This window comes from Dendrobium catenatum, unplaced genomic scaffold (assembly GCF_001605985.2).
Source record: "Dendrobium catenatum unplaced genomic scaffold, ASM160598v2 fragScaff_scaffold_223, whole genome shotgun sequence".
Lineage (NCBI taxonomy): Eukaryota > Viridiplantae > Streptophyta > Magnoliopsida > Asparagales > Orchidaceae > Dendrobium > Dendrobium catenatum.
This window is the reverse complement of record NW_021318685.1, coordinates 14,937-87,025: the sequence shown is the minus strand read 5'-3', so window position 1 is coordinate 87,025 and position 72,089 is coordinate 14,937. Positions and strand designations below refer to the sequence as shown.

The following is a 72,089-nucleotide window of genomic DNA, read 5'->3' as shown; positions in this document are numbered from 1 at the left end:
CTTGAAGCATGACACCGTATCACTTTGATCGAATTTGTATATAATAACTTCTAGTTAAGAATATATATGGCCATTTATGAAGCTTTATATGGTTAAAAATGCAGAACCCCTTTATCATGGACAAAGGTGTGTGAGAGGAATTTGATAGGATCAAAAAAAAAAAAAAAGGAATTTGATAGGGCCATCTTTGGTTGACGATACTACTGAAAAGATTCATTTTATTAGGGATTGACTAAAAATTGTATAAGATAGACAAAAAACAATATTATAATGTCAAGCACTGGGCAGTAGAGTTTCAAGTGATAGACTTTGTATACATGAAAATTAGGCTGATGAAAGTACTCAGTAGGTTTGGGAAAGAAGAAAACCTAAGTCAAAGGTATGTTTGGCCATTTGAAGTAATAGAAATAATTGAAAAATATGACTACAGATTGCAGTTGCGAGAACATTTATCTGTCATTCACAATATACTCTACATATTGCTTATGAGGAAATAAATACTCAATTCTAAAAATTGAATATACGTAAAAGAAGTTGAGGTATGTCTAAATCTGAGCTATAGGGAAGAACCAAAAAGAATTCTAGTACATGATGTTAGGAAGTTGAGGAATAAGTATATTCCAATAGTCAATATGCAATGTAAGCACAAGTATGAAAAAGAAGCCATTTGAGAAAAGGAATATGAGATGAGGCGGTTGTATTCTGATTTGTTTCATTGATCTGAATTGTAAAATGCCAAATATGGTATTTTTTTGAGAGAATAATTATAACACCGACAGAATGAGAATGCAGTTGCACCTGTTCTGATCCAATTTGAAAAAGGTAACTCATTGAATTTCTGCATTTGAACTCATTTGCATGTGTCTAGGAATGTTTTGTATGCATGTGTTCTAAAACGAGTCTCAAGAGTCTGTGTTCATGTTTATGTAATCTGGATTTTTTCTTCTAAGGCGTCGGAGGTGGTGCTGTAACATTATGGGCTCCCAGAGGGAGCGTTGCGGCCCGTGTGATTGAGCGTCAGAGCCAAAATTTTATATTAAAAATATATTTTTTTCTACTAAACCATTCCAATCTATTGAGGTAGCTGACTAGAGAGAGAGGATGAATCCTCAAGAGAGAAACCTATTTTTGGGAGACATTTGTACATTTTCAACTCTTAGCTTTATTCTAAAAATTGTTCGGCTAGAAGTAGGTTGTATTTTATCTATCTCAATTTTCAAAAATAATGAAATTTCTAAAATTTTCTAATTTAATTTATAATTCTAACAGAGAATAATGGGGAAAACTTGATATCTAGAAAACTTTCTCCTCTTAACTTTCTGTATTTTATAGATACGACAGTTATGAATATTTAGGGTTTTTTTTTTTTAGTTATGAATATTTAGGTTTCTTTTTAGAAATGTTACTGGTAAAATTGAAAAATGTAGAGTTTTTAATAAGTTAGAAAATTATTCTGGTTTCCAAAAATAATATTACAGTATAATTAAAGCTTCAAAATATGCTGTGAACAATCTCTGATTATTTAATTATATTCTGAAATAATGCATTTCTGCTCTATAGTATATTCCACTGCCTATTTTTAAGCATTCTATTAAATTTGGAATGAGTTTATTTACATTTTCTTTATTGCAATATAATGAATTATATGTTTATTTGATTAAAATGTGTGATTCTGAGAAGATTTGACATGGGTGGAGAAAGTTCTGTTTTGGTGTTAAATGGACATTCTAGTGCCAAAGACATATTATGATGTTATATGCATATTCTATTTTGGTGTTGGGCATTGAGAGTCATAATGACATGTTTCTAATATGTTAGCATAGGAGTCATAAGGGACAGAATTCTCTGAATTCTATTATGATGGGAGTTGTAAGGGCTTGAGAAAAATTTGTTATTTTCTACTATGATATATGAAGTGCTTATTTATTTATTTTCTTGCATTACTATTTACATTATGATAACTACAAATACTATTACATTTAGTACATTGATTATTATGAACTATTTTAAAACTCATTTGAATGCTTAATAAATGATTATTTTAAAATTTTAAATCGGTAAGTGCAACTCGTTGAGTTGTGTTAACTCACAATTTATCTGCAAATGTTTTTTAAGACTTAGGAAAGAGAAGAAGCCAGTTGAGTAGTGGAGTCGGGATCTAATCTGTCTTAGTTCGTATAGGTATTTCTATTTCTAATTTTTACGCAGTCATGACTAGTTATTTAAATTGCTTTGTTCTGTAACTCAATTTGTAGTCATGCACTGTGATGTAAATGTTGTATATAAATATTGAGAAATGAAAGGAAGTTTTGTTGATGAGCTATTTGTTGTATATTGACCGTTATTAGCAGTTTTATGATTCGTTGTTTGTTTTAATTGAGTCTGTCATTTGTTTTAAATTCAATTTTTGAAGAAGATGAAAAAATCTAAAAAGTTTTCTAAAACTTCGATCTTAGGTTTGACCTATTGCAAACCAACACGTTTAGACATGTTCCTTCAGTAGGTCTTATTGGATTGAGTTGTGACAAAAACTTTATAGTAAATGCTAGTCAAAGATGGGTGAGGACATAACTTCATAAGTGGAAAAAGCCTCCGACCACAATTATAGGAGGTGGACTAAGAGATAGAAGCAAGCAGTGCAAGGAAAGAGGAAGAGAAACCCTAGGTACTCTCCATGTGTAGAAGGCCTTAGAATTTGGCTAAAAAAAACAGGGAACCATTTTTTTTCTATAGTCCAAATTTAATCTTTATTTTTCTCATTGAATTGATTACTCTTGTTAATTGTCAGCCTGAGAAAAAAAAAACTTCATGACTAAAGACAAATTTATATAATGTTAAAGCTTTAAGCACTCCAATAAAACAAAAATTTCTATAATATTGAAGCTTTAAGCACTCCAATAAGATCTGAACTTTCTCCTCAACAGAAAATAATACAAGAAAACATATTACTAATATCCATGTCTTATCAATTTTAATATTTTATCCCAATTTTTTGAAGACAATTGTTTTTTTACTATATTTCAGCTTTCCCTTAAGCTGGAAAAAACTGGCAATAATCCCAAATATTCTATCTCATAAGAAAGATAAATGAAATGGAATTAGATATTAATTAGTAAATTAGCAAGATCCTAACTACAGACATATGAACCGATGGTAAATATAACTAAGTTGCATTGAATAAAAAAATAGTAATCTAAAAAGGTACTCTGACTGAATCAGTGGTACATAAAGCAGTTTAACTTAATTTATAATGATTTATCTCTATTAAATCACATTAAGTATACAAAAAGGAGTAACTCATCTCTCTTTGGCGGGTGGAACTTTAAAAGGACTCTTGAATACATGGCAGAACCCACCTTAAGGGCGCGGACAATTGCTCCCATGAAGAAAAAAAAAATCTTTATTAATATGATTGTTTAGTAATTTGATCTCTTATGTATTTTTTATAGTTTTTATTACAAGGATTTTTAGGAATTGCTCCCCCCCCCTAAAAGTTTTAGCAGCAAAATAAAAAAATACTATGGTACTTTTGTCCCCAACATAATTAAATACAGTAAGATAGGATCATTATTGATTAGGAATGGGCCAGCGACGAATGACAAATAAAAGACAAATAGCTAAAGAGATCAAAAATATCATATAAAATACATAGTCGAACCCGCAAGGCAGCGGGAACCGACAATATTTGTTTAAGTTCCTACAATGTATTGTAACAAATATGGGTCATATGCAGCGCTTCTCCAAACAATTTTTGTTTTCGTGGAGTGATTTTGATAGAAATTAAAATAAAAAAAAAAAACTCTAATATTTTTACATATAAGTTTGTTCCCTCTTGTTAATAATTAAGTAGGATTTCCATCGCTGTTCTCTATTGATCTCTTTTATCTACATGTTGATTATTATCCTTGAGTATTTTTTCAATTTCCTAAGTACGAAATTTCTTTTATTCCTCCATTGCTGATACAATCACTTATTAAACTCCTATAGTCTTTATCTTGCATCAAAACCTTTTGCTCAATTCTACTGCTTAGTAGGTACACAGTTCTCTCAAGCAAGGGTTAATAGGAAGAATACAGATTCAATAAAGTGTCTCTTTGCTCCTCTAATCATTTCAGTCTATCAACTCAAAAACCTCAACCATACAAGAGTAAAGCCTACATATGATGGCTTTATCTTAGTAAATCCAACCAATGTTTAAAATTGACGTATTCGGGTATTGAGGCGTTTTATTTCATTCGTGGGTGAGGCGTAAGCCTCAATCACAAAAATCGCGTAACATAATAATAAATTTTATATACTAATGAAGTGCATAAAACATAAAAAGTATAAGAATATGAAGTGAAATCATAATATCTCATATAAAGACACATGAAATATAGTTCAACTCAAAATTCTATTTCAATCTTCCGTATTCTTTTCATTAACATATAATTCCATTTCCAAAAATAAATGCAATGATATATCAATAAAATCATAGTATCGCACTGTCATCACTAAGGGGTTTTTTCATTTGAATCATCATTATGGTGAACTGCTCTCGTCCTTCCTCCTCTCCTATAGAATACAATGTCGGGCATTTACTTCAAGATTTATGTAAGTTTTAATCATATAAGGAGGCGTAAGCCCATGCCAAGAGAGTGAAGGCGGCTCAATACGCTCACGCCAATGAGGAGAGGCGGGTCAACAATTGAGGCGCAAGCTCATAAAAAACTCGAGAGTAAGCCATCGAAGCGTTTTTATGGAATTGCGCAAAAGGCGATCAGAGCGAGCCTCATATTGCAGCAATTTTAAACAATAGACCTCACACCATGCTAAATGAAGAGGCGGAGGCTTTATCAAACAGTCATTTAAGCCTGCAAGCATTGAGAACAGATAAAAATTGTGTCACAATTTGGCTTGTCTTCCAATATTTGCTGGAACAGTCTGAGAGCTTTAGATGGACAACATGGTTACATTTGCAGAGATATATTGAAAGTCACAGAAGCCGCTTCTTTCTGGAATTTGCTCAAAAGCATTGCAGCATCAGAGATAGTTCCACCTAGGTAACATTAATGAGAGAATTGTGGTGTTTGCTCTGAAAGTTAGGCCTCTTTTAATGACATAGAACGTGGGCTGAGTTCTGCACTGAGAAAACATGGATTTGCACGCAAGATGAGAACATGACTCGCATGATAAGCGATCGGTTTTTCCGCGTTTGGATAATGTGGACACAACAGAGAATCATTTACCCATTGCAACCACTGCAAGAAGATTTAATAAGAGACACCAAAGAGAATATCCATCCTCGGTATCAGAGCTAAGTAATACAGTTCATGGTTTCAATGAGCCTGTGGTAAGAAGTTGAATGAGAGTGCTGATGACAAGATGGTATCCTAGCCAGCTGATTTATGCGCAAATGAATCTCTCTCCCACTATGATTTTTTCCATCATGCCCAAGCAAGCAAGGACGACAGAAGTGTAAGTGAATTTATTAGCTGATACAATAAAACTGCTTCCCTGAAGATGTTCCAGAGCTTTGTGGAAATGACATTGAAGCAGAATCCAGCTATGATTTGCCGAACATGAAACGGGGGCACTCGGTTCAACATGTCCGGCAACACCAAAGGGATGATTCTGATAGCCTGCATATTGGCATATGTTCTAGGATTTAACGAAGACCAACAAAAATCAATTCGAGTCCGTCTCCGACGACATGTTAAAATCATCAGAAGAATTGTTCGGAAGCGTACCTGAAATCCATTGAATGCAAATCAAGGTCTTCGATTTCCACGTTATAGAGCGGTGTTCTCCGCAAGAGAGCGAAGAGACCCCTTCTTTCATCAAGATGGGAAATGAGGGACATGAGAAATTCACACTTAAAACTGGGGACCACGACCTTATATACTTTAAGTGTAATTTTATTTCAGCGCCATCATTAATAACAATAAAATCACACCGGCTCTACACAAATTTATTCCAATACAAATTTAATGAGACTGCCACATAAGCCAAATAATATATTAATATATTAAACTAGAAACGAATTTAATTGGCTTAATTTTCGGATAGCACCTATGTATAACTGTATTTAATGTAATTAATATGGGCCCTTATAGAATTCCCACAATCTCCACATTGACCACATATAAATATATAACATATAAAATGTATAATCATATTTAGATTATAACTGTAAGAATAGCTCAATTTTGCTATCTTTCCTCAATACATTCTAGACAATCTGGTCCATCAATCATATCAATATAGAAATCTAAAACACCTTTGTTACATATATTTGGTAGCTCAAGCACAACAATCAATGGTACTATATCTGACTATTTTAGACACAGATATGATATAGTACAAGTTGAGAAATGTCAGCATATCAGAATTTCAATTCATGTAAATTGATCTCAAATATGACTATTTTCAACTGGTCAATTTATTATAACTTTTCATAAGAGATTATAACAAATTCAATACTTTTATGCTAAACTGAATTGAAATAAATACTGTATTTCAAAGTAGTTTCAATCAACAAATAACATACTTTAGTCGTGTAGTAAATAGATTCATATAATAATTGAACAATACAAAAGCTCCATACAGCTATGCATATCAAAACAGATTAACCATACGAGCCACATGCATGCAAACTGTTTAGGTGGTAATCACTTTTGCAGTGGGTTGCAATCATAAAGTTTTACTATAGTTTAAACTACAACAATTGAGAATCTGAACCTTTTTTTCACAAAGAAACTATTTATGTCATATGTGTATTTGATTTGACGAACCTCCTGTTGTTCTGGAAAATAACTCAGTGCTTTTTATCAAATTTAATCTTTATGGTCTCTCAATGCATCAACAATATGAGCCCTGTGATTAAAATTTGCAGCATTCTGATTTGAAGCTCATAACAGCTATAAACTCTGCTATCCATTGTTGAAAGAAAGTATAAGTGTCTGTTGACACTTTTCAAGAAATAGTCTGCTCAGCGCACATGAAATAGCCTGAGATGGATCCTGCTATCGAGCAACCACAAAATCAGGTCCGGAATAACCCACGATTCATTAAATATCAGATCTCTATATGTTGAGCATAAACTATCTGTCTTTTTGATAGCTCATACCGTTTCACTGCTTTCCGAATGATCCATTTCCTGGGTTAACTTAAATATCTACCAAAGCATTCCAACGAATGTACGCAATATAGGACGCGTACAAATTGAGATACATGTTCCTATGCTGATGCATTAAGGGACTTATCCATCTTGCTTCGTATTCAACTTCATTTCTTGGGCATTTGAAGCAAACTCTGAATTTATTACCCTTTGCAGCAATGAGACTGTATCCTGGTGCACATCTTCATGCAAATTGCTAACATTTATCAATAGGCTGTATCTGTGATAACAAGTATACACAGGAGCGATCCGATGATTTGTATACACAAAGTATCGCATTTCACAGATCTTCTCATTTCAAATTATTTGAAAGAAATCTTATAGTCTCAATGCAAATAACTATATACTGCTTGCTATGAAGAATATATCAATGGATCGATATGAATACGGAGAATAAATTTACTCCACTGACCTTATGATAATGGCTTGATTAAACAGTGTTTTTCCTTATAAACACAATGAAGAAATCACTTGATTAATATTTCTGTATACATATGAGGAAGCTTGCTTTAACCATCAGATGCACGGATTTTTTAATTTGCATACCAGATGTTGAATAGAAGATTGAAAATTATCTCTGGTGTGCATACATATATATAATTTGTTCTGCAATGTCTCCCATTAAGAGAGCAGTCTTTACTCATCTGGTGTAGCTTAGAATATAATGACTACAGTGCAATAATGATTCTAAAAGAGTTTTAAAGAAACTGGAGAGAAAGTCTCTTAAAATAATGCTTCCTTTTGAGTGAAATCCTTAGGCACTAGACGTGTCTTATATCTTTCCAATATTGCCATCTTTGCTATCACTTTTGGTTTTAAAATTCATATTACAACAATAGGTTTGCTCCTTCAAGGCAATTAATAGACTCAAAACATCTTGTCTTTCATCATTTCATTCAATCTTCCATGGCTTTATTATCCATTTTGGGGAATTGAGCATAGTTTAGACTGATGAAATGAGATGGATCATCTTCCAATCAAGTATAACTCATGCTCTTGGAGATATACATATATAGATATCTGAAATTGAGTTCTCCTCATTGCACTTAGGATTCTCTTAATGGCACTAATCAGTCTTTAGAGGTTGTTCTTTCTATATGAGTAGGGAGATAATTCAAGATTTAATTTTGATATATCTGGTTTCATCTAAAATATCAAGATAGTTATCTGATCATTTTCAATGTACACAGTAATAGGATGTAAATATTCCTCTCAAAATCAAAATCTTTATTTTATCACTTCACACTATATTCAACTATCCTCATAAATTTATAGGCATTGCCTCTAAAAAAAGGATTTCTTTGAGAAAAATTAATCTCTCGATATTTCGGATACCCGAAATACTCTAGTCTAATAAGTCAAGTGTTCTACACTTCAGTAGAGATGTGGATAGCGATGTTACGAGTCATGATGACTATAAATAATCCCCAAGAACACAATGATAACAGCTACATTTATAGCTTATAAGGCCTCTCTGGACACGACTGAACCTAAACTAGGTTTTCAGTATTTAAAAGGGGTTTTAGTTATGCGTTTACTATGGAACTACTATTGGGAATAATAAACTGCAGTATTTAAGGTTCTCCACAAGCGAATTCTGGTAAGGAGAATTGACTAAGTCATACTTCTTAATCATCGCTTAAGGTTGTTCGTCTCTCAGCTACAACCTTTTGACTTGAGTCCCGAATAGTGTAGTTGAGGAACGTGGCCACATTAGCTAAATTCGAAAGGGCCCTGGACGTTGTTTCACGCTGATCATCATATCTACATAGTATTCACCACCACGGTCAGAATTGACAGCTTTTATCTTCTTACCAAGTTTGATTTCACTTCAGCTTTGAAGATCTAATACATCCATAGATTCTGATTTTTTCATTATTAAGTAAGATACCATACGAGATGAATGTCGTTATGAAAGTAATAAAATACTGTTGACCATCAAGAAGCTGTAGGGAATAGGGACGCAAATATCAGTAGTATTAAGTCCAAGACATTTTAGGACTCCTTGTTGGCACCTAATTTTTAATATTTGTTTGTTTCTAATGACATTAATACAATTTAAATCTGTATAAAGGGATTCAAGAATGCATCTGACACAAGCTTTCAATTCTTTGTTTAAAATTGCTCTAAGCGCTTAGTGCATAATAAAGGAAATTCTCATAGTAATTCTCTTTGTACAAAATTAATTGTATAGCAAGGTTCTATTTTTTGTGAGGCAAAATATCTAATTTATATAGATTAATCCATTTAAGAACTTGTGCCACACTTTAGAATTGAAAGAGACTAATTTTCTTTCCAAATGAACAAGAGTAAACCAGATTTGTCCAAACTAAATAGAAATCAGATTCCGTCTAAATGACGGAATAAGTCTCACACAAATCCAGTACAACAGAATTTAAGTAAAATCATATATAGACTACGCTTTTACAGGAGCTTAATTGTCATTTCCAACATAGATGAATTCTTTCAGCATCAGTTGGGCACTCGCTCCATTAGACACCTGATAGTACACATTATGTGAGTATTGTTTGGCACAGTATTATCCAACAAGTGTGATTTGGTAAGTAAAGACAATTAGATTCGAAACAACATAATTAGAAGTTTAGCCTTTATTGACGAGCCAGTTAGCATATTTTTGGACAATCCTTCTTCAATGAACCAGTCTTCTTGCAAAAGAAACACGTAATAGATTGATATTGCTTCTTGCCTTTAGTTAGTGAAGTCTTTATCTGAGTCTTAAGCTATATCTTTGTAAACTAAAACTATCTTTCATTTTTGTATCGACAATTTAGAAGATTGAAATCCCAAAGTAATCTATTTTGATTATTATTTGATCTTATATATTATGTTTTTTTTTTTTTTTTTTTTTTTTTTTTTTTTTTTTTTTTTTTTTTTAAATTCTTGGGTTTTTTTTTTTTATATATAATATTCGGATGCTTTTATATTCATTCGCTTTTTTTTTTTTTTCATTTTATCTGTTTTTTCACTATTTTTAATTAATATTTTTTTTTCCATTTGGCCAAACGTCAAATATGAGAGATAAGTGTAGATCTATTTATCAAAGTTGTCTTTGTCTTATTGACAGTAACGAATGAAATATAGAGAAAGAATAACATTCATCTTCAAAATTCAATTCTAAGTTAAAAGTTACATTATTATATGAATCTATGAATATTCATAAATATCCATTAAGGCACGAGATTAAAAGCATCATATCGAGATACCTTATTAAAAATCATTCATGTTACAAAGGCCATTCACGATTTAATACTAGCTTTTAATGCAAACAAGCTAGTTTTATAAATTAAATAATTCATATATGAAAATCGTCAAAATAAAATGAAAGCTTAAAGTAAACGTAATTATCAACAGTTAACGTCTTTTCTATTACGGTACGCAATGAAAAAATATAATAATACCATCAGTTATCTTCTTCTATCGTCTTCACAAGAAAAACGATTCAAAATTTGATAATGAACAGTGACTAATTAAAACACTGAATTGGTTTCATATAAAAATTTCTGAATTTCATCAAAACTTATGAATACTTACAAATTAAGTTTGAAAATTATGCAATAAATTTATGCTGAGGAAATCGGATTTTTGCATATAAAACTCTCAAACGAAGATCGCTAGTGACGAAAAACTCACTAGTTAATAACATGATTATAGATCATATATCGGTGATCTACATGACAACCGGGCTCTGATACCATTGTTAGGATTAGGAGACACAAAATCAATTCGATCGTCTCCGAACGACATGTTAAATCATCAAGAGAATTTTCGGAAGCGTACTGATCCATTGAAATGCAAATCAAGGTCTTTGATTTCAACGTTTAGAGCGGTGTCTCAAGAGCGAAGAGACCCTTCTTTTCACTCAAGATGGGAAATGAGGGAAATGAGAACTTCACCATAAACTGGGGACACGACCCTTATATACTTAAAGTGTAAATATTTTATTTCAGCCCATCATTAAAATAATAAATACCTGGCCTCTAACAACAAATTTAAATTCCATACAAAAATTTAAATGAAGACCACATAAGCCAAATAATAATTTAATAATTAAATAGATACGAATTTAATTGGCTTAATTTCGATAGCAACTAATGTATAAATGAATTTATATGTATAATATATGGGCCCACTTATAAGAAATTTCCCAACAGCTACACATCAATCAGCGAGCTTATTACAAACGGCTCCGAATTCATCCCAAGTTTCAAAATCAAAGAGTGAATGGCTATTTCCTGTTTCCAAATCAGTTCTGCGAAGCGCAAAATTTCAAAAATGCTTGCAATGATAAAATCATCAACTCTGAACTATAGATTGGAAGAAAATGAAAGCTAAGTGGTATCATAGCATTTGCAGGCATTGCAAGATCACAATTACTGCATTTGATGTACATGGTCAAGAAGAGCATATTCATGTGGCAATTGAATTCAAACCAGCTCGGATCGCAAAACCATGATTTCCTTGCATGACAGAGCACCTGGTTGTCCAGCTTGAAGGACGCTGCCCAAAGTGAAATCATCACAAACAAACCTCTTTTGATCATTTCATGAAATAACATGTGAGCTTCCGCATCGAAGAGACTGCAAGCATAGCATGAGATCATGGTGTTCCATGAAACCAGATCCTCTCAACCATCTTCAAGAATCATCCCCCTCCTCATCAAACCCAGCTCCCACTCAACCATAAGCATCCATTAGAGAGTCTCCTAAAAGGCAATGTGAATCAAACGTACTCTCACCAAACACAATGAATCTGTTTTCCAGACCAAACACAGTTCAAGTTCGCAGAAGCCTCAAACCAATGGGAGAACATAAGCATCAAACGAGATTCCAGCCCGCCATATGTTCCAAATGCATCAAAGCATCAAAAGCTCATCTTCATGCCCATTCTTTCACAAACCTGTAAGGATACAGACCCAGGAGACAAATCAGGCTTTCTAATTCCCCAAGAACTACTCTAGAGAAGCGAAGCAATCACAACTGGCGTACATTGTCACGAGCCCATTCGCTAAACAAGTCTCAAGATAACCGACTTCAAACCAAAGCAATGTAGCTCTTTGCCGTGATTTGGCCAGCAAAGGAGAAGCCATATTCGAAGAATGATAGATATATCAAAGGAGTCCGGGCGCAAGGCCACGCGCAAAGAGGCTCGGAAGAGGTAGGCCTCAATCGGCCGGCCGTGCAGGGCGTAGCCCGACATGAGGATGGTCCAGGCGAAAGGGGTTCTCTCAGGCATTTATCAATAGTTTTGGGCATCCGCATCGCCCGGACGGTGTAGTGGCGAGGAGGGATAGAAAGCTTTGGCTTTGAAGAAGGAGCGGCGCTGGGATTGGTGAGCAGCGATAAAGCCATTAATGGGAAGTGAATGGGTGGGAGGGAGGATGGGATGTGAAGCGATGGTTTTGCTGGCACTGCGACGGCGAGGAAGAGGAGGAGGAGCTAAGAACGGTGGGAGAAGAGCCGAGTGGGAGCAGGTTGCATGGTCTTTTACGAGCATCTCTCTCTGCTCTGATAGGGGAGAAAGAATTCGAAGGATAGACGCGCGTAGGACGCAGAGACTCGCATGATTTACAGCGTTCCTTTTTGGAGCTACATACAAATCATATAATTTTATATTTATGTATGTAATGTTTAATTTTCAATATTTATTATATATATTATTTTATTATATAAAATGTATACAATAAAATATATATTTTGTTTAAGAAAATAATGTTTGATAATATTTTTATGTGATCAAAATTTTACTTTGATATTCTAAGAAATATTATCATTTATTTGCTAGATATATATACATAAATATTATGCATTATGTTTGTAAATTCCTTTTTTTAGCTCTATGATAAGTATTTATTTTTTTTATTGAGTAATTTTTTTATAAAATATCTTTGAGTTCTATTGTGTTAAAAAGATTAAAGATATAAGAGCTAGTGTTTTACTTATATATAAGAAAATATTTTACTCTTAAAAAAATTTAATATTAATAATATAAATATATTTCAATGTCTTGATACTATGATATTTTTTATATTTTCTTACGTTACATGATTTTGAATTATTGTATAAGAAAAATTTTACTCAATATTTTAATACTTATAACAATTAGATTCCAAAAATTTTCAATATCTTGCAAACTAAGACAATTATTAATGTGCAAATATAATGATCAATGTTAGAAGATTTTTTATTATTGTACTCTTATATATAGGCTTTTTCTTGCTCAATGAAGCTTTACCTCCCTTAATATTCAACTCAAAAGCTACAATAATTCTACCTCTCCTTTGACATGATTGAAATTCATGTAGGCTACCATTTCATTGGAAGACCATTAAAGTGCTTGGATTATTCTTTATCTTTCTTTGATCCACATGTTTTATTTGACAAGATGAATATAAATAATAAGTACAAGTTGAACTAGATTTATTATCAACATAAACCTAAATTTTTCATTGATGATCTTGTTGTATATATACGTGAAAAGGTTAACGTAACTTCAATTACAGATGAAATTAGAGAGAGTCATCTTAAAAGATTTGATTATATAAAATACCAACATTATGATGACTAGTTAGGAGAGTAGATGAGGTAGACTTAAAAAGATTTGCTTAAAAATATTAGGAAATAACTTTTATTATTAATTTTAAGTAAAAAATTGACTCTTAAAAGGACAGAATGGAGAAAAACAACTCATATTGATCCATGAAGTGGGATAAAAATTTAATGTTGTTGTTGTTGTTGATGTTGTTTTACTTTTTATCCATATAAAATTGGACTAACACCTATTATGATGGTATTTTCAACATTATTAGTATAAGGGGCTGATTCTCAATCTTATCATAACAATTTGAAAATTAACATAGATAATTTCTTGCATGTTATATACAAATTACATCATATGAGACTTACAACAAATTAGGCAATAAAAATATTAAAATAGAGAAAATCATTTTCTATTAATATCTAGTGAATCAAGATATTATGATGATGATGATGTAGAGATAATAAATTGCATAATATTACATTATAAAATTGATGGTTCTATAAATTGTATGTTGGTCAAGAATTTGAAGATGTTATGTACAAAAAAAATGACCAACTTATTGTGTGTGAATAAAGGTGTGATAATAGTTTTTGTTTTCTTATTGATGCACATACTCAAAAAATACTAATCTATAAATTTCCAACAAAATTATTCTTTAGTTCATACATTTACTCAACAATAAAAAAATAAGTAAAGATATTAACATTATTAAACATGAATATGTTGGAGACTTTGATCCTTCATGATACAAATAATCTCATGAAACTTCTATCATTCACCACAATTTACTCAAAACATCACCAACAACATGATATCCTAAATTATCAACTAAAAACAACAAACTAGGATCATCATCATCAAATTAGGCTTGCTAGGTCCAAGCAAAGAGGTTGGTTGACCCAAGGCTATGACCCATCAAATATGAAATTGTATAATTTTTTTATTATGAGATGGCTACTCTCCACCGCCGAGTTTAGGTATAAATAAAAATTGCGACATAATATGACCAAACTAGGCTATCTAAGGGGTCATTTGATTGACTGAAAAAAAATCCCGAATAATGATTGATGATGATAATGGCCACAATGGCAAAGAGTTGACAATATATTTGCAAATTACGCAAATTTAGCAATTTCTACCTACACAAAAAAAATAACACAAGATAATGTTGAATTTCAAATACTTTGAAATTTTATTTTACTTCAATCTAAACACCAATATTTTTAAAATTCCTATATTTTGAAATATTTCAAACTCTTTTTATTCAAGCCAAATAGCTGCTTTATTTGTGATAGTTTTCTTATTATTTTCTAAATCAACTTTCTAGTACAATTTTTTTTAATACAACAAAAAACTAATGATAAAAAGTTGTCCCAAACGAAGCCTAAGACTTCATTTAGGACAATTTTTTCATTGCTTCTTAAAGCAGCTTTCTAGTACAAAATTTTTTATTTTTGTATTAGAAAGTTGTTTTAAGAAGTAGCAAAAAAAACTATCCCAAAAGAAACCTAAATCTATAAATTGATCCAAATTCAATTCCTCTCATTGAAATATTCTCGAATTTTGAACTTTGTAGAAATTTCTACCCATCCACTTACATATGACTTGACAATGATCCCTAAAATTAATCTAAAGCTTCTCATCATTGAGACCGAATCGCTCACTAGTGATCTAACTACTACTAAACTACAACTTATCATCATTTTTTTCTATCAATTGAAGGAGAGATTATTACATGCAGACACCGAAAGCATCTGAAGACAAATGAGGAAGCGCCACATCATACAATGCACTGTGAATAATGCAGAAGCATCTTAAATATATAAATAAAAAGAAACAACAATATTTATAATACTTCATATTTCTTATACTCCAAATCAGAGACCAAAAAAACCTAAATCTATAAATTGATCCAAATTCAATTCCTCTCATTGAAATATTCTCGAATTTTGAACTTTGTAGAAATTTCTACCCATCCACTTACATATGACTTGACAATGATCCCTAAAATTAATCTAAAGCTTCTCATCATTGAGACCGAATCGCTCACTAGTGATCTAACTACTACTAAACTACAACTTATCATCATTTTTTTCTATCAATTGAAGGAGAGATTATTACATGCAGACACCGAAAGCATCTGAAGACAAATGAGGAAGCGCCACATCATACAATGCACTGTGAATAATGCAGAAAAGAATACATGTATTATGAAGACTGAAACAACAATATTTATAATACTTCATATTTCTTATACTCCAAATCTATTTCTTATACTCCAAATCAGAGACCAAAAAATTGAAATGCAAAGAAATTGAATATAATACTTACTAATGTTGCTGACCAAATAGAATCAAAAATCAATTTCAGTGACCTTTTTTCAGTTTAGTTGCAGAATTTACAATAAATGGCATTCATAACATGTAGCTTACAGGATGAATCAGGTCTCAAATGTCATGGAGAAGGTGGCTGAAGGTGAATGAGGTAGAAGAATCACACACATTTATTCTTCATTTGAAAAAACCCTAAAAGACAAAAATATAGAACAAGTGGAATAGATTCTATTTGAGTTTCTTCCCAGCAAGAAAACAATATCAAGAACACAAAAAATAGCTAAATTTTGAGAAATGAAAATAAAAAATTACATGCCTTGCTAAGCATTATGATCATTGTCATTTTCGCCGGCGTAATACTCGTCCTCGCGCTGAATTTGCTTGTCCTGAGCGTGCTCTGAAAACATTTAAAATATGATTAATTTGTGCATCAAAAGATTAAGGGAAATAATAAGAAAAATCTTCTTAACCTTCTAAGAAATACAACTATTTTAAAAGATTAAAAAAATGCACCTTACCAAAAGCCTATTTTATCAAATTTAGATGAATTATGAAGTGCAACAATAAGGTAAATGAAAGACTTTTAACAAACTGTTGGGGCTCATAACCAGACTGCAAATAGGAGAAAAATTGGTCAAATTTCCTACAAGTGAATAGGCTATATGCCTTTTTTGGTCTTAGGTAAACCAAGGTAATTATTGCACAAGCCAGGCAACCTCTCTTGTTATGAATTAGAGCTAGAGCTGCATAACAGCTTGTGTTGGAGAATACTAACAAAAAGAGAAAAATGCAATGTGCATAAGTAGGGAAGGTTGTCTAACAAACCTAATTTTTCAAGCTTCCTTTGTCACATCAAAACTAAGGGTATAACATTTGCTCAAGTGGATCTTCGTTGTATTCAATGTTCTTAACAGAAATCAAAAGTTGGGTTTAACCGGTGGATCAGGTTGAAAATTGCGTAATTCTGTATTGAGACGTTTTTCATTCATGAGGCGAGGCATAAGCCCCAAAATCTAAAAATTGCGTAAAGTCGAAATAAAAATTAAATATGATTTTTTATATAATATCCAAATAATATGTTATATTAACTTTTTATTGAAATATGAAGTAACAAATATGCATACATATGAAATAAAAAATTGTATAAAATGAAGAGTGGTGAGTGATCAATTATGTGTAATAGAATTCAAATCCAAATATTACAAGAATAAAATAACATAAAATATATGAATTACATAAAAAATATCATATAACATCAAGTTCAGCCCTAATTGTTTTCTTTCTCAATGTCCTACTCATCTACATTAAATTATTAAAAAAAGTTGAAATAATTGACAATAACTCAAAAAAGCATATGCACTATCATTACTAAGGGAATTTTTATGAGTCAGTGTCATAATAAATTGTTATTTTCCCTGCCTCATCTTATAGGGTCCAACACCTGGCAATTTGCTTCTTCTTCATTTATCTCAGTCACTTCATATTTTATAAATATTTGTCATCAACATAAAAATAATACTCTAAAATTTTAAGAGGAGATGGTGGTGACGTGCGGCTTTCTAGAGATCCCCTGCGGCGGATACGACGATGGTGACTATGGTGAAGGCAATTGAGAGGAAGTTGTTGTGGCTTGGGGGTGCAAGGCGTGATTTTTTTGGGGCTTTTGTATAGGATTTAGATAAGTTTCAAATAAAAAAAAATATACATAAATAAAGTGAGACGTAAGCCTCATGCAAGCGAGGCGAGGTTCACCTCAAGGCGGGCCTCATCCAAGATGAGACGGGCCTCATCCAAGATGAGGCGTAAGCCTCATAAAAAAAGTTCGAGGCATAAACCTCGAGGCGTACTTTACTGGAATTACGTTGAGACAAGTCACATATTGCGCAATTTTAAACAATGCAGTGGATTAATACATTCAGTCATTGGGTAATTTTGCCTAAGCTACATTAGCTTATCGTCAACCAAGAAAGCGTTTAAAGATGAAATGAGGTGTACCAAATGGGAGAATTCGAAAGAAATTACTATGATTGAAACTATTCCACTTACGGCTCACACGTTCATCTGGGTTCAGCTCATCATCGTCAAAATCAGGGATATAAAAGTCTGGAGGAACCTGCAAAAAGTTGTAAAAGGTAAGAGCTTTGAAACAATAATGTCTATATCTTGAACATAACATCAATAACCGTGCACAGAATTACGATAAAACTTTGTTGCCACATGCTAAAAAATGCTAATAATGTACCAAAGGATGTTATATATATATATATATATCTGAGATACGATTTGCTATTCAGGTTCTCCTGCTAAAGATAACAAAGAAATTCAAGTACAAAAAATATTCATAAAATAGCTGCCATCTTGTGATCCACCAAAGTGGTTCATCAAACCTGATTCAGTGACTGACAGAAGAACCAGACAACGAGGAGAACCAACTTTTATGACTGATAGATAACTTAAAGGAGGTAAAAGCAACGGCTTACCATATTCCTGCTCTGAATCTTCAAAGAATAATCCGGGGCAAAATAATTTATATATTCGTTCTCCGGAATCTCTGAAAGGAATACAACAATAAAAAATGTTAATGAGAAATATAAATATTAAAGACACGAGATACGAATGTTCATTTGACTGACAGAGCACAGCAAAGTGTTACTAACACATAAGGTGATGCAGCAAAACAATAGCTTTTCAAATTGGAGTTGATGATGGTTAGAACATGACAATATGAATGAATTGTATCAATATCAATGGATCAAATGACTAAGATTCCTCTTAGCTTGACTAAATCTGAAGTTTGAAGTAGAGACATAATGTTCAATCCTCATTGTACGATGATCATTATGATTTGAATCTTGATGGAGAAGATTCTATGGTTAGAGAATTGATTACTTATATTTTTTAGGATTGTAAAATTTGCATTCTCATTTTTGGAAGATTGACCTTGAGGGTCACACAAATAGCTCCCTTGAGCATAATCACTTCTTGTATTAAAAAAACTACATTTGGTCAGAACTCTTGACTTTTTAACTTTATTAATTACAAATAGCTTCAATGCCTTTAATATAGATAAACATCGAATTGTAAGCTCGCTAAAAAATAATCAATTAAACTTGATACATCATCAAAAAAGTATCATGATCGGGCATGAATCTCGAGGCAAAATCAGTTTGGAAACTTCTAACATTAAAATTAGGACCATCCGAACTCCGATTTCAGCAAACTTACAGTCAAACAGAACGTCTCAGAAATACGAACCCAACAACACTAAATTTGACTTAATCCGAGCCCAAATGAGTCCAAATCAAGGGCCCGAAGCGCTGTTGAAGAGTTCGAACCACAATTTGGATTATCAAACGGTTTCCAAACATAACATGCTTATAGTCAAATCAAGCGGCTTGACGAGATGAATCCAACGAGCCCAAGATCACGGGTCCATGATTTTGGTTAAGCTTTTTGTAATTATCACTTTTTTGGTCCATGATTCGATTGGAGACTTAAGTAGCATAGAAATTTATAATTATTGTTCAATATTGTTAGAAGAAGTGATACATAACTATAAAAAAGTGCTTATCAAGTGCGTTAAGCTTATCAGCCTTACATTGTAGAGAAGAACCTTACTGCGTAGTACTCAAGAAGAATGAAAAGAGCTTTGAGCATATAGCCATTTGTAAGGCTGACGTCAAACAGTTTGAATAATGATGATTATGTTTATTTAGCATCTTTAAGCAAATTTTGATCCAATACTAAGGCCGACGCCAAATAGTTAAACTATTTGCTTTCTGTATTTGAATGGGTACAGACTTAAGATGTAGGTAGTTGAGCCACCTTTAATTTTTTATTTGAGCTAGCTCAAGTTTGACTTCTTTGTGGATGTGATGCCCAAGTTTAATAACCAGACAAGTTGAGTTTGAGCTAATTAATGCGCTTGGGCTAGATGATGCTTGGCCCGTGGGCTCGACAAGCGAACTCGTTTAATAATCTTAAACAAATGTTATGTGAAACTATAATTGCAGTGAGGAGTTGAGTGACATTTTTCAAAAAGAATTAAAAGAATAAACCTAACACCCCAATATATCACTCCATCTTCCCTCTTCCCCCTTCCCCCTTCCGAGAAATTATTGTGTTGTCATCGGACGACATCCGGAGGTGAATCAGGACGCGCCATGTTACTTTTTTGTTGTGTACCATGTGCATAAGCGGAGCTAGGGGGGGTGTCTTCCTAAGATAGAACTACTATTGTAAACTAAAACAATGGCTTCAATTGCAAACAGTTGGGCGAATAGGGATAGGCGTGCGCGAGATAGGCGAGTTAATTTTCCAAGAGAACGAACTCATGGGAGGCGGAGGCTGCAAGCGAAGGTTCGCGAACAGGAAGCCAAATGTCGAAGTGATCGCAGATCGCCCACGCGTGCGATCGGAAGGGTTCGGTCGAAGTGGAATCGAAGGGAGGAGGCTTGTCGTGTGGGTTCGATCGGAGCGAGCAATGGGCTAAACGCGGTTGGAGTGGAGGAGGGTATGCAATAGGCGTGCGTGCGCGTGAGAGACGCACGTCGTCGGAAAGGGAGTCACGGGTGGAGGTTAACCGCATGATTCACGTGAGAGAGGAGGTTTAGACGACGTGCAAACTAGAAGTCGCAAATCCGGCGTGAGCAGGCAGACTGTTCAATCGAAGGTTAGCTCGTGATTGGAGCGGGCTTGCGAATAGGAGGCCTGCTTGTGAATAAAACTAGCTCGTGGATGGGAAGAGAGACGAAATGAACGAGAGCCGAGCGCAAGTTTTTTTTTTTTTTTTTTTCATTGACTTTTTATCGACTAATTTTCAAAGGCAGTTATTGTGGCGAAGAGCTGCATCGTTTGAGCATAAAACTGTATGCAGTGGGGTTGGATTTGAATCCTTAAGAGATAAATCAATGGCTTCAATTGCAAACAGTTGGGCGAATAAAGATAGGCGTGCGCAAGATATGCGAGTTAATTTTCCAAGAGAAATGATGCAGTTATACGAACTCACGGGAGGCGGAGGCTGAGAGCGAAGGTTCGCAAACTGGAAGCCAAATGTCGAAGTGATCGCAGATCGCCCACGCGTGCGATCGGAAAGGTTCGGTCGAAGTGGAATCGAAGGGAGGAGGATTGTCGTGTGGGTTCGATCGGAGCGAGCAATAGGCTAAACGCGGTTGGAGTGGATGAGGGTATGCAATAGCCGTGCGTGCTGAGAGACGCACGTCGTCGGAAAGGGAGTCACGGGTGGAGGTTGACCGCATGATTCACGTGAGGGAGGAGGCTTGGACAGCGTGCGAACTAGAAGTCGCAAATCCGACATGAGGAGACAGACTGTTCAATCGAAGGTTAGCTCGTGATTGGAGCGGGCTTGCGAACAGGAGGCCTACTTGTGAACAAAACTAGCTCGTGGATGGAAGAGAGACGAAACGAACGAGAGCCGGGCGCAAGTTTTTTTTTTATTTCATTGTCTTTTTATCGACTAATTTTCAAAGGCAGTTATTGTGGCGAAGAGCTGCATCGTTTGAGCATAAAACTATATGCAGTGGGGTTGGATTTGAATCCTTAAGAGATAAATCTCTTTGATTTTTTTATTCAATTATTTCGCCTCTTTTTTTATTTTAAACTCTTCAGCACTTGGGCAAGTACAAATGTTTAATCAATTTATTTTACTTTATATAGATTTTTATATATATATCCAGCTCTAAATTGCTCAAATCTCATCAAAACAGAGGCAAGGCACACCTTGAGGTGCTCCTCACTTCATGTGAGGCATATGCCATACATAACACCCAATGAGGCATGCTCGTACTACACAATTTTAAACCATGGCCCCTCCTATTTATTTTTCCTTTTCTACCATAATCCTTCTTGGGGGATCCATCCTCTTGGAGGTTGGGCTTCCGGCTCTCTTTTTTCTTGGATAAGGTTTTCATAGGTAGTGATCCTGCGTGACCCCCACCTAGGATAACATACTTCCCAAAAATAAAAACTAATCATCTTAGCTTGGCTTGGTGAGTTCCCAAAAAGCAATTAAAAACCTAGGAAAAAGCACCCATATGGACAAATAGGCATGTACCAAAAGTACATCTTGGCATTAGCAAGTAGCCAACCCCCATCATCTCTATCTTCGCATCATAAATGTGCAGCACATTTATCCACCCAAGTATAAAGCGCATTCCTAATCTAGCATAAAGCCCTGTTAAAAGCAATGCTGCATATGAATAACTAAAGAAAAACTAAATTATCCAATTGAATAGGAATTCAAAATAGTATCAAACGGGTTGGATATAAAACAGACATGAAATAGAAAATATAGGCTACTTGACTGAAAACCTATTCTTAGGCAAATTAACCTTATTCCCATTATTTGGATTCCGCTAAGTCATTGCACCATAAAACAGACAACTCACCCGAGTATGAACCTTTATCTAATGTCCATTAAATGCTAAAGAAGCACACCTCAGCAGGGCATAGTAGACTGCCATGCAAATTTGAGGATGATTGGGATGCATTCAGTTCATTATCAGTGTATCTTTTAAGAGATTTCCGTCACAACTCATTTACAAATATGGCAGATGGAAAATGCAGCATACCGTTTGGAAGTTCAGTATCTAATAGAACGCTAGTTTCAACAGTCCAGCAGCGAGCTACATTTTCTTTTGTATAACCCCCACCACCAGTCACCTTCATGAAAAAAAAAAAACATTTATTGGACATTAAATTCTCATAAAATTGAAAGAGTAACTTCACCTAGCAAGACTCACCAACAAAGGCAGGTTAAATTTCTTCACAAACTTCACACATTCAGCATGACCTGAAAATAATATGGTACCAAAAAAAAAAACAATTATATGCCAGATCATTCACAAAATGTGTAATTTTGAGGCCAACAAAATTTGCTAATCGATGCTGCTGTCTTCAGGATAAAAAATCAAAACTTTAGAGTTTCAGATCAACTATAGTAATTCACAATTTTTCTTTTTTTAATTTTTTAATGAAAAAGCAAAAGATTATATCATGAAATTTGCGTTCTAACATGTTGACATAGCTTTTACATTGGACATAAGCTGCATCTGTAGGAAAAAAAAATTACGGGTCCTAGAAATAGGACAGGAGAAAGAGAAGACCTTCAATAGAAAGGTTGAAGCAGCCCAAACGATCTCCAGCAAGAGAATCAGCACCACATTGGAGAATAATAACACCTGGTATATATGTTTCAACAACTTTGGCAATAATCTACATAACTGAAATACTGTGAGGAAATTTACATCAACAGTTACAAATAATAGCAATTTCTTAAAGGACGCATCAATTAAATAAATAAAACAAGTTTTACCGTTTTAAATAGTCTTGTAAAACTTGCATCATCAATTCCATCCTTAAGTGGGATATTAATGGCATAGTACTTTCCTTCACGTTCACCTATTTCCTTCAAAAGGAGACAAATTTTTAACCTCACTTTCAACTAATACTAGGAGAATCACAAAAATTATTCAAAATAACCAAACGAAAGACTGGTTTAACTACAAACTAACTGGAAATAATAAAAAACAATTAAGTGCTCCATTTGCACTGCAACACAATACCATGCAATTAGCAGCAAGAGTAACATACAAATCAGTTGGACAAATACTCAACAAAATCAATGCCAGCAATGAAACATGAGAACAAATCATTTTGCAATGTAAAACAAAAACCACAGTACATTGATTATAAACAGGCTACTAGCAATGTTTGCAAAGCACAATATACCATGCAAAGACATTAGTGCAAAGCACAAAGTGTACCAGAACTTCTGCTAACTAATGGGCCATTTGAGGTTATTTTTTATTTTTATTTTTTATTAATATTTTTTGTTTTGCAATGAAATAAAACATTTTTTATATCTCAAAAATATATTGATTTTGTTTATTAATGTAGTTGTAGTAGGCTACCGACGGGGCAAAAAGACGGCAAATGGTGAGGTGATTGCAGCGACAATGATTGCCAGTAGCAACAAAGAGCAATGGTCGCCAGCAGAGGCAATTGCAATAATAGCGATGGCGGTGGTTGGCAGTGATGATTTATTTTTGAGAACACTTAAAACATCTAAAAACTTGTCTTCAATAATTTTTAAAATAACTAGATTAATTATTAAAAACAAAAATAAAATAAATAAAACAATTAACAAATAAACTAAACAAACATGATCTTTAAAAAAAAAACTAAAACAAAAGTAATACCACACAAGCCCTAAAACACTCAAGATTTGTATCTCATCTATGCATATATATTGATTGTGTAAAAGAACCACTTGGCTGAGTAAATTTGAGCCGCATCAAGTACCCATTTTCAACACATAAAATCATCATCATCATAAATAGCCGATTCTAAACTATTCCGGGACAGCTAACTAAAGTATACTCAATTCAATTTTGTTTACTACTATTTGGTATAAACTCGTTTTTATTTCAGCAAACAAAATAACACAATATCATTAATAAACATGGATACATTCAAAACATGTGCTTATGTTTAATAAATTAGCTCAGAACCAATTGAAAAAAAAAACTAACAACAATACATAAGGATGAGGACTATTTTTTAAAAAAAAGTTGTGGCACATGCATATTATCAAGACCGCATAAAGATTCAACCTGCAAATTTTACAAGTTAATTCATACAAATAAAACATATTTTACAAAGAAAATCATAAAATGTAGAGCTGCAGATAACAAAGCATATCAAACTTAAAGAACATACATTCACACCCACACTATAAAGCCAAAATTTAACTTACATAAACAAAACCAAAAGTAGTTATCTATCATCATAAATGATCAAAGATATAATTAAGGAATAAAAAATCATCATCCTCTATTTCATTCACAAAATCTCCATCTCCAAGACAGATTCATCATATCCTTTTCTTCTTCCTACTGAGTAGAAGCCCAAAATAGTCACCAGACTATTCGTAAATTTCAAATTTAGTCTCAAACTTTTATCATGACCCAATTTAGTCCCCGGATTATTAGAAAATATCCCAATTTAGTTTCAAGGTTAAAAATAACAGTTAAAAATTAATTCAAAAATTAAATTAGAGGGCATTTTTGGTATTATAATGTATGTAGGATTATATTATTTTTTGTTATTTTTTGTTATTTATCATGCATAATAAAAGTTAACCAACTAAATAACAAGAGTAAATAATTAATAAATGTGGTTAACTTTCATTATGATTTTAAATTTATTTTCATATGATAAATGACAAAATATATAATAATAATAATTTAATATCACATACACCATAATATTCAAAATAACTTCAAATTTAACTATTGAGGTTAACTTTAACTGTTAATTTTGGCCTCAAAACCAAATCTAAATAACAAGAGTAAATAATTAATAAATGTGGTTAACTTTCATTATGATTTTATATTTATTTTAATATGATAAAAGACAAAATATATAATAATAATAATTTAATATCACATACACCATAATATTCAAAATAACTTCAAATTTAACTATTGGGGTTAACTTTAACTATTAATTTTGGCCTCGAAACCAAATTAAGATATTTTCTATAATTCGGGAGTACTAAATTGGGGCATTATGAAATTTTGAGACTAATTTTAACATTTATTAATAGTCGAAAAACTATTTCAGGTTTTTACTCTCTTCCTAATGATCACCATCGTCACAATCTCTTCCTTGATATACAATAAAAGCAGTTCAAGGAAATATGGCTACCCTTGATGATGCAACCTAAAATCCTAAACCTTTTGGAGAACACTTAGGCACGCAATTAAAAAAAAACAACTTCCTTTCAATAACACAAATATAAGCATAAATTAACTTGGTAGAAACAAACGTAAGAAACTGATTAGAAAATCCCATAAAAAAGAAATTTTCAAAGCACTTAAACAATAATAAAACTTAGAAAAACCATAAATGGTCACCTCACATGCAATACACAAAACTAAGGAAAAGTGCTCAAAGGAAAGATCTAACCAATAATCTGTTAGAACAGTCTAGCCGGTCCAGGCGGGACCGGCTCATACGCGAACAGGGCGGAAATCCTCTGCCCGCTAGGATGCAGAGCGAGCCGCACGGTGTGCGGGAGCCAAATAGGAAAGAAATTTTGGGGAGTTAAGAGGGAAGGAAATTTGAATGTAGGGATTGTTTAGGGAATTCCTTTTGATTTGTATGCATTAAATAGTTGATTTTCCTAGGGTTTGAGTATCTTGAATTTGGGGCATTATGAAAGTTTGAGACTAAATTTAACATTTATTAATAGTCGAAAAACTATTTCAGGTTTTTACTCTCTTCCTAATGATCACCATCGTCACAATCTCTTCCTTGATATACAATAAAAGCAGTTCAAGGAAATATGGCTTCCCTTGATGATGCAATCTAAAATCCTAAACCTTTTGGACAACACTTAGGCACGCAATTAAAAAAAACAACTGCCTTTCAATAACACAAATATAAGCATAAATTAACTTGGTAGAAACAAACGTAAGAAATTGATTAAAAAATCACGTAAAAAAGAAATTTTCAAAGCACTTAAACAATAATAAAACTTAGAAAAATCACAAATTGTCACCTCACATGCAATACATAAAACTAGGGAAAGGTGCTCAAAGGAAAGATCTAACCAGTTAGAGATTTGGGAGAGAACGATCCTCCTCTCGAATTGAGGATCAATTGTATCTTGCTATTTTATTCATCAACTAGTGGAATACAAGCTTTTCTTTGAGTTTTCTCTCAGATTTCCTTGTGGTTTTGCTGTTTTTCTGCTGTAAACAGCAGATTTCTTCTGTATTTCTGCTGTGGACAGCAGTTTCCATCGGATCAACTTCAGTTTTGGTGAGAAACACTTGGGAACTCAAGTGTTTCCTATCATAATCCACCATTGAAATTTGATCCGCCACCAGTCTGCACTCCTCAGGCAAATACCAATAGAACAAGGTAACAACACCGCCTCACAACTCACAAAGTTTAGAGAAGAAAGATATAGGTGGAAGGGAAACCGTGGAGGGAAGAAGCAGAAAGAAGATCGAGAGAAAGTAATAGGGAATAGGGAGAAGACTCCTTTTTAGCAAGGAAATAGCAAGCCATGAAGGAACCCTCATGTTGGAATAGCAAGCCATGAAGGAACCCTCATGTTGGAATTTTCCACCAAAAAACTCCTTTTAACAATAAAGAATCGGCCATTTTATATAGGGGAAGGAGGGGAAAGAATATTTAATTGTTCAATTAAATGAGTCAACAAGTTAGCCAATAAAAGCAATTCAAATCAGCTCTCAAAGGAGAAGTCAAAGCAACAAGCATGGGAATCAGCAAAAGGGGAAAACTGAATAGCAAAGGGAGAAGGGAAGAATACCAAGCAACCATAAAGAAAAGGGAAATGCAGAAGGGAGAGGAAAAATCCCAAGCAGTCATAAAGCAAAGGGAAAAATGGGTCAAGCCCAATAAGGAAAAAAATAGCCCACAACTAAATACCCAACTAGCCAACAAGGAGCAAGGAAACGAGATCAAACACATGAAAATTCAATGGTATGAGCCAACCCAAGAGCACCGAACTCAACATGATTATTGGTTGTTTTCCATCATATGGCAATACAAAAATAAAATGCATAAAGTCCAATAACACAAAAAAATTAAAAATATATAAAACATAAATTCTTGACAATATCACTTGATGATGATGACTTCCAACTATTTAGATAAGCTAAACTTGGAAGAAAATATTTCATCAGCTTCTCAGTTTGTTCATACATAATGTCATCGTTAAAATGATCTTCCAAAAAACCCTTCATTTCCCTAGTTTTGTCTATTCACATCTTCAATGTTGCGATATATAATTTTGGGTCAATATAACTAAATTTAAACAGAATTTTTTAAGGCTTAATTATGTAACAAACAGAAGGTCATTGAGAGCGATCCTTTTGCTCCTCCAACTTATTTATCCTCATCATATGAAGCTCCAAAGAAATAACAAGTCCACAAACCTCAAAACAATAAAATTGTAGCCTATACATGAAGAGAAATCATTAGGTCAGGACAACATATGTAAAGATACGTGTGGATATACCGGAGTACACATCTATGTACTCTTTCTTTTTTAGAGAAAACAATTGTTTCAATCTCTTACAAAAAATGGAGTTGTGTACTCCGGTAACATTAAAATTTCTCCTACATTATTTTTCACAACTCAATATTCGAATTTATCAGAGTACCAACTATGTACTCTAGTTTATCCATGAGTTGCTTTACTTACAATGTCCATACCTAATAATTTCTCACATATAAAATATTTTTCAATCCAACATCCACTACAAATACAACCCATTCAAGTACATAGTCTCAATATTGTAATTGGTCACTCAAAGTTTTAGTTAATGGATCATGCATCTCCAACCACTTCAGTATGAAATATTATATTTTCATGCAACAAATATTAATAAACTCCACTAAAGCCTCATTTATGGTTGATATCTTCCTAATAGATTTAATATGAATCACAAACTGAGTGTCAGTTGTCCTCGTAAAGAATGAAGCTAATGAAGACATTTCAACAATTGCTTTGATTTTGTTAGAGTCAATTTCAAATCATCTATGACATACAATACGCCAGAAAACTTTCCTGAGACCCCAAAAACACACATGAGATGATTCATTTTGAGATTGAACATTCTGATCTTCTCAAACACTATCCTCACATCACAAGATGGTATATGTGATCCTTGCTTGTAACGATAATATCATCAATATAACATTCAACTTTTTAATGAATTAGGCATCAAAGATAAATGTCATAGCTCATCAATATGTAACTCAAATATTTTTCAAACCAAAGGGAGTGATTGCCTAATAGAATATGCCAATAGACACCATGAAAAAATATATGCTTTTCATCTTTTATAACCATTTTAATATGCTTGTGTTCAAAAGATTCATCCATAAATAAAGAAAATATTATAGTTTGAAGTGACATCATATTAGATGTTAATAGAGGGATAAGTGGATAACCAAAATGAAAGGCATGAATCTAAATGGCATCTTTATTTGAAGAACTAAAAAAGATAAGGTTATATAACTCATTACTTTATTTTAAGTACTCAAAGTTCCAAGATAGTACAAGTCATCCCTTTTCTTAGCAAGTCCAATTTTTTCCCTCGAGTCTTGGTCATGCAACATACAACAAGGATAAAAGTTTTAAATACATTTTAGCTTTTTGTGAACTTATGAATTGAAACAAAGTTTGTTAATAATGCACAAAGGACATTTTTAAGAGTTTGAGAATGTGTGGCATGGATATCTTAGAGCTCTACAACTGTAGCGAGAGAATTATTTGCAAGGATAATTTTCTTACTATTATAGGATTAAGTATAAGAGCTGAAATATTGAGAGGTGTAAGTCATGTCAATCACCTAAGTGCAGTTCAAACACTTTTTTGAAACATATAATCCAAAAAGTAATGGATACTTACATGAGAGTGCAAGTGAGCATACATTACAAGGTTTTTTTCTCAAGGGATCAGATCATGCCTCAGAGGTTTTCAATCTCTTCATTGTTGATTCCTTCTTTTTCATACCCTTCATTTTGGCCACTTTGCTTTGTCAAATGACTTGAGATTAAACACTTTATTGGCCTCCTGATTTTCCCATTTTCAGCATGGTGGTTGTCCATTTAGTTTCCCGCTATTATCCTTAGTATGTCTTGATTTCTTGCAATAGGTGCACCATAAGTTGTCCTTTTTGTTGAATTTTCCCAATAATATAGACATATATGCCTTTCCACTCTCTTATGTTCAATTAGAATGTTCAAGCTTGAACCTTATAGAGTCCGTGGCACAAGCATAATACCCCTTTGACTTTCTTTTCACTGATAAGAGATATCATCTCATCTAGTGAAGGTTTTTCCTCCCTTCAAAGAATATGAAGTCTGATCTGATCAAATTTAAGATTAAGTCCAAAAAGGAATTCATATGCCTTGTCCCATTCAATGAAGTTCTTCAAGATGGCAGCATCTTTTGGGCACTTTATTTCAAATACTTTAACAATAATCTAGATACTGTTATAAACTTGTTTGACAAAGTATTTTCCTATTTCAGCTAGATTACATCAAGGATCAGCCTTAAGCCCCATATCTTTTTGCTTTAGTCATGGATGTTCTCATTAGACATTTGCAAGAGGTTGTATTCTAGTGTATGCTTTTTGCTGATGATATTCTTCTTGTTAATAAGACTAGAGAGGGAGTTGAAAGTAAACTTGAATTATGGAGGTCAACATTAGATTCTAAAAGTTTTCGCTTGAGTAGATCTAAAAGGGAATATATGGAGTGTAATATTAGTATTAATAGACCTAGTGAGCGGATTGTGACTTTGGGCGATCAAGTCATTAATAATAGTACATGTTTTAGATATCTTGGATCTATTGTTCAGAGTAATGGTGAAATAGATGAGGATATTATCAGTAGAATTCAAGTTGGATGGTTGATGTGGAGGAATGCATCGGGCTTGTTGTGCGATAAAAAGCAACCCCTCAAATTAAGGGAAAATTTTATAAGAAGGTGGTGAGACCTGCAATGCTTTATGGTGCCGAATGTTGGCCATTAAAAGAAGCATAATACAAAGTTAAGTGTGGCAGAGATGAGGATGCTCAGCAGCTTAGGTGGATGAGTGGCTTTACCCTTAGAGATAGGATACGAAATGAGCATATACGTGAAAATGTTGGAGTAGCACCAGTAGAAGATAAGAATAGAGAGAGTTGCCTTAGATGGTTTGGTCACATAAAACGGCGGCCTTCCGATGACCCGGTAAGGACAGTAGAGGTATTAGATTTGACTTTTGTTAAGAAATGTAGAGGTAGACCTAAAAAGACTTGGTTAGAAAATATTATAAATGATTTTTCTTTATTAGATTTAAACGAGAATTTGACTTTTAATATGACACAATGGAGAAAAGAATATATGTAGCCGACCCCTTGTAGTGGGATAAAGGCTTGATGTTGTTGTTGTTGTTGTTGTAGATGTAGTTGTATGATGCATCACGAGCATTGAGCATGTGTAACAACTAGAGTCCTAGATCTCTTTAGTTTTTTTAGTTAGGAACATGCAAGTATCAATGACTGGGAGATACATCATGCCCATAACAATGACATGAATCGTCTTAGCAACATCGCAAGCTTGAAACATTACATCACCACTTCTTAGTCTTGTCCCTAGAAGAGGGTTAAGTTTCTCTTTTCTTTTTAGATATATATTGATTAATTATGACCATTTGAGGCCTTTTTTTTTTTTCATTCAACCTATACATTCTGCAAATCTCCCTTCCCTTAGTGCGAGTTGACTTCACTTTATTGGATGATGGGTTTTAATGTTACAACGATGATAGAATAGCCGTAGTTGTGGCATTTGGCGATAGAAAAGAGGTCGTCACTTCAAAACATAGAGACTATACTAACGAAGAAAAGAAATGTTGACCGTTGGAGAGATATGATAGGAAATACTCGTTTGCACAAGTAAACCTAACCCAAATCAAATACCTAAGCCAAGTAAACTGCTGTCCGCAGCAAGAACACAGCTCAAACAGTGAAAAAACTGAGAGAAAACGTAGGGAGAAACGTAGAAAAACGATGCAAACGCTTTTATTTCAATAAAGGATGAAAAGCACTTGCAAGATACAACTTTCCTTCAATTCGAGAGGAAGGAAAAACTCTCCAACGATCTCCGGCAACGCCAAGAGCCCAAGCAAGAAAACCTAGAAGACAAAACTCATTCCAAATCAAGATCCCCCCTAATCCCCTCATAACTCCCTATTAATACAATCTAATTCAAATTAAAAGCAAAAGGACTACTCTACCCTTCCTTCTCCCTCCAAAAACACTTAACCCATGTTTGAATTGCAAGTGGACCCCACTCCCTGGCTCCCTCTCTCTTCCGCGCGGCTCCTCTGCGTCCGTTGCGAATAGCACTGGACCGGCTGGGCCGGTCCAGGTAGAGCCGGTCCAAGCTGGACCGGCATAACAAGATAATGGCAAGAGATTGTAAGGCAGTTGCTGGAAGAACAACAATAATGAAGGTTGTTAGAATGATTGTGACTAGAGGGCAACATTGAAATCAAATAAGGCCAGCATCATGAAGAAGATCAATAACGACTGACTTCACAGATAAGTCACAAGAGACAATGAAAAAAGATGATGAAAGCCAAGAGCAAGAATTGACGATGCAACTACTAGAAGAATTGTTGAAGGACAACAACAATGAAGGTTGTTGAAAGGATTGCATCTTCAAGGCAACGACTAGAATCAAATAAGGTTGACCTTGTAGAGGAAATCAGCAACAATGGACATCTAAGATAAGTTGCAAGAGCTAATGAGCAGTAGTGAAGAAGGCTAAGAGCAAGAATCGATGATGAAAGGTCGACAACATGAGAGGATCAACGAGCAAAGATTAACAATGAGACTGCTAAGGCTCATGTAAATGTAATTAATGATGAAGGCTCAGAGCCGAAGATACATGAAGCAGTCGAAAAGCCTAAGCTCTGATATCATGCAGAGAATATAAGAGTATGAAGTAATTCTTCTTATTCATTCAAAGCTATGGATGCAAGGTACTATATGGACTAACCTATGAAGAAAACAAGAAAAATAATATATCAAAATAGAAAAAATATTTGTTGCTATATACCATAAACTGAAAATCATATATAACCCTTCTACTTAGAATATATACAATCAAATTTGCAACAAGAGTTTCCCAATACACCTTCCATACCAAAGTTGGCTAAAGTTTCCATTTCAGAATTTGGTCCTTTCTGTTATACCTAACAGTTCGAATTTTCTCATTTCATGTTGATGGATTCCAACAAAAGATATAATAAATGTATTAATGAAAGAATAATCAAAGTTTTAAAATACTCATGAGATTGATAAGCTATTAAGCTCAAATAATATCGGAGAGGCAAGAGGCAACATGAAGAAAAAGAAATTTTGAAGGTGAGGATACATCGAGAAGCATTCTCCATAAGAACTTTGTAAGAAAGAAGCTACTAGCATCAACATCAAAAACCAATGAGAAGCATATAAAAAACCAATGGGCAAGAGAGTGAGAAGAGAAAAAACAACAAGAAGTGGCTAGCTCTAACAAGACAGAATAGAAAACCAACACATAACTCAATAACTACAAGAACTAGTGAGAAGAAATAAAAATCGTTCCCTAATTACTACAGTAAATGTTAAACTAGATCATGAAATATGAACTAGAGCTGAGTGAGTAACATGATGCAATGTGGCAAAGCAGCACGATGTGCATACTTTGTTGCCAGCGAGTGTTTTGTTAGGCAAGCGATGTGCATGGTCAATACATCGCATCGCTTTGCTTCAAAGCACGAAGCGTACTTTTAATTTCACTAATTTAAACAAGCAACTACATCTCAACATTACCCAGGAAAGCAAGCAAAAGCTCATTATTGCCGACACAGTAATCAAGAACAACACCAATTGCATAGGTGCAAACAATCTAAAGAGGATGGTTCAATCAAAAGAAAGAAGCCCTCCTAAGAAGCAAGCAAGAAATCCAACCATCAATTGTTTATAGCAAAACTTTTCTTGCAGGTTTCAAGTCTTCCACCAAAGAGCAGAAGACCAAAATATATCAGCTTAGAACACCAAGGCATGGTTGGAGTTAAGATTCTCCCATAATTTCAATTTTTCTTTATAAGCAAAATGACTAAAGAGGAAATCCATTATCCTGAAAGCTCTTCATCCAAATTGACCACATTAACTAATGTCATTCCATGAAAGCTGTCTATTCTTAGCTAAGCTAATATGATCAATAATTCAAGTAATTCAAACAAACCAAACAAATGTTTAAGCTTCCATGGACCTTCATTGAGCCATATGAAAAGGTTATATGGATGGCACTTCAATTGAAGTACCAAGAAGGTCACACCAACAATGAGTACCACACTAAAGGTGCGATATGCCAAATGAAGTGCCACGTCAACAAGCAATACAAAAGAACTTTAAGGTGTAACCACCCACCCCTCATCAAAAGAAGAAAGATAGCCTTCCATTGCTTTCTCTCTTCCTCTTCAAAGGGAAATTATGATTTGTTATCTCCCTACTGGTTTTGTGGATTAAGTGGCTAAGAAACTATAATAATTTTGAATATGAAGTCAATTTTTATTCTAGTTCGTCACTAAGCCATTACTCTCTTACTATTATAAATATGATGTTTATTAAAGCCTTCAGCATTTTTTTTTTTTTCAAAAAATGAGAATCTATTACTACATCTTATTCTCACTCACAATCCCGCCCTCTCTCTCCCTCTCAATTTTGTCGAACCTCCCATCTTTCCCTATCAACCACTGAAATATAGGGGAGGTGATTCATCAAGACCTAAACCTAACTTCATCAGTTTCCTTCATAATCATACTTGATGAAGTCCTTGTCCTCCCAAATTCATTCTCTTCTATTCAATATATGTTGGCTCAAGAAAAATGGTTCGTCGGCATGAATCCCGCTTTGCAGCTATAGGATTTCATTTCTCTCAAGCCAGATTGTAATTAATCAGATTTCCCCTAAGGATAATATTAGGGTTTAATTAGATCTTGGTCCTTACTTTCCATGAGCGCAAGCATTCATAGTTAATTACCCCTCTTAACACATAAGAGAGAACTCTCGATTAAGGATGAATAAATTTTAGGTAATTTTAATCTCAATTGTGGGGATAATGGAGGTAAATCTAATCAAGATCTCATGGTTCTGTCATCCCGGATATACCGTAGATTTCAGTCTACCAACACTTTTAATCATTGATTGTAGTATCCAGGGAATCTGATTAGTAACCATGGGTTGTCTTCTCTAAGGGATCCCGTGTAAACAAAGGTGATTAGATGTGTGTTTTAATTTTTATTGGATTTTTGGAGTTTACATCTATTAGAATACCCAATAGTTGGTTTTGGTTGGAAATTACTCGAAACTTAGAATTGAAGTGAGTCTTACGGCTTCTCTTAGAAGTAGTCCGGGTGTTTGAATTTGGGTCGAAACTTACGGCTCTCATTGAAAATAGCTTGTAAAGTGGATCTTACAACTTAGCCTCATAAACTAAGATGCCCGAGGGTTTAATTATTTGGGTAGGTCTTACAACTTCCTTTTGAAAGTTGCCTAAAAGTGAGTACAACCTAGCTCTACAACAAGGCTGTCCGAGAGTTTTATTATTTAGGTAGGTCTTACAACTTCCTTTTGAAAGTTACCTAAAAGTGAATCTTATAACCTAATCATTTAGATTAATATGTCCGTTGGTTTTTGTTTGAGGGTTTGATATTTCATTTAGAAATTTCTCAAAAAATAGGTCTCACGACTTCTAGTAAAAGTTTTCTAGTTATTTGGATAGCGCGAGTCTTACTGCTTCCCTTTGAAAGTAGCCCAATGATGGGTCTTACAACCTAGCCCTATAGGCAAGGCTGCCCAAAGGTTCAAATTTAATTGAAAGGATTTTTGCTCAAGTAACAGTTCTTAGAACTTCTTTTGGAAGATGCATGAAAGAGGGTCTTACAACCTAATCCTTTAGACTAAGATGCCCAAGGATTTAATTATGGTTTGTTTGAGTTGACAGCAGTTGTTTACTAGCTTAACACTAGACTGTGATTTTCAGTTATTTACTAGCTCGATACTTACTAGCCAGCAATTATTATTGTGTGACACTAGTGCTTATGTTACAGTACTTTACTCTTCTTCTTTTCAGTGTCGTGGAGTGTGGACTATACTAGTACCAATAGCATGTTCTACTTTGTTAGTAGCTTAGCATGGCACTTGTTTTTTTTTCTTACTTTAGCATTTAAATTTCAATGCTAATGAATTACATTTGCTTGTTTGGAGGAGCTCATGTTGTTTTGTAGTTTGCACGGGAGAGTTTGAGAGCTTGTAGGGTGTGTTGCAAGTTGGAGGGTTTGGAGAGTTTTTTTTTTTTTTTAGAGTTTTGGAGAGTTTAGAGAACAGTTTGTGTGAATTGTGTATGTTAATTAGTAAAAACATATAATTTTTTATTGCATTTCATTTCATAATTTTCTTAATTAATTGATTAACAATTAATCTATTTAAATTTCAATGCTGTTGAATTTTAAAAATCTTGAGACTTGAATTTAAAATGCTCTAGGATTTAAAATACTCTCAAATTTGAAATACTCTCGTATTTAAAATTAACCAATTAATTCCAATTGATTAATTAATTTTGACTAATCAATTATTTTTAATTAAATATAAATTAATCAATTTGTTTCTATTGATTAATTTTAATTAATTAGTTAATTTTGATTCATTTCAATTAATTAACTAAATTTAATAAATTAATTTTAATTAATTTTAATTAACTAATTCTAATTAATTGATTAATTTTGGTTAATTAATTTCAGTTTAATGATTAATCTTAATTAATTAACTTTAATCAATTAATTGAATTTAATTAATTAATTCCAATTAAGAATTAAGTAATCATTCATAATTAATTAATCTAAATTAATTAATTTTAATCGATTCATTAAACTCAATTTAGATACAAATAAATTGAATTAATTAATTAATATTTAAAGCAATTTTAATATTCTTTTATTCATTAATCAATTGAATTAATCGATTAATGTTCAAATTGAGTCACTTTACAATATGATAAATTCCTGAAGCTATTTCAGTAGCCTTCTGGCCTCCCCTCCCCACCGGGGGAAATTGACACAGCATTTGTCGTAGTTTCTTCCCGCCACAATCAAAGATCGACAGCGCGAGGTCTTTAGAATTTAAAACCATCCGCTCGGATTAAAAATCATAGAGCGGTTTTTCGAATTTAAAATCATCCGCCCGGATTAAAAATTTTGGCTCGGGCCTTTGAATTTTGAAATTCATCAGCCTAGATCAGAGATCGATGACGTGGATCTTGAAAATTTGGTCAATATATGTTACTTTATTCAATTTTTATAAGATAATTATTTAAATAGAGATTTATCTGCTCGTGTTACTTGGTCGAGTGGAGAGTTGTAATTATTAATGGCACTTAGGGGCTGTTTGGTTGCCTGAATTAGGAGGGTAAAGTAAAACAAATACATGTATTTACTAAATTCGGTTGTTTGGTTAATTTTGAGTATAACAAAAAGAAATCCTCTGAAGTATTAGGCGTGTATTATGGGAGGGGGATCCTGCGACTTCCAAAGCCGCTCAAAATGAGCGGGTTTGAAATTCTTCGCGCGAGGCTTTCCGCTACGCCACCGTCATCGTCGCTTCCTTGACGATCTCTGTCCCTTTTCCACGGCGCTTACTCGCTCGACTGTGGCCCGACTCCAATAATCCCCAATCTCCAATGACTCACCGACAACATCGGCCGCCACGGGTCCACCGGAATCTACCCACTGCCCAGCCACCTCCGACGTTGGAGTCGCCGTCCCCATCGGTAAATCAAACGCTGACGAAATCGTCTCCACAACAGATTTCTCCACCGATCGCGCGACGAAGCTGGCAGTCAAACCGAGGATTGTGGAGAGGATTTTGGGCGATGTGGAGAAGACTCGGAGGAAAAGCCAAACGGCGCAGCTGATTGGATCGAGAGCTGAAGGGTCCTCCGGTCGCCGGCGTCGGGCAAGGCTCTTCTTCTGCAGCAGGACAAGGCGGAGGGAAATGGGGATGCGGCCTTTGAGGGAGGAATTAAGGCCGCTGTACACGAGGTCGATGCCTCCATGAGAAGCAGTACGCCTTGCCGGCGAGGGAACGACCCACGGCGGCTCCGACGCCGCGATTGCGCGCACGGAAAGAAAGAATTGCCGGCAGGACCCAATCGCGTCGGTGTAGGAAGGTTTACCGGAGATGGTTTTAGGATCTGCGGGAATAATAGAAGATGGGAGAGTTCCGCGTTCTTCCCCGCTCCGTCTCCATCGTCCTCAAATTTGAAAATGCATGAAATGTGCAGATCAAAGCTGTGATTTATTTGATGGCAATCGTTGTTAGGGTTTTGTGAATATAAATAGATAAAGATGATGAAGCTTCGGACGAATTTGCGCTTGGGGGGGGAGGGGCGTTATTCATAGACGGACTTGCAGAAAAGGCAAGTTCGGATTTGCTGTCAACTATTGATTAATAGATGATATTTTTGATTGACTCAACTTCACAATTAGTGCTATATTTTATTTTATTTCATTAGTAATATATAATTGTTATAAATGTATGGGTGATATTTTGGCACAAATTTTATAGAGATTGCTAGTAAATATTTTGGCACAAATTTTATGGAGATTGCTAGTAAATTATTGATTTTTTTATTGCTTCTTAAAGCCATTTTTCTGTGTAAATGTAAAAATTAAAAATTTTAAATTAAAAAATTGTTTTAAAAAGCAATAAGAAAGTCGTCCCAAATGAAGTCCTTGTCATCATAATTAATTAATTAAGCTCAAGCTCAAATTAGAGGTGTAAAAATAAATTATTATAAAAAAACCGTTTTTACTTTACTCTGGTTCTACCTAACCAAACAAGGAAAACAATTCTCCTGCGTTTATTTTACAAACAACCAAACAGTCTCAAAGTATTCATAATACATTGCATTTACTTTACACTGCATTTTTTTTTTCAGGCAACCAAACAGCCCCTTAGTGTTGCTGATAACACTTAGTGTATGGAGACAGGCACGTAATCAGACGTGGGCATGAAATTGGAAGTGAACAAGTATTCACAATTTGACTCTTGCACGTGGGAGAGGAGAAAAACTGAATGGCTTATGTGCAAGCAGGCTCTGGCTATATCAAGAAATATAGTTTGCGCAAGCCAGTGGGAATTTGGTGTGGGTTGAGGTATCAGACAAGCAAAGAAAACAAAAGGCTTGATCGCACGAGGAGACCATTCGTGTGTGAGGTTGTTCACAGGCAGAGGCGTTGAAGTGACGTTGGCTGGGCACGGGCACTCGTGCAGGTTCGGTCGAATGGGTGCAATTAGAGCGTTTGGAAGAGAAAGCCGGAGGCAAGAGGCAAGAGGCAGGGCCAGCGTTTGGTCCGGTGTATGGAGACTGAATCAAAAGATAAGAAAAAGGATTTGAGAAAATGCAAACAAAGAGATTGAGTTCTTTTTTTTCAGTTTCTTTTTCCCTTTTATTGACCAATTGCCAGAAGGAAGTTACCCTAGCAAAGCAATGCATCTCTTGAAAATCAACCACTCGAGTGGGGTCGGATGGAGCGTGAAGAGATTCTTTTTTAGTTATTATAAAATTTTTATTAATCAACAATATAATAGACAGAAACCCTATTGCAGGGATAGCCAAGTAAACATGAATCTCTACTCTTCTTAATCTAGCTCACTTAAAAAGTCTGGCCCATACATTCTTATCTCAACCAACCAAAGAGCTTAGTTTTTCCATACAACTTTCATCCAAAGTTTACATGAGATAGATCCCCGCAATCTCTTAGTTTTGAATAAGGGTTATATATTAAGTAAAACCAACAAATTGATAATGATACTGATGGCTCAAAATTCATCTCATGCATGATAACAGATTTGCTCTTCGATATTTATCTCAATCAATATTAAAGTCAACAAAGAAAATAAAGATACCTTGACATCACCGGTGCCCGGAAAGAACAAATCTCCATACTTGTGGAAGCTAACAGTCATCACCCTGTAATACTACCGAATGTTAGCGCTCATCATAGAACATCAAACTCTGCTCAATCAAATACCATACAGATTTGTCTTTCTCTTTTTTCAAAAAAGATGCTTCAAATTTTAGTTGCTTAAACTACGCAAGCTCAAGTTCAATGCATAAATAACAAAATAGAAAACAAGAATACCTATCTGTAAAGTAGAAAGCCTCTTCAACTCCATCACCATGATGAATATCTATGTCGATGTATAAAACACGGGCATGGTATTTCAGAAGCTCTAAGATTCCCAAAACCAGGTCATTTATATAACAAAATCCTGATGCCTCGCATTTTTTTGCATGATGTAATCCACCAGCCCAATTGATAGCTATGTCACAGAGTTGATTGTTCAATCTTCGTGCAGCATCTACAAGGTTTGTATGTGGGTTAGAAATATATAAAGCAAGGTAATGTTAGTTCATTTAAGGAGTTGACCTATCGTGCCACCAGCATATATTTGACAGAACTCAAACAAGTTCTCAAATACAGGGCAATCCTCGCCAAGATTATCTGTGAAAATGATTTTCAGTAATGTCTTTAATATGGATCTAGAGAAAGAATATATAGACTAAAATAACACAATTTATACTAAATGAAAAACATCCATGCATTTAATCTATGAACAATTGCATAAGATAAAAAATCAATAGAAAGCCACCAATCCCACATTAGTTTAAGAAGATAAGCATCCAGCATCAACACTACTTTAATAGGATCTTTTTCCAATTGTAATGGAATTAACCTTGAGCTTACATTAGCGCTCCAGCTATTGGAAGCCCAATTAAATAAGACGGGCTCATATAAATCTTCATTTTATTCTGATCCTAACAAACACATGTAACTTTATTTATATCAAATATCAATCTACTCTTCTAGCCTAACAAGCAAAAACTGTCAACCACATGAGCCCTTGAAAGGTCTCTATTATATTTTCATGATAAGGAACATGCATTTGCTAAGTGTTCTTCATAGGATATATAAGATGCTTACAACCATTGAAGCTTGATGAATACATCTAGGATAACTTGAAAGAAGAGCTCAAAACAATTGAAAGATTCAACACACTAAAGAGCTCAACTAATGCTCAGCTTGTTTGATGCCAAGGGAACTTCTCCTTAGGCTAAAAAAAGGAATGGCAATCTCTGCCCATTTGAATGAGGGTTCTGTAAACATCTTCTCTATTAATGCCATGGAGGAGAGTGATGTAATAGAACCAAGCAAAGATCGACGACTTAGATCCCTCCATTTTATCTTAGTTTATTAATAGTATTTTTTATTTAATTATGTATTTTCCATTTTTACCCTTACTTAAGGGTTTTGTTTTATGTAAGCCCAAGAGACAAAGTTGTCTTTTAGTTTCTTTTAAGACCTATATATAGAGGCTCTTGCTCTTGTATTAGAGGAATGACGAATTAATAAAAAAATTGTTTCTACACTTTATTCTTGAGAGCGATGGGAGTTCTTAGGAGAGTGGAAGTCCCTATGTGAGGGCAATGAAATACCCACCAACCGCAGGATGTGTCCAATCTCGTTGTTAAAGTCCCTTGGTGAAGGACAATGCAATACCCGTCATCTTTGGAAGAGTCCAAGACTCGCGGTTTATTTTCTTTCTCTAATCCCTCACCTTCTTCTCCTTTAACCGCTGGCTAAATCTTCCCCTAGCCGCCGACTTTCTACCTTCAATCTCCTTCCCCTTTCCATACCCGCCGGCCAAGCACCCTAGCCTTGCCACCGGTCACCCCACCAATTCTCCAAGGTGCCACTTTCCAATCATCTTCTTATTATTTTCCTAATTTGATTCAAAGCAATTTGGGAATTTCAAATTAATTTGAGATTTGAATTTCCCTCGTTAATTTGAATTAATTACACAACTCCCTCTTATCTCTTAATTTTGAATTTTAAATTTTGAAAGGTCTTTAATCCATTTCCTAATTTAAGATTCTAATTAAAAGAATAAATCAATTACTCCAATCAAAGCAGCATTAATTGCCCCCCCCCCCCCTCATTTGCACACCCCCCCCCCCTAATTTGGATAATCTTTAATTAGGAAGGATTTTGAATTTGAATCCTTTCCTAAAATAAAATTGATCTCATTTGAAAACTTTTCAATCCTTTTAAATCTGAAATTAATTAGATATTCCTCTCTAAATTTCTTTCCTTAATTAATATTCTATGATTGGAAAGGTTTCAAATCTCCAATTAAATTCCCTCTTGCATGGCCGGCCCCCCCTCTCTCTCCAATCCAATTAACACACATTAATTCCTCCCATTAAAATCTCAATTCAAAATTCAGCATTCAAATCCTATTTGAGTTTGAATTATTTCCTAAATTAAGTGGTTTTAATTTTGGTCAATTTTGAATTTCAAATTCAAACGAATTTGAAATTTCAAATTCTTTCCTAAATCATTTAATTTAATTTTGGAGGTCTTCCCTTAATCAAAAGTGATTAAATCTGAAATTGATTGGGAATTGAATTTCCACATTCATTGAATATGGACCACTCCCTTCCCCTCTCTCTTTGGCCTCTCCCTCTCTCTCCCTCCTTAATTAATTAATTCCCCAATTGGACATCCCCTTAGGGAAATTAATTAACCAACCCCTCTTTCCCTTCCTGTTCTACATCAGAAAGTGCTTGTAAATCGAGTTTGGGTCAAAATACTACAGAATCTATGACATGAATTTCATTTACCACACTTTATATTTCTATGCCTTCCTTTATTTTATTTTTATTTTGTAAATACTTTATTTCTTATTTGAATGGATTAAATATTAAAGAGCTTTAACCAAATTCACCCCCCCCCCTCTCCCCTCCAGGGTTTTGCTTAAATTCCTATACATTGGTATCACAATAAGATTTTCATTGCTATTATTAACACTCATAAGAAAGATCCATGGCACAACAATTAGTTGGAATATCATTCCAAAAAAATATATTATACCCTCTTCTATTGGATGGAATGGCTTTTAACTTGTGGAAGGACAAGATAAATATAATCTTCAATCCATTGACTCTAGGTGCATCGTATGGTCTTAAACGGTTAAAAGAAGCCTACTAAAACAGGAAATGGTTAAAGTGTAGATAAACTATGGTGTTAGCCCTTAATAAGCTGCTATTATAGCCTTGGAAGGCTTCCAAAATATATTAGGGATGATGCGTAGGCCTTATGAAGGGTTAGAATGGAGTCGCGTTCAAATTCTATAAAATTATAAAGTGATTAAGGGTGCGGGAATTTTTTGCTTTAAACTAACAAGTGAACTTTAGGCTTTTAGGGCTTCAATTGGTGGGCTTTCAAAGACTTGAAAATGCTTGGAGATAGAAGGGGAGTGTCTTAAGAACAATTATGGATATTTGCATTAAATTCCAATGATTTTTGATGGATCAAATTAGGGATAGAATCCAACAAGGTTAGATTCAATCTAAGTTAGTCCGACAGCTTCAAGTAGCTTTTTAGGTGAGGCTTTGTGGGAAGAATGCTAGGAAATGATTATGAGATGGTGATACGATGATTATAGAAGAGTTATATAGTAAAATAAATAAAGTTACAAAAAACTTGCTGCTCATCAAAGTAGCAAGATTGAAGAGATAAACAAACATCTTCAAGTGAGGGTTTGCCGCCAATCCTCCATTTAGATGGAACCCAAAATCTTGCAAACACAATGATTTCTTCTTCATTCCATCATGCTTAAATAGTTACAACATTACATCATGCACAAAGGAGGGAAAAGGAGGGAGCAAGGGGCCAGCCACATCAGTGTAGGAAAGAGTGTAACTTCACAAAACTACCTCATTGTTGCCTTAGTAAGCTAACCAAGCATGGACCTATTTTAATTAGAATTAATTCATTCAATTAAGCATGTGCACAAGGAATTAATCAATGATTCTTCTTAGCTCGCTCGCTAGTTTTCTTATATACTTCTACTAATCCTCGCCTTTCTGCTCATAAGCCTCTTCTGAGAATTCTTCTTTATGCATCCTCTATAAGTCGACGTCTCATTTGCATCTTAATCCTTTAATCTTATGAGTATTCTTGATTTTTAAATCTTTTTTCATCACTTAATAATTTATTTTTGAGTTTTTTTGCTTTCAAAACATAGGAAAAAATTATTATTGAATATCATTATATTAATCAGTATTATTACGTGATGTGCTTGAACAGTCCAATGTTTAAAATTGCGTATTCGGGTATTGAGGCGAGGCGTAAGCCTCAAAATCAAAAGATTGCGTAAACATAAAATGATAAATTTTTTATATACTAATGAGTGAATAATATAAAATATAAAAAATCATAAGATATGAAGTGAAATCAAAATATCTCAATAATAAGACAACATGAAATATAATTCAACTCAAAATTCTATCTTTCCCAAATCCAAATATTCTTTTCATTAACATATAATTCAAATTTCTAAAAATAAATATCAATGACATATCACATAAGAACTAATAAGTCATCAACACTGTCATCACTAAGGGATTCTTCATTTGAATCATCATTATGATGAACTGCTCTCTCCCCTTCCTCCTCTCCTATAGAGTCCAATGTCGGGCATTTACTTCAAGATTTATGTAAGTTTTAATATATATAGCGTGAGGCGTAAGCCTCATGCCAGTGAGGCAAGGCGTACCTCAACTAAGTTGAGGCGCAAGCCTCATAAAAAAAAACTCGATGTGTAAGTATCGATGCGTTTTTTACTGGAATTGCGCAAAGGCGGGCCTCAAGGCGAGCCTCACATTGCGCAATTTTAAACCGCAGCTTGAAGTTTTATTAACTAATAAATAACCATTATATGTGTGTATATATATATATATATATATGCTTGTATACACGCGTGTGTGCGTGTCACTTCGTCATGCACTTTGCGTGTTGATGCATGAAAAAAAAAAAGACTTGTGCATCGCATTGCTCATAACACTTTGAAAACAATGCGATGTCCAAGCATTATTGGTTATTATATCAATTTTTAAGATCTAATTGACTTTTGGCAACCGGTTAGTCATAAGTTTTTGATAATAACAGACAAACCTACAAACATGCAAATCGTTTGAACAAGAATGAGAAAGGATTCTCGTCATTAAGAAAAAGATATCTAAAGGCCAAAATGTTAACAACTCGTTTCGATACTCTTCCTTAAAAGAACATATTTCATTACTTCCAAGGAAATAATAATCCACTCTTGCAATGCCATTGATCATTTCAACTAACTTAACCTATATTCTGTTAAATCTCAAGAAAGATAATGATTTTAAAAAATCAGTTAATTCTAGGTAAAATAACCAGATTCAATATACATTAAAATCTATGAAATGAACACATCACAAAGGCGAATAAAAATATGCTCTAAAAATTAAAGTTACTCGTTTATATATGGAGAAATCAGCCTCGAGTATTTCCAATTCATACATTGTGCCAATTCATTTGCAAACAAATGTTGTGTGTCTGGTGTAATTCGATGCAAGAACTCCACATAATCTGCTGTATGGAACTGGGCAAGCTCGACGGGATATGCCTTGTGTGGCCTCTGCATAAAATAAAATAAAATATATACCATAATTCAAGCCACATTAAAAAAACAGTAAAAACTATGCTTCTTCGAAACTAACATATATTTCCATCTTCTTGTGAAGTTCATATGAGAGAACAAGATGATGTGTCATACAGAGACGATGTGGCTTCATTGGATGGTTTGGTCCAAAATAAACATTGCCCACATCCCCTGCAAGAGGAGTGCAAATCAGTATGATCCTAACTGATCATCACAATATTCATCTCTATAAGAAGATTTTAAAGCTGCAAACTTTAAGAAACATATAAAAGATAAGGAATTGTTCATATGACATCATATATATGGTACACAATAATGGATATAAAATAAATATCACCAGCCCTGTTGAAAATTCGATCACATGTGATATAATCAACTATCAATATGTGTCATCACCTTCAACGGCCTAGGTGTTACTGAACATCAGCTTAAATGCGTACGAGCAGTCTCCATTATTCCTGTTGGTATTCTTATGCATACATCTAGTTAAATAAAATTTAATTTCCTCCATTTAAAAGACTGAAATATCCAGTTTTGATATTTATTCACCTTTTATAATTCATATAGAAATTCAGGACACTCAAGCTAGCATTTATAGCTAATAAGACATTGTAGGAGATTTTTTTTATTTGCGTGCATTTTCTCAAAATTCGCACATTTCCCCTCAGAATGCGCGTCAATTTCGCAGCGAGACAAAATTACAGTCCATTTTGACAATTGTTGACATTCCGAACGCAACGGCAAATACCATTTTGCAATCGAACTTTTTTTGGACGATGTCGTATGTCAATTTCCTCGATTTGCACATCGTTTCCTCAGAACTCGTGTCGATTTCTGATGTAGACAAAGGGGGGGTCAACACAAAATAAATCAAATTTTGGCTTCCCTTGAGTCTAGTAGTTCATCATATTTGAGCTAAACTTTTAGTTCATTTATGAGCTGGACTTTAGTTCATTTATTGAACTAAGGGTTAGCTCATTATGAGCTAACATTTTAGTTCATTTATTGTCTTTTAATTAAATGTTTTTAGGTTTTTTATGTTATAGTCTTTTGGGTTTCCAATGGGACTTTTGGAATCCCAAGTGTGGTGTTTAGTATTCCTATGTATGACCCTTGGTTTCCACCAAGGTTTTAAGTTTTTTATGTTTGCCTCTTGGGATCTCACGGTTGGACTCCTTCTCCCGTGACCGTGGCTCTTTGGTCTGTGCGGTTCCTTCGTTTCCCGTGGTCGTGGCTCTTTGGTCCGTGCGGTTCCTTCGTCTCCCGTGGCTGTCTCCTTGGTTCCTGGTTTGGGTGTTAAACCGTGAGCATGAGGGGGAGATTCCTATGCTTTTTAATGCTTAATTTTATGTGTTAGAATTTATGTATGTGTCCTTTTGTATTCTCCTTTCATACCTATAAATATGAGGGGTTATGTATTGTTTGAAATAGTTGAAGTTGAATGATATTTGATTTTTGGAAAAAAATCTGTTAACCTGTGGGTTGCTTGGAAATCCTGCGGGCTCTTTCCACCCTTCTTTCTCATCCCCTCCGGAAATCTTGCGGGCTCTTTCCAACCTTTCTTCTCGGGCTTCTAATCTCTTTCGTCTCTCCGCAAGTGCCACTCCACCTGTATCCTTCTTCTCTAAGTGAAGCAACTTTAGGGTGTCGTCATTTTTTTTATTGAGTCGTTTGTATTGTTGAAAGTTTTCTTTTGTTTAGTTTAATTTGAAATGTAAGAGTTTGTTCGTCTCTTCTCTCCTATTTTGTCATTTTCGTCCTTAGAAGTCCGTCGTGTCTTTTGTGATCAGGAGATATAGGCTCCCTGTATCTTTTGATTACATTAATTTCCTTAAGCGAGTTCCTTTGAACTAATTCGTGGTCATTCTTGGGTATTGGCGGAGCTCCGAATGCAATGGCTATGTATGTTTTGTGCTAGGACGTCGTTTGGGAAACGTCGCACATCAATTTTGGGTGTCGGTCGTCCGTTTTGACCAATCTAGTCCGATTTGACTGCGAGAGGATCCCTCTTTGGCAAATTCGACGTCCTGATTGCAACGGTGCAATCCGTTTGGCAATCGGTGGTCGTTTAGCCCTTCAAGTGATGAGTTGCACCAACGCATGAGTCACTTAATCCACCGATTTTACTCGGTTTCGCGTGCTCTGACGAAGGGGTCAACATTACAAAAGTTGTTTTTTAACATGATTGGCCAATTTAATGTTTACATTTTAAAAAAGGTAAAAACAAAGAAGTATTTTTATTTTATAGGTCAAAGTAGATATTATAGAACCATATAAACTACAAGGAACAATCTACAAATGGGTTTAAGGAATCAAAAATAACCCTCATTATATTTTTTCTACTTTGTCGATTAAACAATTGTTTACAATAATTCATTTTCATTGCTCCACAGTATCAATTTAAAAAAGTCTACAATGGTATGTAATCCACATAGCATGCATAATTATGGAATGTGCCCCACAAAAATGAAAGAACTATTAAATTGAATCCATAAACTAACTATTACATAATTTAATCAATTTCTCATGTAAACTCACAACTAATGGCATAACTACGACTTGCTATGACAAGGCCATTGACAAGTAATAGAAACTTGGTCATAAGGCACCAAGCCATTTCTCCTGCAAGAGTTCAACAAAACTTCAGCTAACCAATAAAACAAATGTCGTTACAAAATAACTTCTGATACAACCACAACAACATCAAGCCTTTATCCCACTATGTGGGGTCGATTACATGAATCTTTTTTTCTCCATTGTATCATATTAAGAGTCAAATTCTCATTTAAATCTAAAAAAGAAATGTCATTTTTAATATTTTCTAACCAAGTATTTTTAGATATATCTCTACCTTTTTTAACATAAGTCAAATCTAATAAGTATACTTTCCTAATCGGGGCATCGGAAGACCGCCGCTTTATGTGACCAAACCATCTAAGGTGACTCTCTCTAATCTTATCTTCCACTGGAACTACTCCAACCTTTTCACGTATATGCTCATTTCATATAATATCTCTAAGAGGAAAGTCACTCATCCACCTGAGCATAGTCATCTCTACAACACTTAACTTACTATTATGCTTCTCTTTCAATGGACAACATTATGCACCATAAAGCATTGCAGATCTCACCACAATCTTATAGAATTTTCCCTTAAGTCTGAGAGTGACTTTTCTATCACACAACAAGCCCGATGCATTTCTCCACTTCAACCAGCTTGAATTCTACTAATAGTATCCCCATCTATTTCAATATCACTCTGAACAGTTGACCCAAGTTATCTAAAACGTGTACTCTTATTAATGAATTGATCGCCCAAAGTCATAATCCCCCCACTACACCTATCATTGCTAAAATTATACTATATATATATATATATATATATATATATATATATATATATTTAGTTTTAGATCTACTCAAACGAAAGTCATTAGACTCTAAGGTTGACCTCCATAATTCAAGTTTACCTTTAATTCCCTCTCTGGTCTCATCAACAAGAAGAATATCATCAGCAAAAATCATACACTACAGTACAACCTCTTGCAAATGTCTAGTGAGAACATCCATGACTAAAGCAAAAAGATATGGGGCTTAAGGTTGATCCTTGGTGTAATCTAGCTTAAATAGAAAAATACTTGGTCAAACCACCTTGTGTTTGAACATAAGTAGCAGCTCCTGCATACATATCCTTAATGACTTGAATATAAGCATTTTATCACTTCTCTTGGAACTTTATCAAATACTTTCTTAAATCAATAAATATCATATGTATATCCATTTTATTCTTTATATACTTCGACATCAAACCTCTCAATAAATGCATACCTTCTATAGGAGACCTACCAGGCATGAATCTAAATTGATTTTGAGAAACATTAGTATCAAGCCTCAAACTATGCTCCATAACTCTCTACCATAGTTTTAAAGTATGACACGTTAATGTAATTACTCCATAATTTGCACAATCTTGTGCATAACTTTTATTCTTAAAAATAGGAATCTACACACTCATCTCCACTTATTTAACATCTTTTTAGCCTTCAAAATAATATCAAAAATTAATTCACATTTCTTAATTCATCCTTTTCATTTTCTTGTTTGATCTCCCAAAAAAAGCTCTATACTCCTCTTATATAAATGAAGCATAAAATATATGAGTGATCACACTAATTTCATAGCTCCTAATAGGAAGGAGAAATGAAGTGGGTAGTTGAATCAGTTCCACCAAACTATCATCTGATCTCATTTGAAATTGGTAGTTGTTGTACCCTTTTGTATTGGAATCGTGAATGCAAATATGTATGTATTGATGCTTATTGTGGTGATGATTTCAATGTGAAGATTCTATATCTCGTGGATGAGATAAGCGAAAAAATTCTTTCATCTCCTAGCATTTTCACTCCTCTATTGGAATATCATCATGTCCAACAGTTTTTCCACACTTCATTTTCTTTAAAGCATCTCTAATTTCGGTTTTACTAATACATCGATAAAAACAAAAATCTTTATTTTCATTTAAGTTACTAAAGTCAATCGTATTCTCACAATCTTTATTACAAAATTTGGCAGAATATCTCACCACCTTTGTTGAATATCCTCTTCTAATAACTCCTAATAAACAATAAAATATGAAGGGTTTGCTCTTTCCGTCAAATTAAAACTAGGTTTCAATGTACCCATCATTAACATAGCTAAACGTAAAATATCAGTAGATATTAAGTCAAATCATCAAAAATGAAATTCGAACAAATTGGATCATAAGAGAAACGAATCTTTTTGGTTAATTAGGGTTTCACCAACAAACCAGTTACCCTGACCAAACCAACAGCAACAAAGATAAATACAAAATAAGAAAAACAATTCCATAAACTTGTGTAGGTCACCAGCTAGGACGTAACGTTTGGGCAAACTAATCACTCTTTCAAGGGAAAATTGGCAGCTGTTGCTTCAATAGAATGATACAGAAAACGCTAACCGAAGGACGAAACGAAATTACCGTCATAGAAATACGCTACTCGGTCCTTGGACGGCATTCTATACGGCCTTCAATAGTGGATCTTCATGAGGATTGGAGCAGTTTCGAGCATGGATTAGAGAGAGACGAGCTGAAGAAAACTGGAGAAGAAAACAAGCCGAAAACAGGCGATTTGGGTTTACTCACTTAATCCTCATAAATTTAAATGTCTAATATTTGCGGCTATATAAAATATCAAAAAACCTACTACATTAATAACTTTAAATTTATCTTCTTCCCATTGGCATCTTGTAATAGTCCATATTTTAACTTCGTTAATTTTTTTTGGAGTCATTATAATTTCAAATCTTAAACCGTCTTCTCGTCATAGTATTTTAATAGTAGTATTTGACTTACATAATTTTTTTAAAAAAAATTTTGGCATCAGTAAAAATTCTTATAAAATTGATACATATCGGTACAAGTGAGAATTTTGGGATCGTCATGTATTCGTTTTGCAAATCAATTTCACTATTATTTTTTAAATAAATTGATTTATTTTATGAATATTTTTTTATAACTTTTTAAGTCTAAAAATAATTTATTTTAATTTTATACTAAAGATTAAATATCAAAAAGCATTATTAAACCATTTTAAATCATTTTCTTTCTCCCTAAGCAAACGGTTAACAGAGAATGGAAAGAGTAAAGTAACAGAGAAAAAAAAGGAAATCCAGATTTGAAGGCCGCAGAGTGATTTTTGTTTGTCAAGCCTGTTATGAAAATTGCTCGTCTAGCTGTAAGAAACATTTACCTTATTTTTTATTTCAAATATTTTATATTTTTTGTATTTTTCTAATCAAATTTGTATTTTTTGTTATAAAAAAAATATAAATAACTTTGTATTGGCAAAACTTTCACTGCATAACTTTTTCTATATTATAGAGATCGAGATTATGAATGTTTTGAGCATTTTTTTGAGATTTTTCATGATGTGATTTTGAAAATACAACTATTGTTGTACACCCCAAAATTTATTTTGACCTCTAAAAATACTTGTGTATTACAATAAAAGTCTTACATCATTTTACATAATCTCTGATAATTTGTTAATTTTTTGAAAATAATAGGATTCTTTGTTGTCTACCGTTATAATATTTTGACATCTACTTAATTAAGTTTGATTATGTATTATTTATTGTAATGCATTGAAAAGGGATGTGAATATGTGCTTGAGTAATAGTTGGTTGCTATTATTATTATAGTATTGTGATAATAATATGCATGTGTGAAACAAACAAGCAAAGACCAGTTGACCCGTTAGTTGGAGACTGATTGACATGTACATGATGGTGAGCTGACTGGCTTTCCATTAAATAATGTGGTTTAGTGTTATCCTCTACTAATTCATGTGATACATTGATTTGGAGTTATAAAGAGATTATTACTGTGACGGCAGACAAATAGTGGCGACTCTATTTACTTAGCTAACAGTTTATTAATACTGAAAAAACACTATGATAGCTAGGACTTCTTACTTGTTTGGTGTGACTACTGAAATGCATATTCTTGAGACATTATTTTTATTATTATTAATATTTTTGTTACTACATAAATTTATTGTTATTACATTATTCTACTGATCCTGCCATTGAATTATTATTGTTACCAATTTATATACTGATATTATTGATTCATTATACATATATTATGCATGTGATATATTGAGCATATGATATATAATACATGGTTAGCATGAATACACTCTTATATGATTTTTATTATATTGACATGATTTCGACAGTCTTTATCGATGTTTTTTATTTGATACTTTATACAATTTTTATATTAATTGATATTACATGTATGACGATTGCTTTAAAGATTTGACAGTCAAACTATTTTACTATTTTATTGGCTTTAGTAATATAGGGTTTTAATATTTGTACTACTACCGCATTTGAATTTGACTACTTTTGCACTGATTTAATGATCATATAAATGCTAGTGTTATGATTTGACTATTGACATGCATATTGCTCATTTACCGTGCTTGAAATTCAGTTGTAGGTTTTGGTGACCTGCTGAGCTTTGTAAGCTTATTATATGTGGTCAAATGATTTCAGATTAGGGCAAGGGAGTAGGAGTGTGAGACTGGTTAGGATTCTTCAAGTTCTATTTCTTTTAATTATTTTTTTATACTCGGGATAGAATAATTATAATATGATTGTGTAGATATTAAGTATCATATATAATTTTTGGGAATGAATACAATTATGTATATTGATGGTTTGAATTGTATAATCTATTTTATTATTTATTACTGATGGATGATATTAGATAGCTATGGTTGTTATTTATTAAAAGATAAAAAAATAATTTTTCTAAATTAGATTATGAGGCATCACACATCTATGGTTGTGAAAGTTGAGAGTAGTCTAGGTACCCCCCATTTGAGCTTAAACTTAACTAATTAATGGAATTTCGAGTTAAGCTCAAGCTTAATTATATGAGTCTGAATTGGCACATGAAATGGCTTATATATTATGAGAGATAATATGAGGATTCTAACTAAAATATTTATTATAATAAAATAATAAAAAATAAAATAGTAGATGAACAATAATAATAAATCACTTGAAATAAGGAATATATTTATAGTTTTAAATATTTAACATCATTTACTTAATATATTTATATTAATATTTTTAAATGAATTGTTTCGCTAGCCAACAAGTCAAATCAAGATTGGCTCACAATAATTAGCCAAGCTTGAGTAGACTCATGAGCTGTCTTGACTCTATTTATAGCACTAGGAGGTGGATATACAAAGCACACATGTACATATTGTGCATGGATAGAGAATAACATGCATATGCAGGAATGAGCCTATGTAAGGTGTCATACAATAGATGCAAAATGAGGACATGATACTAAAATAAGTGTTAGGGGGGCTTCACATGCATGTGTGTTAAGCATGGGAGCCTAGGTATGGTCTAGGGGTGTTAAGACTTGACCCAACTTATAAAATTTCGGGTTTGAGTCAACTCGTTTGTCATACGAGTCAGATTCAGGTTCAACATACCAACTCGTTTCAAAAACTGGGTCGAGTTCAGGTTGACCCAGAAACTCAAAAATGACTTATGAACTCGTGCGGTTCGAGTAACTATGTGTTAATGCGTTGTTTGTTCGTTGATTCATTTTGTAACTTTTGCTAACCAGCTCTTCCATTATTAACCAATTCACCTCTTCGGCTAATTAGCTCTTCCATTCTCATTCTCTTTTGAGTTCCGAGTTCATTTGTTGATTCATTATGTGACTTTTGTAGACATTATGTTGCATTTCTCTTCTCAACCTCGTTAGCTCTTTTGTTTATGGTTTACCTCTTCGTTCTTGCCTTGGCGTCCACCTTCTGAGTATTATTTCATAATTTATGCAGTAGCTATTGAAGGTCGCATCTCAGTGGAAGCTCAAAAATTACACTTTTTTGTATCTTTAATCTCTTTGCCTACTCTACTTAGGGGTTTCAACTAAGGATTATATGGAGGTTGAGTTGGCTAGTTGAGATTGAAATTAGGGCTTTTGTTTGTTTGTTTTTTTTTTTATACATTTATCTTGTTATTTTATGGTTTGAAATGGATTTCTATTGGTTGAAACTTGAAATGTTGCACTTAGCTGGGTTGCCTATTTGCTGCCTTGTTGGGTTGGTTTCATATTTTTTGTTGTTGAAATGTTGAATGCTATTATCATTACTCTATTTTCCATTTAGCTGGATGTTGTGGGTTTGTTTACTTTAATTTGTTGTTGTGGGTTTGTTTCTGTTGGTTTATGCATAATTGGTGTAGTGAATACATGTAGAATGCAAAATGAGTTGATGATTTACTAAGTTGTGAACTTTTGTATGTTGGTTTGAGTAGTTTTTTGCTTTCTAATATGCGTTGTAGTTATAGTGCTCAATTTTAATTAGTTTATTTTGAAGTAAAAAAAAAAAAAGTCAAATAGGTTGGCAGGTCAATTCGGGTTGTGTTCAAGTTAGAGATTTAAAGTCAAGTCATATGATGACGGGTTGGTTTTGGGTTTGACAAGAAACCGACCCGAAAATACATTTTGACACTCCTAGTATGGTGGTAAGATGGAGTGGAAAGCGGTGGTCATATGCATGGGTTGCATGAGTGTCTTAAGCTTTGCTAGCTCAATGATCAGCTAACTAAACTAATGTAATGGAGCATACAAAAAGGTGTGCATACCCAATGAGGGCCGACAGACTAACATTCAAGCTTTCGTTTAACAATAAGCATACTACAACAATCTTAATGAATACATTGAGCTAGACACTACTAATGAAGAAGTTTGAGATTATTAACAAGTGGAGGTTTTAAAGTGTAATAAAGATTTGGTGATATGTAAATAAATATAACTACTTAGCTTTATCTATGCAAATAAATGAGTATTATGTGGTATATATGTAAATCCACAACAAATTTGAAAAAAAAAAATGAAGGTAAATAATTAAAATCAAATTATTTGACTCATTTTACATAGGATTGTTTGATTTAAATTTAAAATTTAATTAAATAAAATTAAATTAAGCAAAGCCAATTTTGTAAGAGCATTATAAAAGTCATCATAATCCTTCATTAAATTGTTAAGATAAATCACCTTTCATATATAAAACTAAAACTATTTTTGTATTCTAACTTCTTCGTCATAATCATATTGTGTAATATCCCTAACTCTTATGATCATTATCTTGTTCTTCTCTTGGTCCTCCGGGGTTCTTTTAGGACTTGCTTAACTAATTTAAGGTGATTTTAGCTCATTTGGGTTGAGATTGAGGCTAGGGTTTATGTCTAGCTAACATAAGGCACAATGGCTAACTAGGTTGACTAACCTTAACTCGGGGTTGAGCTAATAGGGTTAAGTATGGTCCATGAGCAAAAAATGGCTTAAATGATTCCTAATTGACATAATGAAGGGCTTGATAAACCAATTAGGCTATTTGAGGTCCAAGGATTTAACTTGGCTAGACTTGGGTTTTACACAATGGATAATGTTTGTTGTGTTTTATGTAAGATTGTGTTTGGTCTTAATTGGTGTATCGAATATTAATTTAATCACAACCATACTTATGCTACATTAATTAACCCATGATGGGGTTTCTCACACTAATATGAACACACATGTGAGTTTAATCTGGACATGGTAACCTTTTTCCATTTTATATGAATTTGATATCTAATCCAAGTAAATTAGGGCATTATTTAAGTGAGCTAGGTGCATTTGACATCTAAGTGAATGCGGTTAGACAAATTTATAAAGGGAGTGTGAGATGGATGAAATAAATGTCAATATAAGTATTAGCTACATATAAGATCAATATGATCAAGCTAGCCTTCTATTTATAGTTAACAGAGTTCATTTGAAGGAAACCCGATTCCTTCTTAAATTGGACCACTCGTTATAATGACCTAGCATAACCTTTACATTATAACATATAATGTTAAGATATATGCATTAAATAAGCATAACTTTAATCCAATTCAATCCATATCATTAAACTAACATCATTAAATGCAAAGGTCCCCTAATATTTTAAATCTACTTGGGAGGATAGAGCAGTCATAATTGTGACCATTTAGCCAATCTACTAGTGTAGTTTAATAATATATTCATTTTTTTCTTTGTCTCCATAATCAGTCAAAGAGGCATCAATAAGCTTAGGAGATTCCTAGTCCTCTAATTATTTGGATTATTAGATGGGTTTGTATATACTTTTTTCCCTTATTCATAACAATAATAATAATATTTATTACACTACATTTAGGAACAAAATCCTTCAATGAAAAATAAGATCCTCAATCATTTAGGGTTGTGGGAGAATTGTTTACATAATTTTCACCATTAACATAGGCATTTGTAGCCTTGGGTAGTGGAGAGGGCTTCCATATTATCTTGGTAGGTTCTTCTTCCGTATAATAAAATTAAATGCCAAATTGGATTTGCATGTCATTTCATTGCCATTGTTTTTAATTATTGCACTCTATATTTTATTCATCATCTTCTTGGATCTTAAGTCCCCTTTAGAAGTAATGAAAGCATTAGAAGTCCCTATATTGAACAATATAAGAGTAGTAGGGATAGTAACAATACGTGGGATAGATATTTTAGAAAAGATTGATAAGCCAAAAGATAACCACACATAATGATGTAAACCTTGTTCAATGTTAGGTGTTGGCCTCATTCCGAGGAGAAGATTGTAACCTACATGAGTGGCTATTAATTGGTTTATAAGTGTGATAAATTGAATTGAAAATTTTAGAGTTATCAAGAAAACATGAAATCACAATTCAAGCTATCCATTGTTAGGAAGCTAACTCTACCAGTAATATGCACATCATATTATTATTTTTTGTATATTTATGCTAAATTACATACATATCAAATCAATTACAAAGAAAATAAAAAAGTGCATATATAAAATAATAATACGAGGAGAAAAAGAATTGATTATAAACTACTAAAGCTTAATAGTAATAAGCTTAAGTGTTTGTGGTTCAAATAGAAATTCCATATTCCATTTGGCAAACTTCTAAATATGTCTCAAGTTATCTTCTTAACTATCTTCTTTGTATCTATAACATTAATAATGTAAAATATCATTATGATGAGCTATATTTTATTTCAGCAAATACAAATACGAAATGTTTAGAGAAATTTTAATAATTATTTTTTTATAACTACTTATAATAATTGTATTTTTTTGTCATGTGTAGAAAAACAAGATCGTACAACTCAATTATCAGAAAAAGGCCAATGGAAAGTAGTAATTGTAGTAGCTTTGTGTGACACCCTCAAGATCATAGTACTATTCAAATTGGTTTGATCTGATTAGAAGTTAGGTAATATATTGAATTTTTGTGTTTGAACTCTTTGGCATAATTTTGAAAATGATCTATATGTATGAAAAAGATACGAATGTATTTTGGAGTGGATATCAGGGGTTTGAATGTATGTTTGTGAAATATGAAAACATTTCCCCTAAAGCATTGAGTTGTTGTGTTTTTTGGTGCATAGCATTGTGCTCTTTGTCGCATTGGAGCACCAGCACTCGGAGCGCTTAGGTGCTGGGCCATTTTTTGTACTTAAAAATATCCAAATCTATTATTTTGTTCCGTTTTTTTTCCCTGAGAAGCCAAACAAGTGAGAGAAACATGTGTTTTTAGAGAGAAAAATATGAGTTTTGAGCCCTTCAGGTCATCATTTATCGTTAACCCAATTTAGAAAGTTGTCCGGATCAAGGTTGGTCACACTGCCTATCTCAGTTTTCAAAAATAATAAGTTTTTCCATATTTTCCAATTAAATTTACATTCATGATACAAAAAAATGAGGATAACTTTGCATTGATAAAATTTTCACCACATAAATTTTGGTATGTTATATAGAATGAGATTCAAAATATTTAAATATTTTTATGAAAATTTTACACTAAGAGTTTTGAAATATATGTGAGTTTTATTGAATAAAAAATGATTTGAGCTTTCTATAATAAGATTGTATTATAATTAAAGTCTTAAAAAATGCTCTACATGATATCTGGTAATTTGGTTATTTTTTAAAAATGTGTATTTTTGCTTGGGAGAGTTTTTTGTTGCCTTTATAATATTTTGGAAAATTATGAAATGTCTTTATTTACTCATTAATCACTTTCATGCATTGAAATATGTGCCTAATTGATTGAAATAAGTGATTATGTAGAAGATATTTGAAAGGGGTAGAGAAAGTTCTGTTATGGTAATATAAGTATATTCTACTTAAGAGTTATTGAACTCTATATATTAATTAGAATTGTTGAACTCTATATGTTAGTTAGAGTTGTTGAACTTTGTATGTTACTCAGAGTTGTTGAACTTTGTTCATTACTCAGAGTTATTTGAACTTTGTATGTTGGCTCAAATTTATTGAACCCTATCTATTGGGAAGCATAAGGCCAAAGTTATTGAACTTTGTTGAGAAGGATATATGAAGTGCTTGTGTATTTTGCCAAAAGTTCTTATAACTACATTTAATTTTGTTTTCTTAGTTCTACTTTAATACTTAGTGAATGTTTAATTAAAAAAATATTTAGAAATTTAGAACAATATTTATGGCCTACTGAGCTATTTTAGCTCATTGTAATTTTTTATTCTATTTTTAGGGTATGGAATAGGGAATGATCCAATTGAGTAGCTATTTACGATATAATTTGATTATGTATAGGTATTAATATTTAGACATAAAAATAAATACCTTAACTGCTGAAAGAAAAGGACTCAAATTTCTTCTTTAGAATTTCTGCTCTACATCAAACTCTATCTGACTCTCCACAAAATTTATATTGCTCTTCGGTGTTGCTATAGGCCAATAAACACATAATGGCTATATTGAGTTCATTGGCCGACTGTTTGTTTGCATGCGCAAAATTTTAGAGAAAGGAAATAATAAATGGTTAGTGATTGACGTGCAGCTGGCTATCACGGAAGAGAATACCAAGAATTCAAATAATTGGAAGACATTAGCGCAATATTAAGAGGTAATAAATGGATACGATTAAAAGATTTAACGAAATACGAATAAAGGAAAACGTTTTTCCAGTATCGATACAAATCAGAATACGATTTTTCAATTTCTACAGAAACCAGAAAATAGTTATATGGTTTCTATTGAAACTAGAAATCATTTCTATTGAAGCATAAAAATCATTTTTCTTCATTTACTTGAATGCGGAATTCAGTTCTCCGTATTCTTTCTAAATTAAATGTTAAGATATTTAAGCGGACATGCTCTTTTTATAATTAGATCTAATTTATGCTTTGTGGTATTTTTTGTCTCTTGCTAGAGCTTTAGACTTGTCTAGAGTTTGCTTTTCCTCGTCGCCACATGATTCACATGTGTCAAGTTGAGTTTTGAAAGAGTCGCTAAAGCGTTCTTCCTGTCGGATCAAAATTCATGACGGGTGCTTGCCATGAAGATAATGATCTTTCTCCCCTTTCGCGCGCTTCCTCGACTAAATCCCATAATTATGTCTAACTATCAGATGTACTAAATTCGGGATTTAAGGCAAAATGGATAGTAAATGGGATTTAGGGGCTATTTGGATGCACTAAGGATTTAATTTAAGTATGATTTCATAAATCCTCTAAATCTGGATTTATAAAATTATAGAGGTATTATATCCTGAAAAACTGTATGGTAACATTCATTATAAATCTTAATAAATCATGTGTAATTATTTAACAATTCAATTAAATATTTAAGATGACTAAGAGAATTGTTATTTTCATCCAAAATCATATTTGATTCTATTAATTATTTTGAAATAACTAACTATTTAATTAATAATCTAATTAATTAATTTCACTTAATTATTAATATTTTAAATTAAATTAATTAAGTTATTCGACAAATTTAGAGGAGTCTAGGTTTTGCCTTTCCTTTTCTATTTCGTTCGGCTTCTTACTTCGCTTTGCACGAGCTCTTCTTCGTCGCTGTTCCTCTTCTTCGTCGCTGTTCGACTTCGCTCCTTCGACAACGTTAGTTTGGAACTGGTAAGCTTCATTGACCCATTGAAGATTATCTGTCAAAGGTGGTTGATATGATAGAACATGCCTCTTAAAAATCTTCGTAAGGCTTCAGCCCTAAGAGGGTAAGGTCTTTATGAAATCCTGGCTAGGTTTGAATTCCCTCTTATTTCAAGGACACCATGAACTTGCTTAGAGTATCTTTTTAAAATTGCAATTTAGGTAAAACACTTTGTAAGTCTTATTATAAAGGGTAACTAACTAATGTTAACACTTACGTGGTTAGATCTATTTGCTCTGAGCAACTCAGTAAGTATGCTAGATTGGGCTATAGAGGCTAGTTTGAAGACTTCGGTGGTGATAAGCAACAAATATAGGTATCATAGATAATAATAGAGGCTAGGCTTGGAGGGAGCAAAATAGTTTCTAGCTTAGAGGAGACATAAGACAATGAGCTTGAAGGGGGTGACTTTGGAGGTTATGATGATTTCTTGATTCTTTTGGCAGGTCCTAGAAGAAATTAAGTCTCTAAGATTTTTGACAATCTTGGATAAGAGCCATGTGAGACTAGAAAGGAGAGGATTCAATGCTCCACTTGAAAGATAGGACCATTAATCCACCTCGGAGACATTAGGTTTAATAGGCTCCATGACATTCTAGTGCTCTGCTCACTAGTGGAGATTCTTAATCCTCCTTGGAAAGGATGGGTCATACTAGGTTTGTAAGACCATATAAGATTATTTTGCAATTTGTTTGGGAGTGAGGATGCCTTGATTTGCTAGGGAGCATAGGTTGGTTGATTTGTACTTAGAACTTTGGTTGAATTTAGCCCCTATTGTGAGTCTAAAGAGGAGGATTTGAAGGTTTACTGTAGAGAGAGTTAATCAAAATTTGAATTGAGTGAGATTTATTGAACTAATGGCCTATATAGGAATATCTTGTAAACGATCAATGGTTATACATAAATAATATATGCGACCACAATTACATTCATAAAATTTGAGCATGGCATAAAAAGTCAAATCTTCCTTCAAAATCCTTCATCACTAAATAGAGGTTCTTTAGCGAACTCTCTAGGATCATGGGTGTTGATGGGTCTTTTTTAGACATAGTCAATAATTCGATAAATGATGATTGTGCATTTAAAACAATAGAATTGGAGAGGAGTAATCCAATATTGGCTGTGCAAAGGTTTTGTGCACTAAATGGGTGAAGAAAGTAGCAAGCTGGGCCGTTGTTTCCTCATTTAAATTCAACAAAAGGAGACTTGTCGCTTTTTAAGAAAAAGTATGTCTATTTCTTGTCTTGTAAGGAGTATTTCAAATCAAATGGTGTGTTGCAAGGTAGAGTATAATGCATTCACTAATTTAGATAATTTCATGCTATTTTTTCCTTTTTTTAGAGGTTTAGGTCAATATTATTTATAATTGCTTAAGAGGAGTGATAAGTTTTATTACTGTTAAATGAGGTAGATGCCCACCATTCAAGTTTTTAAGAAGGAGCTTGTGATAGCAGGTGAAGCTAAGCTCATATATAATAGTGGATATAGGACTTGGAGATGGCATCATTGGTTGGCCTTAGAGGCAACATCGATGCTAGGTTCAAAGGATGCTTGTAAGCAATGAAAATTCCTTGATTGACTTAATAAACTTTATATTAAATTAAGTCTCATACACTTTATTGCGCTAGGTTGAGAGCATCATGAAAGTACAAGGGAAGAATTCAATAGTCCTCTTGGAATGAGAATTTAACCATTCCCTTGGTAATCTTCAGTTGAATTAGGTTCATAACTTTTCAATACTATGTAAGAATAACATGGGAGAATTTAGTGGCCTGGCTAAAAATGGGAATTGTTTTATCCGCCCAAGAAATCTTATGCTAAATTATGCCCCTTGGCTTTCTAGTGCTTTCATCGAACCAAATGATGAAGATTAGGGGTGCATAGTATGGACAGTGATTACATCATCTACCTCATAAGATATTAAGCCAAATTAAGCCCTCTGATAATTTGGTGTTTTTAAGGTTAGAAGTGGAGGATTCAATGACCTGCTTGAGAGTAGGGATTTTGTGTTATGAATTTAGTGAATGTCTAAGCTGAATCTATTTTATAATCTTGTCCAAGAACATTTAAGAATGGCCTAAAAATAATTGATTCTTTTTCATAAATCGTGGTTATGTTCATGCTCGATTTATATATAAAATCCATGTGTGATGCAAGAATATGAATTTTCCCTTAAAACCTTGATGCATTAACTTGAGACTACCTTAATGGTGGAGGGTTGGAGTCAAATCCTCTTTAGGCTCCATCGTTTGTAGGATTGATTCTAATTGGACGTTAGAAAATAGTGGTAGTGGACAAATCATCCATCAGATTATTGGGAAAATTTTAACAAGGAACAACACTCTTGTGCAGGAGGACAATAAATGGTTATTTTTATATTCTTATGATTATTGTATGAAAAAGTTGTGATGTTTCATATTATATAAATTGTTCATCACCTTTGTGTGGATTTTATGTAAATATTATATTTTTATTATACTTGTGATGTATCATATTATTTATTGAAATGCCATTTCTTTGTTAGATTTAGATGAGAATTTGACCCTTAACAAGGCACTGGAGAAAAAGGATTAATGTAGCCGACCCGACATAGTGGGGTAAAGGCTTGTTATTGTTGTTGTTGGTGGTGGTGGTGTGATGATCGCTGACCATGTAATGATTTATAAATCAATAGAGTGAGAGTTACACAAAAAATTGATAGTTACAGATATTGAAGGAAGAGAGTTATAAATCAAGAGTATGAGTTACAAAATTTAGAGGAAGAGTTTTATAAATCAATAGCAAGGGAGTTACAAATATTGAAGGAAGAAGGGGTGGAGCAATATTTTTTTTTGTATGTTGGAAAAATATGATTGGGGTGTCCGGAATCTTTGGGGAGAAATAGAAAATGAATTTTTTTCTTAGAGTGTTGGGTAAATGCCATTATTTGGGTTGGGGGGGGGGGGAATAAATTTATAACATGTTTATTCTATTAAGGGGAAAAAATTTTGGGGTGGTTAATTGCCTACCTTGGGCTCTATCTAGACAGGAACAGAGTTATAAATCAAGAGTTTGGGAGTTAAAAATTTTAAAGATGAGAGTTATACTCATTGTACATCATGACGAGCTATCATGATGCAAATGACCCTTTTTAAATCTTTTCATTAATGTTGCAAGTATTGGAATGCTTATTTAAATCAAGAGTTTGGGAGTTAAAAAGAAATCAAGAATAAAAAGAAATTTCGGGGTGGTTAATTGCCTACCTTGGGCTCTATCTAGGTCCGCCATTGAGAGGAAAAGAGTTATAAATCAAGAGTTTGGGAGTTAAAAATTAAAGATGAGAGTTAAACTCATTGTACATCATGACGAGCTATCATGATGCAAATGCCAATGCCGTTTGGTATTTCTCCACTTAGGTAGGCTTGTTAGATTCTTGTTGTAACTTAGGTGGGTTTACTTAAAACTGTATTTGTACATTCTCTATTTTATTCTTTTATGAATAAAAGTATAATATTTGCATTAAATCCATGCAAAGGTGACGGACAATTCATATACTTAATAATATTATAATTTTTCTTAAAATAATCATATAATAATCCTAAGAACATTCAAATAATCATTTATTATCATACATCAAAGTTAAAATATGGCGGTGATGTTCTTGACTGTATAAATGAGTTGCATGCTAAGATCATGGAAGGAGAAGTGGTGCTACTCATAGAGGAAATATGGAAATATGGGATTTCACTCATAAAACAAAAAAAAAAAAAAAATAAAGATGATTCAGATATAATTTTAAGAGGGAAGCCATCAAGCCTATCTACAGGAAGAGCCATCAAGTTAATCCTAATATCTCACAAGGAGACTAACTTTTTCATATTGTCATTTTATTTGTAAACATTACATGGGTTTAAATAAGCATTAAAAAACCTATAAAATTAATGGAAAAATTAAAAAAAATCTAGCTTTATTTGGATGTCCATTTAAGAGAAATGCAAAATGAAATACTTCATAAAGTAAATGAATTTTGCAATCTTTAATTTGGCGAAGATATTAATATACCATTTGAAGCATATGAACATATGATAACAAGAACTAACTGTGGAGCTATATTAGTTAAGATTAAGGGTTTATGGTGGTAAAGTAATATTAAAGTGTAGTTTGTTGGGTAGAGAATATAAGAGAAACATGGATACTGTAAATTGTTTATACTTTATACCCCAACTGCTTTCCTCATGTTAGTGCTTGGCCTTCACATCTGCAAACAATTAAAAATGCTTAACCTTATTATTATTATTTTTATTTATTTTTTTGGCTTTTTGATTCTATAGGATTACAATTATGCTTTTTTGTATCTTTATTCTTACGCTGTTTGTTTTTTCTTATCTAAACCTGATTTTATATCAGGTTTTGGTAAATGACTGAATTATAAATCCGTTTATTTTTTTTTCTTGTGTTAAACCTTCTTTTATTTGGGTTGTCTTTCTGTTTGGTGAATTACAATTTGTTTTTTTTTTTGGTGTTTAGCACTTTTTGTTGGTTGGATTTTTTTAAAGCGCTTTTTGTAGGTTGGATGATAGCCTTGTATAAAATTTACATTTCTCCTGAATTTTTTTCAAATTTATATTGTTTCAGTGTTACATAAATTTATTCCATATTAAAGCTAAGGCATCTATAAACATTTTATGCTACTTAGCCTTTTTATTTTTGCTATATATGAGGTACCTTATTTTAAAAATAAAAAAAAATTGTTAGGATTGAACCCAAATACTTTTGAAGAAAACTACTTACCTTAAACAGCTTGGCTGACAATTTTTTTTTCATTTTTTACACGTTTTTCACAAATATATTTTAGTTATGAAATATTAATTTCACTCACAGCTGGACCTTTTATCTGTTACCACTAGGAATCATGAATAGTTTTTATCTTTTTTAACTGTACTTGAATTTTGTGAGATTGATCGGCAAATTCTTGTTAGATGCCATTTTGTTTAGCTGAATCATTTATAGATTGCTTGTATGCCATTTGCGATCATACCTTCATGCAGGCTTGATTTAAAGCGATGATCATCTTTACACTATAGCTTGAAATGACATCTTTTTTGGTTTAGTTTAAACTTATAGGTTGGTATCTGGTGCTGTTAAAGTGTAGAGTGACTCTTCGTGAAAATGCCTAAAGTAAAGACAAGCCGCATTAAATATCCAGAAGGATGGGAGCTTATTGAGCCTACTTTTCGTGAGCTTGAGGGTAAAATGAGAGAAGGTACAAATCTGAGTAACGTATTCATTATTTGAGAACCAAATTAGAGCTTTCTCTTTGGCAAGCATGTACAAGTCAGTAGCTATGTATTGTGGACTTCTGACATTAATTTGTTGTGGCAGCTGAAAATGATCCACATGATGGAAAGAGAAAATGTGAGGCATTGTGGCCAATTTTCAAAATTGCACATCAAAAGAGTCGGTACGTATATGACCTATATTACCGGAGGAAGGAAATATCAAAAGACTTGTATGAATTCTGCCTGGATCAGGGATATGCGGACAGTAATTTGATTGCTAAGTGGAAGAAGGTTAGTCTCTTAATCTTTTGTAGTAGGACTACGTTATTTATTATAATTTTCAGTTTTTTTCTTGTATTTCCACCCTTCCTGGTTTATTGTTAGTGATCCTTCAAGTGCTGTTTACTCGAGCTTTTAGCTTACTTATTATAGCTTTAAGTAGATGAGAGGAAAAAAAAAATTCATATAGTTCTTGTGCTTCCTTTTTCTGCTTAAATAACGTGAAAAATCTAGAATTTTTATCATCACACTTTCTAGTTTTGATAATTAGTTTGCAAAGCTAACTTTTTTTAAGCCTGATGCCTCGAGTCATTTCACAGAGATGTGGTAGTATGTTGTTTATGAGCTGCCAACTTTCTGAAGCTTAAGCTATGAATTTCACCTTCCAGAAAAGGGAAGCAAATGAGCTTCCTCGTCCACCTTCACATTCTTCACTTTGGAAGTTACATTCTTATTCACTTTAGAAAGACGACCTGCCTTTGGTTTTGTATGTTATCGTTCTGAAATATATTGAAAAAAATGGAAATTGTTATGAGTCTCTAGAGGGCCATGGAACTTTGGTAGTAGTTGGCTAAAAATTCATAATGAAACGGGTTTTCTTTCATGTTAATGATGATTTGCAAACTTTTACCTCATAGTCATCTCTGCATTGCGTTTTTTATATTGACCGCAGTTTTGAAATGCTGGCCGTTTGAATAGGTTGTTCTTAAGCAGTATTTGTCTGTTTTTTTAGTTTTGTGCGATGACCCTTCTAAGTTTTCTGGACATGAATGGAGCGATCGAGTAACTATTCATCAACAAGGCATCATGGGAAACAGGATATTTTATCCGTTTTATTTCTCTTGAAAGTTGGTCCTATTTGCCCTTGCAGAAAAATTGTTCCAGCTTATATCTTGCAAATTGCATGTTTTTGAACCAAAAAATATTTTAGTCATGATTTACTAGCTATTAGAAAATCTAGATACTAGATGGGTAGAATTCACAGCACGCGGCTTAAGATATGTGCTTTTGAAAATTACTCGTGAAAAAGGCAAGCAGAAGTTCAATTTTAGTGTTCATCCATAGGTTAATGCCAGTTTAATTTCTAACAGTAGCCGCATTTGATTTTCTTAATTAAATACATGAGGTTAATTTCTCTTATTATACAATGACGAACCAAAACTTATTTTCTCTGGATCTATTGTACTGTTGTACATAATAATTGAAGTAGATATGAAGACAATTTCTAGAGCTGAACAATAAGTTCAAAATAGAGGATGACCTCAATAGTATTTTTTGACAGGAACATGCCTTCGAGATATAAAGTTCATTTTTTATAAGATTACTATTGATTGTATGTGCTTTAGGTTCTAAGTTTCGGTAACAAAAGAAGTCATTAATAGTTGAGCTGAATGTAATATAAATAAATTGTTAAGATGGATGTTGTTGTAAACTGAAAAGAATAGTGAGAAATAATTATATTCAAATGTAAGATGTGATAGTTGAAAGTAGACTCAGGTGATTTGCACATGTATAGCAGAGGATAGAAGATGCATAGTATGAGATATATAGGTAAAGTAAAAAAATATTAAGAAAAAGTCGTAAACAAAACGTGCTGTGGCTTGTTCTGTAAAAATACTTGAATGGGCTATATTTAACATCTCATGTAGCACTCTCATATGAGTGAACGGAGGAGATAAGAAAACACCGTAATAGTTGGGATGGTGATGATGGTTTTTATTTTGAAAGTCTATTGTAGCAATTTTTGTTGTATGGGTTGATTTTGGCTGTTAATGACTTTAGGATGCTATGATTGCATTTTATTTAGACTGTAACATTTGGGTGGATGTAATGTAAAATGTTGATTATATCTTGCTTTTGAATTCTACTAGCTCTCTGTTAAATGTTAATTTATTTTATTAGATCACAAAATGGTACAAGCAAATTGCAACAATCATCAGTCTATCAATGAAGAAGAAGAAGAATAACTACAAAGTAGTCGAGTGGTAATATAAAAAAAACGGTCTATGAATATATAATGAGCTTTACTTTATTTTGTTATTTTGGTAAGGTAGATCAAGTTTATCTATTTTATTTTAAGGTATTTATTATATAGACTATGTCTATCTTGTAAACTTGGTCTATCCAAGTGTATAAATAGCCCATATTATAATCAAATAGCTTGATGAAAAATTTCTTATTCTCTTCTATTTCCTCTTGAGAGTCTACTCCTTTTCTAAAGATGCCTCACTTCTTGGCCTCCAAGAAGCATGACAATGGTGCTCTTGTTGCACTAACCTCATACCATTGGAAGAGGTTTCTTCTTTTAGCAGTTCTTCTGTCTTTTTATAGTCCAGCACTCAGGATTCTGCCTCTTGCCTGCTGGCTCGCCTTCACTCCAGCTATCCAGGTCCCGCTACAACCACAAGAACCCTACAAATTTCCTTCTTAGCATTCTTGATGCGGACATCCAACCGTCCATGCCTATCCGAGGAGGAGCTGAAGATCGACGACCGAGATCACTTTGTCTTATTTTAGTTTATTAAGTGTATTTTGATTTAATTTTGCAATTTTCCTTTTTACCCTCTTGTCTTATGTAAGCCCAAGGGGCAAATGTGTCTTTTAATTTCTTTTGAGGCATATATATAGAGGCCCCTTCTCTTGTATTAGGCATGATGAAATTATAATAAAAATTTGTGTTTTGCACTTGTGTTCTTTGGGAAGAACGTTAGTGAAATCCCTATGGGAGGGAGTCGGAGTTTCCACCAGCCGCAGGATGGGTCCGGGCTCGTGGCTTGAAGTCTCTTGGAGGAGGGCAACGTATCATCCGTCAGTCTTCGGAAGAGTCCAAGGCTCGCGGTTTTATCTTTTATCTTTTGTTTTTGTTCCTTCTTGTTGTTTCTAGTCGTCTTCTTCATCCTCTCTCTACTTCCACCATCACGTCGTCTCCATATCCGCCTTGCCGCCGGCCTCTTACCCGCCCCATTCAACTACCGGCCTTCTCTCACCAATTCACTTCCCTCATAATTGCCCTTCATTATGATGATTTCAATCATCATAGTGATTCCCTAATTTAGCTACGCATGAGAGGAAAAATTCGAATTCATTTGAAATTCAAATTTCAAATTTTGAATTCTTTCCATTTTAGAATTCCAAAATAGGAAAGTTAATCATGACATCCATCTAATTCAAAATAGACTGGATTCAATATTAATTTTCCTAAATCATAATCCTTGTTTGGAAACCTCCTTTGGAAAACCTTGATTGTTCAATCAAATTTGAATTTTGAAATCTTTCCAAATTTAGAACTCTATTTTTGAAAAGTTTTCTAGTCGAATCCACATTAATCTCTAATTGTATTAGATTTAAAATTCCCCATTCAATACCTTTCATGTTTGGCCACATGATTTTTGGGAAAAATTCGAATTCAAATCTAATTGATTTGAATTTCTAAAACTTCCCAAATTAATCCAAACCATTTAAGACAACCTGTCATTCTAGTTAAAACCTGAAATTAATTTCAGATTTTAATTAATCCATCAATCATTAATACCATGGCCCACATACAACGAATTTAGACACAAATTCCCCTCTCTCTCTCATGGCCGGCCCACCCCCTCATTAATTCTCTTTAATCCTTGCCGCAATCAATTAACATTTAAGTCCCCAAATTATGCTCAATTGAAATTCAAATTAGGGCTGAATTAAATCATCCCTATTTGAAAATAATTGAGGAGGTAAGCAATCAAACCTTTCTTAGGATCCCGCCTTCCTCCCTCATACCGCCGGCCTGCTCTTTCTTCTCCCCTCTCTAACCGTCCATCTCCCCCTCCGAGAACTCAAAACTAATTGAAGTGGAGCCTCTCTAACCGTCCATCTCCCCCTAAACTAATTGAAGTGGAGGGGAGTACCGCAAGGGAACCCTCAATCGCCTACTCCTCTTTCTTTTCTCCAAACTGAACATGAGAGCTTGAAATTTTCCTAACGGAATTGCCGTCCAGAAATTCTGAGAGTTAGCAAACTGCTGTCCAACTGATTTCCTCCCCTTCCAACTGATCAACAAAGTCCAGATTTTCCCTGATTGAGCTGCTGTCCAGAATTCTGGAAGAAATAAACTTGCTGTCCAGAATTCTTCGCAAGTCCAAACTGCTGTCCATTCCACCAAGGCTGCTGTCCATACAATTCGGCACTTGTTCTTTGCTGTCCCGCCATGCCCAGCATACGGAAGCCGCTAAGCTGTTGTTTTAAGTAGACCAACCTGTTGTCCACCTATTCCTTTCAGCCAAACTGCTATACCCTCGACGAAGAAGACTTCCTTTGCTATTTGGCATTTTCCCAGACTCAAAACAGCAAAGTCTCCCATAAACCCCATACCTTTTCTACATCAGTTTGGTATCAGAGCATGGTTGCTCACTCGGGACGCGAACTCAACGGAGTCGAGTCTTTTTCCACCCCGGGAGAATGATGCGGACATCCAACCGTCCATGCCTATCCAAGGAGGAGCTGAAGATCGACCGAGATCACTTTGTTTTATTTTAGTTTATTAAGTGTATTTTGATTTAATTTTGCAATTTTCCTTTTTACCCTCTTGTCTTATGTAAGCCGAAGGGGCAAATGTGCCTTTTAATTTCTTTTGAGGCCTATATATCAAGGCCCCTTCTCTTGTATTAGGCATGATGGAATTATAATAAAAATTTGTGTTTTGCACTTGTGTTCTTTGGGAAGAACGTTAGTGAAATCCCTATGGGAGGGAGTCGGAATTTCCACCAGCCGCAGGATGGGTCCGGGCTCGTGGCTTGAAGTCTCTTGGAAGAGGGCAACATATCACCCGTCAGTCTTCGGAAGAGTCCAAGGCTCGCGGTTTTATCTTTTATCTTTTGTTTTTGTTCCTTCTTGTTGTTTCTAGTCGTCTTCTTCATCCTCTCTCTACTTCCACCATCACGTCGTCTCCATATCCACCTTGCCGCCGGCCTCTTACCCGCCCCATTCAACTGCCGGCCTTCCCTCATCAATTCACTTCCCTCATAATTGCCCTTCATTATGATGATTTCAATCATCATAATGATTCCCTAATTTAGCTACACATGAGAGGAAAAATTTGACTTCATTTGAAATTCAAATTTCAAATTTCGAATTCTTTCCATTTTAGAATTCCAAAATAGGAAAGTTAATCATGACATCCATCTAATTCAAAATAGACTGGATTCAATATTAATTTTCCTAAATCATAATCCTTGTTTGGAAACCTCCTTTGGAAAACCTTGATTGTTCAATCAAATTTGAATTTTGAAATCTTTCCAAATTTAGAACTCTATTTTTGAAAAGTTTTCAAGTTGAATCCACATTAATCTCTAATTGGATTAGATTTAAAATTCCCCATTCAATACCTTCCATGTTTGGCCACATGATTTTTGGGAAAGAATTCGAATTCAAATCTAATTGATTTGAATTTCTAAAACTTCCCAAATTAATCCAAACCATTTAAGACAGACTGTAACGCTAGTTAAAACCTGAAATTAATTTTAGATTTTAATTAATCCATCAATCATTAATACCATGGCCCACATACAACGAATTTAGACACAAATACCCCTCTCTCTCTCATGGCCGGCCCACCCCCTCATTAGTTCTCTTTAGTCCTTGCCGCATTCAATTAACATTTAAGTCCCCAAATTATGCTCAATTGAAATTCAAATTAGGGCTGAATTAAATCATCCCTATCTGTCACTCTAGGAGGTAAGCAATCAAACCTTTCTTAGGATCCCGCCTTCCTCCCTCATACCGCCGGCCTGCTCTTTCTTCTCCCCTCTCTAACCGTCCATCTCCCCCTCTGAGAACTCAAAACTAATTGAAGTGGAGCCTCTCTAACCGTCCATCTCCCCCTAAACTAATTGAAGTGGAGGGGAGTACCGCAAGGGACCCCTCAATCCCCTACACCTCTTTCTTTTCTCCAAACTGAACACGAGAGCTTGAAATTTTCCTAACGGAATTGCTGTCCAGAAATTCTGAGAGTTAGCAAACTGCTGTCCAACTGATTTCTTCCCCTTCCAACTGATCAACGAAGTCCAGATTTTCCCTGATTGAGCTGCTGTCCAGAATTCTGGAAGAAATAAACTTGCTGTCCAGAATTCTTCGCAAGTCCAGACTGCTGTCCATTCCACCAAGGCTGCTGTCCATACAATTCGGCACTTGTTCTTTGCTGTCCCACCATGCCCAGCAAACGGAAGCCGCAAAGCTGCTGTTTTAAGTAGACCAACCTGCTGTCCACCTATTCATTTCAGCCAAACTGCTATATCCTCGACGAAGAAGACTTCCTTTGCTATTTGGCACTTTCCCAGACTCAAAACAGCAAAGCCTCCCATAAACCCCATACCCGTTCTACATCAATTCTACTGTCTACTCTTATTGCCTCCGTCTCTCCTTAGCCTCTGATTCCACCCAGGAAAGGTTCTGGACGGGTCCTTCAGCCACAACACTATTGTATTGCCGTACATCTCAGCATTCTACCTTCTACCTGGATTTGCCCTCTACCGGCAAGCTTGCCTCATCCAACCTCATTCCTACCAATTGGCAAGATCCTCTCAACATTCATTCGATTTTTTTTTTCAATAAAATTAACCACATTTCAATAATTCAAGATTTCTCGAGAAACCTCATTTTGCCGACATAGGAATAATAATTTTAAAGTTTTATGGTTCTTTGCTGAATTGTTTTTTTTTTCCTCATCCTAAATATTCTACTTAGTT

At 33.8% G+C, this 72,089-nt stretch overlaps 1 protein-coding gene and 1 long non-coding RNA gene across 2 annotated transcripts; one reads left to right on the top strand and one right to left on the bottom strand.

The window, feature by feature from the left end:
- Positions 1–16,031: 16,031 nt before the first annotated feature.
- Positions 16,032–50,432, bottom strand: LOC110103040 (histone deacetylase 9). The gene is made up of 14 exons (XM_028693057.1): positions 50,251–50,432; positions 45,310–45,422; positions 45,110–45,227; positions 40,142–40,216; positions 39,854–40,073; positions 39,618–39,681; positions 23,384–23,476; positions 23,175–23,283; positions 22,812–22,861; positions 22,641–22,731; positions 18,531–18,601; positions 18,293–18,350; positions 18,097–18,189; positions 16,032–16,447 (listed from the first exon to the last, which is right to left on the bottom strand). The coding sequence occupies exons 1-14, from the start codon at positions 50,285–50,287 to the stop codon at positions 16,371–16,373; spliced, it is 1,269 nt and encodes a 422-aa protein (XP_028548890.1). The 5' UTR covers positions 50,288–50,432; the 3' UTR covers positions 16,032–16,370.
- Positions 50,433–59,661: 9,229 nt separating this feature from the next.
- Positions 59,662–65,298, top strand: LOC110103030. The gene is made up of 3 exons (XR_002303903.2): positions 59,662–59,793; positions 64,918–65,069; positions 65,189–65,298. It is a non-coding gene; the product is annotated as an uncharacterized LOC110103030 (long non-coding RNA).
- Positions 65,299–72,089: the final 6,791 nt, after the last annotated feature.

Excerpts from the sequence above, each read along its gene's own strand:
- LOC110103040 (XM_028693057.1), bottom strand. The coding sequence starts at position 50,287 with ATGCCGTCCAAGGACCGAGTAGCGTATTTCTATGACG. Across the intron at positions 23,284-23,383 it reads TTACAAGACTATTTAAAACG|ATTATTGCCAAAGTTGTTGA; the intron begins GTAAAACTTGTT and ends TCAGTTATGTAG. Across the intron at positions 18,351-18,530 it reads AGATTCAGAGCAGGAATATG|GAGAACCTGAATAGCAAATC; the intron begins GTAAGCCGTTGC and ends TATCTTTAGCAG.